The following is a 72,089-nucleotide window of genomic DNA, read 5'->3' on the forward strand; positions in this document are numbered from 1 at the left end:
TCATGAGTGAATCATGAGACGATAATATCTTATATTCTTCAAACCTAGAGATATGAGTTGTTGACTATGAGTTGGTTATACATTGATTGCACGAAAACGCATTGGTAAGTCGATGTTATAAAACGTGCCTTTGTGTATGATTCAACAAGTAGTCAGTACAAGCATATGAGTCAAAGTTTATCCATTCCATTTACCCTCAAAGGGATAAAAGCGATATCTGTGGGCCCCTCGATGATTTAGTGATGACAAAATGTAAGTGCTCGGCTGGGCCTGGACTGATTTGATTTGTTCAATTAGTCAGTCGTCATAAATCGGAAATCGGGAAACAACAAATGGACAGAGAGAATGATTATAATCCATGTCTCAGTCCATATGATATCTAGAATGGAGGAATATATGATCACTTATCTAATGGACGCGTCATTGATTTGTTCAGAGTTCGGCAACAGCTTTTAAGAGCTACGATTGCTGGTCAGGTTGTGAAGGCGTACTTGCAATAATAGTTATTAGACTTATCCAAGTGGGAGACTGTTGGATTAGTGTCTAAGTCCATAACTATAATTGGTATATACTTGACCCGACCCGACATGGTCCATTTGGGTTGCATGGCATCATGCATTTGGATAGACTAAAATGAGAGAAATAACACTTAAGGTTTATTAATATATTATAAGTTCTAATATATTAATAAGATTATTTAATTAGTATTGATCAAGAATTAATCTAGAATTAATTAAGCGATCAAAAGAAGACTAATTAAATATACGGGTTGATTATGTAAATCATCCATACTTATATAATGGGCGAATGCTCCATGGGTTATCAACTTGGGCTAAAACCCATTGGATGCTCCATGGAGTATTTGAACCCATGGATCCAAGGAAATGGAAACCCATGACAATTAGGGTTTACCCTAATTGTAACAACTATATAAGCATCTTATCTTTTGCAAAAATCGGCCACCATGTATGCATGTAGAGGGCAAGCCGATTTCATGAAGTGTGCATTTTCTCTCAAGTTATTCCAAATGTTCATGGTGTTGTGTGAACCATTTGAGTTGTCACATTTGGGCCACTAGGCTCTTGAGCTCCATGGAATCAAGCACCAAACAAGAGGTATGTAATTCTACTAGAATTTATATTATATGTACTTTATATTATGCTAGTTAGAACAATACCTTGGAAAATTGATATTTGCATGTATAATAGAGAAAACATAAATCCAAGGTATTTAGGGTTGCATGTACACCATAGGAGTGTTAGAATGCTTAAAACCCAACAATACACTTGAGTTTACGGCCACATGAGTTTACGGCCGTAAACTCATTGGCATTCTGGCCGTGAACTCTCTTTGATGAGGTTAAGGTTTGATTTGTTGAACAGTGTCTCTAGCAGGTACATTCTAATACTCATTCCTTAAGTGTACTAGGCTTAAAACTCCTCAGAATGACCTTTAACCGGGCTAGAACTCATTACCAATGAGTCTGACACTCAGTTAAGTTGATTGACTGGGCTTTAAAAGGAAAAAAATTTCGGGTTGTCACATCATCCCCCCGTTAGATGGAATTTCGTCCCGAAATTTGCTTTCTTAGCATTACTACTGGGGCTGTGCTACTCTGATTCGCAGAATACCTACTCGTAGACCTGGCAACTTTGCCCTGGTGTTCATGATAGGATTCGTACTTGGTCCATCTATCATTACCTCGTGTATACAAGTCGTATATAATTAGGATTAGTAAGACGGTCGAATGTGTGACTCTGCCCCAGGTCCACAACCAAACAAGGAACATGAGATAGGGCGGAAACACACATACTAAATCTGCGTAATCATAATCATATACCACCCTCGCGTATACACTGAATAGTGATAGGTGGGCTGTATTCGTCCGTAGCCTCTGTGCTCGAACTTGGTCTGCTGGACGAGTGGTATTTCGTGACGGTCTGCGGATATCTGACGATAAGGCTTCGGAGGACAAAGTACTCTTCGCACGAGTACTTCGGGGTTCAGAATACGAAAGATAAAACTGAGGTTTAGGTCGGACTATTGATACGAATGACGAAAGTTTCATGAACTTGCCGATCGAGGCGATAGAAACATATGAACTCTATATGGTGAGGACCACACCAACTCATGACGAATGATAGTAACAGACTCTTTACTGAACAAAGTTTTGGTCAATTTGAAAGAAACGTCTGTTATACGATGATGTATCCTTTGTGTGTTCGACAATGTACTCCTAGTGTGTTCGACAATGTACTCTTTGTGAATGTTCAAGTGTTTCATGTTTTCTCTTTGATGTTAACACTCCCACGTATCGTGTCGCTATGTGCACATACATACAAACGAAAGTGCTTTGATAACTGGCGATGATACTTTATATCATGATCCTCCTTGGTACCACCACGATCGCCTGCCATATACAAGTTATAAATATTTATGATGAATAAGACAGTCGACTGAGTAACTCTGCCTCAAATCCTCAACCAACTAAGGAACAGGGATTTAAGCGGAATCACTCACTCTAAGTCTGCAACATCTTAGTTATGCACAACCATGATGTATATGCTAAGCCATCATAGCTTCTCTAAACGAATCTTTTAGTTCTCTTGAATACTGTGACCAATTTCATTATGTGAGTTATTATAATTACTTTTGAAGTGTTTTCTCCAAGTTTTAATCTTATATGAATATAATTAACTTTCAAAGTAGTTACTATTTCGAAAACGTACCGCTACTCGTCGACGACTCCGGGGTTGATTCTCCTACGGTGATCATCAGAATGCGTCCATCCGCTCCTGAGTTCTTTATTATCGGGTAGTCCCTTTGATAGTGTTCAGTCTCACCACAGCCATAACAAGCTTGGTTTTCTTCAGCTCCGGGGACTTGGGAGATCGGTTGAGCCGGTGTCCTGCAGAAACGGACTGTGCGTCCTTTTCTGTGGTAGTTCAGGCACTGCATTTCCTGGCATACTCCAGTGTGGTGATAGTTACACTTTCCACACTTCGGGAGGGTTCCAGCATATCGACTGGAAGGTGCTGGAGCAGTGGGCGTTGTAGCGGCATACATAGTACTCACTCGTTGCTCTTGCGGGGTGTCCTGTGTTGTTCGCTTCTTCTTCCTCTTGTTCCCCGACTTCTGATTATAGTCCTCTTCCCTCGATGGCTCGGGAATAGGGACTTTTACACCATGACGGACTCCGTGGTCGATGAGTCGCTGAGCCAGGCGTTTAGCACTATCGAATGTGGCTGGGTTAGAAGACAACACATTTCCTTGGGTCGAAGCAGTCAGACCCCAAATGTATCTTTCTATCTTCTTGCTCTCCGGGGTAACCATCCCGGGGAATAGACCTGCTAGCTCGCTGAACCGGTCAGTGTAGGTCACTATGTCTAAGCCGACCATAGTGAGCTCCCACAGCTCTTGTTCCATCTTTTGAATTTCTCCTAACGGGCAGTATTCCTCCCGCATTAACTCTTTTAGCTTTTCCCAACCTATTGAGTTAACCACTGATAGGGTCAGTGACTTAACATGGCTGTTCCACATTGTTAGGGCCTTTCCAGAGAAGGTGCAGGCAGCAAACTTCACTTTGCTCTCATCTGGGCATAAACAGATTTCGAAGATCGACTCTGTTTTCTCGAACCATTGCGAGAGGGCAATGACTCCGCCAGTCCCATTAAACGACAATGGCTAGCATTTGGTGAAGTCCTTGTAAGAGAACTCTCTCGAGCGCACAGGGACCTCACCTTGAGTAGAATCAGTAGGTGTTCCACCTCCGCTGGTACCGGTTGAGTGATAGTGAGCCATCGCTGTTGCCACAGCCGCAGCCACTGCAGCGTTTATAGCTGCCATATCGATTTGTGAAGGAGGTGGTATTGGAGTTATCAGAGTATTGCGTCTGTTTGATCTGCGAGGAGGCATCTTTGCTAAAAGAATACAAAGATGAGACAGAATAAGTCTAAAGCAATGGAAACAAGCCGAAAGCTGAAAAGACAAGGTTATCCTAGTTCTGGGTGTATCAGGTCCTGATTTTCACAGAGCTCTAGAAACAACTCATAAAAAGTCTATACCTAATAAACTTTATCAATTTGGAATAGTTATCCTCGAATGAATATCTGTTACCTGAATAATTGTTACAAGCTTCATGTAATAAAATAATCTTAACATATAATGTGAGCAGTGTATCCACTCGCTCATTAATTTAACAAGATTATTATTTATTAGTGTGACGTGTAAGACGTTTTGGTTACTTCGGCTGATGCTTCCTTGAAAGCTTCTCATGAACTTGTTCTCGTTTCCTCCTGACTCTCCTATTGTCTACTATGAGGAAGTGGTTACATCAATATGAGCTTGTCGTGCGAGAATGGAAGTGACTAAAGAATCTATGAGATTTAAGGTAACTATATGGGGTAATCCTTACAGAGTCCTCCTATAATTGTACAAGGTATACAAGTTGTATATAATTCAAGATTAAATAGACCTTCGAATAAGTGACCCTACTCCAAAACCACAACCAAACAAGGAACAGGTAGTGAAGCGTAGATCACAAATTCGAAGTCTATAAATTCTCAATTATATATAACCTTGGGAGTATACATTGCAAGATTATAGACCTATCCGTAAGGGTCTTTTAAGTTATCACATAAGTTATTTGTATAGTGCCTAAAATACTCCTATAGTATTTTAACGTAATGTACTTGGTATGTTTTAAACTTGTTATCGCGTTATAGTATCATAGAATACTCTTATAGTATTCTAACTCTAATGTACTTGATCTGGTATTCTCTTGACTGGTGTTCAGGTAAGTTTTAAGACTGTTGCAACACCACATCACTCCCAAACACATGTCGGTCACATCTCGAATGAATATAGTTGATCAGGCTATAATGATCCTAGCTATGATTACATAACTGTTCAGGTTTGACGACAATGTTCAACCTTTAAATACTTTAGTTCTGCTCTCCTTGTGATACTTGTTCTAATATGTACACGTATAAGCAAGTAGGTATATTTTTATAACTTATCATTATAATCTTCAAATATATCATTATCCAGAGCACTTAAGCCCCATTGTATTTATAGTTGTATATCTTTTATCAGTTGATATACTTAGTTCACTATAAGCAATGTTCTGATACCAATCTGTCACACCCCAAAACCAGAACGGCGGAAACGTTCAGGGGTGGAGGACGTCATGTTTAGTATCACAAGATATGCATATAGTAAGTAAGTAATGAACAACCATTTCATTTAGAAAGAAAGTGTTTACAATGCGTGTGTTCACAAAACATATAATTCATAAGCAAATAACAAAACAAGACTTGAAGCTATAATGCTCCATCTTCTGAATTCCCAGCACGAGTACCTGTCTAATAGGCTCCTGAGAATACAAGTTATTTGAAAGAGTTGATCAGCAATTAAGCTGGTGAGTTCATAAGATTTTAGTGACGTGAGTAAGTTGTAGTAAGTTGTTGTAAAGTGTAGTACGATGTAAGTTCTGTTAAAAAAGTTTGCCTGTTCCTCCAGAAAATCCTATATTTCCTACTTTAATGAAAGATATGTAAAAATGACGCAACCGTCCTTTCTATGCGTATTAAATGGATACAAGTTACATAAAACCCGGAGTAAACAAACAATCGGTTGTGTGTATCCGCCCTAAGCCCACAACCAAACAAGGAACAAGAAATGAGGCAGAAGACACACATCCCATTGGTTGTTAGATCATCGTTGTATATAACCCCTGCGTATTCACTCGGTACTCACGGAGTTAACTGTAATAGTTCCTTTATAATTGATGAAAAGATTCTTTAAGAAAACACTTATTTCTTAATATAAAATGATAACCACAGTAATTCCTTCTATAATCACTTAGTTTATACTAGTTATATATAATCTAATATCCAACAGATAGTTAACTGTGTGAATCTGCCCTAAGCCCACAACCAAACAAGGAACAGGAAATGAGGCGGAAAGCACACATCCAAATACCTATCGGATATTAATTATATATAACCTTGGTGTATAAACTAAGGTATTATAGAATTAACTACCTAAGGTGCTTTAAGTTTTACTGGTTTAATAAAATGGATTAAACCCTTTACTGGTTAAGTTTCGAGTTTTGTATTCAAAAGTTCTTCATTTGAAAAGTATGTTTTGTACTAGAAATCTGTGCATTGAATAATGTCATATGACCTGACCCATACATGGTACTCCTTATGATTACTTGGTGTATACGGAACATATATATAGCTAAGCTTGGATAGATAGTAAGTTGGGTGTATCTGCTCTAAGCCCACAACCAAACGAGTAATAGGAAATGAAGCGGAAAGCACACATCTTACTACCTATCGGACCCGACTAATATATATCCTTGAATGCTTACACTAAGGAATCATAAAGTTAGCATTATAGGTCCCTTTCTACTGAATGTAGCCATCTACCGAGGCATCTACTGTTATATGCTAGACTCGACTGTTCTGTTTGTCGTTTGTAGAAATGTAAGTTTTCCCTAGTTTATAACTATCTTAACTCGAAAATAGTTTGCATTTGTCGTTCAAGTGGTACTGTCACTTTATGAAAGTAATCGGAAATGTAAGTACACAGTTGTCGTTTATAATGACATGCGGATGTACTGATGACCTAAAACATGTTTGTTTTATTATGGTCATAATGTGAAGGCTAGTACCCCTACTAAACGCTCTCCCTGTCTAGAGATTAAGGGAACCAAACGCGACCTCTGCAAATTCTTGCAAGCCGTGTAATTCACATTTATATGATCATGTATACCCAATATAACTATCACCTTTTGTTTAAAACAATGAGTTAGTGATTCATTGGTATAATTAGATCTTGTATGTTCTCATGCTATAGCAACCTAGTATGTTTGATCTGTATGGTATTGTTTGTTTCTCATCACAGTATTCTCTCTCTGTATGTTATTGTTTGTTTCTCATCATATTATTCTCTCTGCATGTTATTGTTTGTTTCTCATCATAGTATTCTCTCTGTATGTTATTGTTTGTTTCTCATCATAGTATTCTCTCTGTATGTTATTGTTTGTTTCTCATCATAGTATTCTCTCTGTATGAGCTGACTCTTTGTATGCTTCATTGTACTAGAAGTAATGAATAACATCCTCCTAAGCTATACCTATTATAGTTTACTAATGTTTTACTTGAACTGTTATTGAAAAGACTCGTTTATCTACTAAGTTATGCTTGTACTTTTAAAACGGAGTTTTGTATAACTATAAAGTAACATAACTTTAAAAGAGTTTTTGAAATGTTTTGACAACTTATAAATGACGTAAGTAACATTTTGAAAGATGTTTATAACAAACAGTTACACAGTTATCATTGTGTTCAACTTGTATTCCCCCCCCCCCCCTTAAAACATTTAAAATAGTTTAAAGATTCATTACGGGGTATGAACTCACCTGATGGGGGTGATTCAAACGGGTATGCGTGTAAGGATAAGAAGTTCCATGAATGAAGTCCCGAGACACAACAAGTCCTAAATAACATATAATGACATATATTGGCATGAATATAGTGTTTATAAACAACTATATGAAAGGAAACACCTTCCGGGACTAGGAAACACTTTGACCAAGTGTTGGAATCACATGTGATTCATGAAAGGAGAGTGGAATGGCAATATCATGAGTTTACTACCGTGGGTTTACGGCCAAAGGGAGTTTACGGCCGTAAACTCATGGTCAACCATGCATAAGTGTGAGTTTGAAGGCTAAGGAAGCTTGATGGATTTTTGCTCTTCACAATGGTGAGAAAGACCACTTCATTGGAGGCTTTTGATGAGTTTACGGTCCAAAGGAGTTTACAGTCGTAAACTCATGATCATTTATGCAATTGAGAGTAGTTTAAGGTCCTATTCTCATCAATGAAGGGTTCTAGGTCACAAGCCTTGCATCTAGGAGGGTTTATGGCCAAAATGGCACCCTTAAAGGGGTTTACGGCCATGGGAGATGGCTTGGCCGTAAACTCCTTTTGTCCTTGTGTTCTTGATGTTTTCAAGTCTCTAAGCATGAGTTCTAACTAGATATATGAAGTATAGGGAAGAGTACTTACGGTCTAGAAGCTTGAAATGGTCGGTTTTGGCCAAGAACACTAGTGTGTCTTCTTGGTGTTCTTGGTGAAACTTGAAGATCTAAGAAAAGAATGATTTCCATGGATGAAATCATGGAAGGATACTAGATTAAGAGATGTATCAACAAATCAAGGAAGAATACTTATATCTTTTGAAGATCTAGGATGAAAATCTTGATGATACTTGAGAGAAAACTCGAGTTCTTGGGGTTGGAATGCAAGAAATGACTAGAAATGACCAAGGGCCATATATATACACTTGAGTTTATGGCCACATGAGTTTACGACCGTAAACTCATTGGCATTGTGGCCGTGAACTCTCTTGTATGAGGTTAAGGTTTGATTTGTTGAACAGTGTCTCTAGCAGGTACATTCTAATACTCATTCCTTAAGTGTACTAGGCTTAAAACTCCTCAAAATGACCTTTAACCGGGCTAGAACTCATTACCAATGAGTCTGACACTCAGTTGAGTTGATTGACTGGGCTTTAAAAGTAAAAAATTTTCGGGTTGTCACAGTATACATGTATAAGCAAGTAGGTATATTTTTATAACTTATCGTTATACTCTTAAAATATATCATTATCCAGAGCACTTAAGCCCCATTGTATTTATAGTTGTATAACTTTTATTGGTTTATATACTTAGTTCACTATAAACAATCCTCTGATACCAATCTGTCACACCCCAAAACCGGAACGGCGGGAACGTTCTGGGGTGGAGGACGTCATGTTTAGTATCACAAGACATGCATCATAGTAATCGAAGTAATAAACAACCATTTCATTAGAAGGAAAGTGTTTACAAAGGGTGTGTTCACAAAACATAGAATATATAAACAAATAACAAACAAGACTTGAAGCTATACTGCTCCATCTTCTGAATCCCAGCACGAGTACCTGTCTACTAGGCTCCTGAGAATACAAGTTATTTGAAAGAGTTGATCAGCAATTAAGCTGGTGAGTTCATAAGATTTTAGTGATGTAAGTAGTTGTAGAAAGCTTAGTAAGATGTAGTAAGATGTAAGTTTTGTTTAGAAAAGTTCGCCTGTTCCTCCAGGAAATCCTATATTTCCTGCCTTGATGAAAGATAAGTAAAAATGACTCTACAATCCTTTCTATGTGTACTAAATGGATACAAGTAACATAAAACTCAGAGTAAACACACAATCGATTTTGTGTATTCGCCCTAAGCCCACAACCAAACAAGGAACATGGAATGAGGCAGATGACACACATCCCATTGGTGGTTAGATCCTTATTGTATATAACCCTGGTGTATTCCCATGGTACGCACGGAGTTAACTGTAATAGTTCCTTTGTATTTGAATGAAAACATTCTTTAAGAAAACCCTTATTTCTCATAATAAAATGGTGACCACAGTGATTACTTCGATAATCACTTAGTTTATACTGGTTATATATAATCTAATATCGATTAGATAGTTAATTGGGTGAATCTGCCCTAAGCCCACAACCAAACAAGGAACATGAAGTAAGGTGGAAAGCACACATTCAACAACCTATTGGGTATTAATGATATATAACCATGGTGTATAAACTAACGTATTATAGAGTTAATCACCTAAGGTCCTTTAAGTTGTACCGGTTTAATAAAATGGATTAAACCCTTAACTGGTGAGTTTCTAGCTTTGTAAACCAAACGTTATGATTCATATAGTAGGTTTTGTACTAGAAAACTGTGCATTGACTCTGTGTCCTATGACTTGATCCATACCTGGTACCCCTATGATGACTCAATGTATACGGAACCTATATATCTAGAATCGAATAGATAATAGATTGGGTGAATCTGTTCCAAGCCCACAACCAAACAAGGAACATGAAATGAAACGGAAAGCACACACCCTATTACCTGTCGGATTCTATTGATATATATGTATCCTTTGATGTATACATCAAGGAATCATAAGGTTAGCATTATGGTCCTTTCTACTAAACGTAGCCTTCTACCAAGGCATCAAATGTTATGTATGTTTGTTTCTTGTATGAGTGTGTATTTTCCCGAGTGAGACTATCATTAACTAAATATAGTTTATACATTAATGAACATGTGAGAAGATCACAAAGTAAATGTAATAGGGAAAATAATGTTTTTACCTCAGCAGTGACACTGATGGCTATAAAGTAATAAAATTACAGACTCCAGGTAGTATTAAATGTACAATACACCTCGGGGAGCCTCTTTTGCCTTTAATCCTTAGTCGGTTAATTAAAGGTTTAAATGTGAACTCGTATGTTACTGGAAAGTTATTTTATTACATTTATCACCTCGTATCTGTTAACCCAGATACGTGTAAGCGTACTAAAGTTAACGCACACCGGAAATATATATTATTAAGTTTATCACCTCGTGCCTGCTAGTCCTAGTACGTGAAATCGTACCAGTGTCAATGCAAGCCGGAAAGATATATTATTGAGTTTATCACCTCGTGCCTGCTAGTCCTAGTACGTGTAATCGTACCAGTGTCAATGCAAAGCCGGAAAGATATATTATTGAGTTTATCACCTCGTGCCTGCTAGTCCTAGTACGTGTAATCGTACCAGTTTATCACCTCGTGCCTGCTAGTCCTAGTATGAGTGTGTATTTTCCCCTCTGTACTTGTTATTGTATGTTCCTCTCTGTACTAGTAATAGTATGTTCCTCTCTGTTTCTCTTTATTGTGTGTTCCCTTTTGTTTCATCGTGTATTGAATCTAGTATGAACTGAATCTCTAAACTATACCTATTATAGTTTACTAGTAATGTACTTGAACTGTTGTTGAAAAGACTCATTTTACTGCTAAGTTATGCTTGTACTTTAAAATAGGAGTTTTGTTAAACAATAAAGTAACATAACTTGGAAGAGTCTTTGAAATATTTTGACAACTTATAAATGACATAAGTAATCCTTTTGAAAATGTTTATAGCAAACAATTACACAATTAACATTGTGTTCAACTTGTATTCCCCCCCTTAAAACATTTAAAACAGTTAAAAGATTCATTACGGGGTATGAACTCACCTGATGTGGGTGATTCAACGAATATGTGTGTAAGGATGAGGAGTTCCACGAATGAAGTCCCGAGACTTAACGAGTCCTAAATGACATATAATGACATATATTGACATAAATATAGTGTTTAGAAGCAACCAAATGCAAGGAAACACCTTACGGGACTAGGAAACACTTTGTCCGAGTGTTGGAATCACATGTGATTCAAACTAAGGGGGTGTACGGCCACTTTGAGGAGTATGCGGCCATGGGTGTGCGGCCAGGGGAGTGTGCGGCCGCACATTTATGGTAAAGAGTGCACAAAACGTTTTCCAAATGGTAGGGAGGCTTGTAGGATTGATGCTCATCAAGTGTTGAAGCTAGAAAGGCACTTTGGAGGCCCTAAAGCACTAAACAAAGGGGTGTACGGCCACATGGAGTGTGTGCGGCCGCACACTCCTTGATGAACATGGTTTGGACGTTTTCTAAGGCTCATATATAGTAAGTAACAAGCTTAGGGAATGGTACTTACAATATGGGAGCCTTTAGGGGTGTTTGAAGGGCGTTTTGAGGGTGTTTGAGGGGTGTACGACCACAACTGTGTGTGCGGCCGCACACACCATATGTTCTTGAGTTCTAGGCAGTTTCAAGGCCTTAATCTTGTGTTCTTATCAAGTTCTAAGCTTAACGAAAGAGTACTTACGATCCGGAGGCTCGAGAAGATACAAAATCGCCAAGAACAAGTGTGTGTTCTTGGTGTTCTTGGTGAAATGGATGAAGATTTGAAGATCTAGCCAAAACACGATTTCAAATGGATGAAATCAAAGGTTGTAACTAGTTGATGAAGATTAACAACAAACCAAAGGAAGAACAGTTACATTCTTGAAGATTTAGGTTGAAAATCAGATGGTAGTTGAGAGCAAAATCGAGTTCTAGGCTTGGGAGAGTGAAAAGGGGTTAAAGGAGGCTGAGTCTACCCTTCGTACACATGAGTGTGCTTCCAGGAGAGGGGTGTGCGGCCGCACACCCAGTGTGCGGCCGTACACTCCTAAGGTTGGAGTGTAAGGCCCTCTTTTGATGCCAGAATTGTACGCGATCTATTCCTATACTCGAGGCTTGATGTTCTTAGCTTTGAACCTTTAAACGAACTCTAAACGAGGATAAATTATAGCAGAAATGAGTCCGACACTCAGTTGAGTTGACTGACTGAGCTTTAAAAGCAAAAATTTTTCGGGTTGTCACAATCTGGTAAACTGTATCTTGTAAACTGTATCTTGTAAACTAGTACTTTGAAAATGTACTTAGGTTTAGTTAATTATACACTAATGTGTTGTTAATATCTTTTAATGAGTTATTATAACCATACTAAATAGATGGCCTGACGCAACGCTATGAATGCACTGAAAGTTGATGATAACAATTGTCACTCACAGGCGTGTATGCCTGACTGTAGCTAGCAGTCCGAGTGCGGAATTGTCAATCCCAATATAGATCTATACACCCATTGTTTCGATCCCCTGCTGGAGACTCTGGTTATAATATCAGGACTTTACTGTATCGTTTAAAATGAATTAAACTAACTGTACTACTTGTCTCATAAAAGCATATAACGTTACATGTATAACAGTTATGAAAACCCAATCATTCTGTAGTAAATGATTGATAGTATATCCTTGAATTAGTACTCTTAACATGTATTTGAAAGAATGTATACCCTTGAATAGTTTTGAATTAAACCTTTGTTTTTGTAAAACCATGTACTCTAGTATACTTGTATCGTGAATTAATGTTCTGTGAATCATAAATTATACCTATTATAATTTATATGTACTTTCTGATTTGATAACGAGTATTCATGTATGGGATCCTTTGCTCAACATGTTACAAAGCATAATTGAATCTAATTGAATAAACTTTTATACTTGTATACATATACAAATATATATAACTAAAATTTAAATGACACTTGGACAAACAACGGATACTTGTAATCCCACATCCAAACAAGGAAAAGGAACCAAAGTGGGCTGTCAGTCCTAAATCTTTTAAATCTTATTTATATAAATATATATATACTAGTATGATTTTTGGGGAAAAATATAAGTTTATAAAACATTTAGAAGAAGTTTCATATTTTGAAATTTCATTTTAGTGACTTGATGTCTCTTTGAAATAATCACTTAAAACCACTTGATTTGATAAGATGTTTGAAACCATTTGTTTTGATAACAGTATTCCATTTGAAATCATTTGTTATAACACAATATCTTTGTGTTAGACTTGTATTCCCCCCTTAAAACAGTAAAAACTATGAAAATGTAGGGGTATGAACTCACCTGTTGTAAGTTATTCAAATGTAAGATTGGTGTAGGATGCTAAGTGTCAAGTGAAGTCTTGAACACAACGGATCCCATTAACATATAATGACACATATATGTATATAATTAGTGAATAAACAAGTAATCATGAAAGGTAACACCCTATTAGACTAGGAAACTCTAGGATTGAAGTACTACAATCTCATATGATTGCATACTAAGGGTGTATGGCCATTCTAATGAGTTTATGGCCAACATGGTAAGTCCCACATGAGTTTACGACCTAGGGTTTACGGCCTATGAGTTTACGACCGTAAACTCATGGTATCATGTACCATTTTTGTGTGTTAAGGTCCTATGATCATACCTGAAGTGTTCTAGACTCGAGTCCAAGGCTTAGGAAGGAGTAGTGGCACCATTGCACCACTAATTAGGGTTTACGGACAAAGGAGATTGCCTTGGGCATAAACACCCTTTTGTTCATGAATTGTTGGTGTTTTCAAGGTCTAATGGTTTTCCAATAAGTATTCTAGTTCACAAGTTAAGCTCCTAGAAGAGTTTAGGGTCAATATGGCACCAACTTATGGGTTTACGGCCAAGGGAGATTGTGTTGGCTGTAAACTCCCTTTGTTCTTGTCAAATGGATGTTTTCCTAGTGTTCTTCAAGTATTTCTTGCATATAACAAGCTAAGGGTAGTGTACTTATGATATAGGAGCTTGATAGGGTGATTAAGGTACAAAAACACTAGTGTGTTCTTGGTATTCTTGATGATCTTGAAGATTAAACCAAATAGATGAAGTTAATGGATGAATTCAATGGATGATGCTAGTTAAGATGATGTAGCAACTAATCAAGGGATAAATCACTTACAATTTGGAAGAAAAGTGAAGATCCTTGATGATAGTTTGAGAGAAAAATTCGAGTCTAGCCTTGAAAAGATGAAGAATGAGGAAGAAGGATGGAATATCATGTATATGACATGAGTTTACGGCCACCATGTGTTTACGGCCATAAACTCACATGGTGTGGCCGTAAACTCCACATGATGAAGATTAAAACTTGTTTGTTAGGTTCCAACTTCAATTGACACTTCCTTTCACTCATTTCTTTGGTGTACTAAGCTCAGAATGTTCAAACGGACTCAAAATAGTGTTAGAAGATAGCATAAATTGATGGGTTTTGAGAAATTCTAACACTCCTAAGTGTACATGCAACCCTAGAAACTCTTGGATCTATGTTTGTCTAAAATACATGCAAAATACTTTTTCCAAGGTTCATAAACCTATCTAGCATACATGGGGAACTTTAATCATAAAATATAGCTAGAATTACATACCTTGTTGTTGTTATGATTCCTTGAAAACCTTGAGAGCCTAGCACCCCAAGTGTGATGCCTCAAATGCTTCACACAACACCAAATGCTTTGGAATGACTTTAGAGAATAAAACACTTGTAAAATTGGCTTGCCCTCACTTGTTCTTATGTGTGTTACCGATTTTGATGAGTAACATGTTTCTTATATAGTGTGTCACATCTAGGGTCAGACCATGTAAACCCTAATGTGACATGACTCTTCATTTCCATGAACCATGGGTTTGTAACTCCCATGCAGCCTCCATGGAGCATCCAATGGGTTTAACCCAACTTGATAATCCATGGAGCCTTTTAGCCCACTATACAAGTTATGGATGATTTACATAATCAACCCATATATTTAATTAGTCATCTTTTGATCACTTAATTAATCCAAGATTAATTCTTGATCAATACTAATTAAATAATACTATTAATATATTAGAGCTTATAATATATTAATAAACCACAAGTGTTCTTTCTCTCATTTAGTCTATCCAAATGCGTGATGCCATGTAACCCAAATGGACCATGTCGGGTCGGGTCAAGTACATACCAGAAATAGTTATGGACTTAGACACCTTATCCAACAGTCTCCCACTTGGATAAGTCTAATAACTATAACTGCAAGTCCTTCTAACCATCTTTGGTAATTCTTACCCTACCATCTTTACTTTGAATATCCTAATTAATTGGCATTTCCGGTCTTGGGCCCCTCAATGATTTTGTTTTGACTATGTGTCGGGCCCGGTCAGAACTAAATTGATGTCTTTAGTTATGTTCTATGTTAGAAGAATCGGAAATCGGGAAACAAAATTGCAGGACAATAAGTATGACTATGCTCCATATATTTGTCCGCATAGATATCTTGAGAACAGAGGAATATATGATCCCTTATCTAAAGGACAAGTCACTAACTGGGTCAGAGTTCGACATCACTTTTGAAAGCTTACGATTGCTAATCGGATCCTGAAGTTGCATTGGCAGTTATAGTTATTAGACTTATCCAAGTGGGAGACTGTTGGATTTGGTGTCTAAGCCCATAACTGTAACTGGGATGTACTTTACCCGATTTGTGACAACCCGGAATTTTTTTTGCTTTTAAAGCTCAGTCAGTCAACTCAACAGAGTATCAGACTCATTGGTAATGAGTTCTAGCCTGGTTAAAGGTCATTCTAAGGAGTTTAAGCCTAGTACACTTAAGGAAAGAGTGTTAGAATGTACCCGCTAGAGACACTGTGCAACAAATCAAGCCTTAAACCTCATCATAAGGAGTTCACGACCAATGCTAATGAGTTTACGGCCATAAACTCATGTGGCCGTAAACTCAAGGCTATATATGTGGTCCTTGATCATTTCCAGCCATTTCTCACATTCCAACCTCAAGAACACTCCATTTCTCTCTCAACTATCATCCCGATCTTCATTCGAGATCTTAAAAAACGTAAGTGTTATTTCCTTGGTTTGTTGTTACACTTCATTTACTAGTTACACTCTTTGATTTCATCCATGGAAATCAACTTTTCTTAGAACTTCAAGTTTCACCAAGAACACCAAGAACATACACTAGTGTTCTTGGCCAAGATTGACACTTTCAAGCCCCTACATCGTAAGTACTCTTCCCTATACTTGATATCTAGTTAAGACTCATGTTGAGAGCCTTGAAATCATCAAGAATCCAAGACCAAAAGGAGTTTACGGCCAAGCAATCTCCCTTGGCCGTAAACCCCTATAAAGGTGTCATTTTGGCCCTAAACTCTTCCTAAGGCTTAGATTCGAGGCTAGAACACTCCTTTGTGCTTTGTAAGACCTTGAATCATCACCAAACTCATCATTTAGAGAGTTTACGACCCAAGAGTAAACACCCTTGGCCGTAAACTCCATTTATGGTCAAGTTTTGGACCTTAAACACATCTAGGCTCTTGCTAAACCTTAGAACACTTGAACCCTTGAGACTCCTTATCTTTAAGACCATAAATGTGACCATTTAGAGAGTTTACGGCCAGGAGTAAACTCCTTTGGGCCGTAAACTCATCAAAAGCCTCCATTGAGTTGGTCTTTCTCATACTTAGGTAGAGCAAAATTCCCTCAGGCTTCCCTAGCCTTCAAACACCCTCATATGCATCTTTGACCATGAGTTTACGGCCGTAAACTCCCTTGGCCGTAAACACATGGCCGTAAACACCAAGCCATGGCCTTAAACACTCTTTAGATGAATCACATATGATTCCAACACTTGGTCAAAGTGTTTCCTAGTCTCGTGAGGTGTTTCCTTGCGTTTGACTATATTTATGTCAATATATGTCATTTAGGACTTGTTGTATCTCGGGACTTCATTCGTGGAACTCCCCATCCTTACACGCATATTCGTTGAATCACCCACATCAGGTGAGTTCATACCCCGTAATGAATCTTTTAACTATTTTAAATGTTTTAAGGGGGGAATACAAGTTGAACACAATGTTAATTGTGTAATTGTTTGTTATAAAAATTTTCAAAAGGATTACTTATGTCATTTATAAGTTGTCAAAATATTTCAAAGACTCTTTCAAGTTATGTTACTTTATAGTTTAACAGAACTCCGTTTTTAAAGTCCTAGCATAACTTAGCAGTAAAATGAGTCTTTTCAACAACAGTTCAAGTACATTACTAGTAAACTATAATAGGTATAGTTTAGAGATTCAGTTCATACTAGACACAATACACGATAACAAAAGGGAACACACAATAAAGATAAACAGCGAGGAATATACTATTACAAGTACAGAGAGGAACATACTATTACTAGTACAGAGAGGAACATACTATAACAAGTACAGATGGGAAACCTACTATACTAAGTACCGGGAAAAATGCGTTAATATATCTTTCTGGATTTGCATTGAGACTGGTACGATTTCACGTACTAGGACTAGTAGGCACGAGGTGATAAACTCAATAATATATCTTTCCGGCCTTGCATTGACACTGGTACGATTTCACGTACTAGGACTAGCGGGCACGAGGTGATAAACTTAATAATATATCTTTCCGGTTTGCGTTAACTCTAGTACGATTACACGTATCTGGGTTAGCACACACGAGGTGATAAAATGTAATAAAATATCTTCCCAGTTACATACGGGTTCACATTTAAACCTTTAATTAACCGACTAAGGATTAAAGGCAAAAGAGACTCCCCGAGGCGTATTGTACATTTAATACTACCTGGAGTCTGTATTTCATTACTATATAGCCAGCAGTATTACTGCTGAGGTAAAACATTATTTTCCCTATTACATTTACTTTGTGATCTTTTTGCATATTCATTTATGTAATAACTATATTTTGAAATGATAGTCTCACTCGGGAAAACACACACTCATACAAGAAACAAACATACATTATATTTGATGCCTTGGTAGAAGAGGTTTAGTAGAAAGGACCATAATGCTACCCTTATGATTCCTTAATGTATACACCAAAGGATTGTTGGGTTTTGAGCATTCTAACACTCTTATGGTGTACATGCAACCCTATAAACCTTGGATCTCTGTTTTTTTTTATTATACATGCAAATATTAACTATTCCAAGGTTTCATCCTAACTAGCATATTATGAAGCACCTATACTACAAAGTTCTAGTTAGATGACATACCTTTTGATGTAGCTTGATGTCTTCAAGCTTTAAGAGCTTAGCCCCAATAGTGTGGAAGCCTCAAATGGAATCACAAATCACCAAAACACCTTGGAAGAACTTTAGAGAATATGTATGCACACTAAAATCGGCCCACTCTTATTTTCACACACTTGTGCCAATTTTGTGAGCCAAGGACCCCTTTATATATTATGGAGGATAACATCCATGTAAACCCTAATACCCATGACCGTTCATTTACATAGGATCCATGGGTTAAAAGCTCCGTGGACCATCCATGAAAGCTTAGCCCAACCTAAATGAACTTGGCCCATTCCATATATATAAGAGTCCATATTTAATTAGTTCTTTTTGATCACTTAATTAATTCTAAATTAATTCTTGATCAATACTAATTTAATAATATGATTCCATATTAATATGTTTGAACTTATAATATATTAATATAAATCATAAATATACTATTCTCAAAAGACTATCCATATAAATTGTGCCGGTGAAGTGCAACCCAAATGGACCATGCCGGGTCGGGTCAAGTACATACCAAATATAGTTATGGACTTAGACATTAATCCAACAGTCTCCCACTTGGATAAGTCTAAAACTATTATTGAGTATGAGTTCAAAACCTAACTGGCAATCGTAGCTCTTAAAGCCGCTGTCGAACTCTGACCTTGTCAATGACTTGTCCATTAGATAAGGGATCATATATTCCTCCATTCTAGATATCATATGGACTGAGACATGGATTATAATCATTCTCTCTGTCCATTTGTTGTTTCCCGATTTTCGATTTATGATGACTGACTGATTGAGCAAATCAAATCAGTCCTGGCTTGGCCAAGCACTCACATGTGTCATCCTTAAATCATCGAGGGGCCCACAGATATCGCTTTTATCCCGAAGGTAAAAGGAATGGATAAACTTCGACTCATATGGCTTGTTCTACTACTTGTTTAATCATACACAAAGGCACGTTTTATAACATCGAGTTACCGAATGCGTTTTCGTGCAATCAATGTACAACCAACTCATAGTAACAACTCATATCTCTAGGTTTGAAGAATATAAGATATTATCGTCTCATGATCACTCGTGATAAAACCCATGAAGTGATTCAAATGAGCGCGGGTTGAATCCAATACTCAGAACTTATGAGCACTCATGAGTGTTGTAGCACCACTTTGTCCACCAACTTGGACCTCTACAAACCAACCCATGACAGTCTTGATTAATATCTACTTCCAACATATGACCGACTGTGGATGGTTTGAATAACTTAATCATTCAGGAAGAGCGACTTAGTTATTCTGGAAGTCAAAACATGCAAAGTGAAACACAAGAATAAATGAATCAAATATGGTATCAAACCCTATGAATATAAATAAACACTTTTATTTATCACCATACTGATTACTCATTATTCATTGTTTCGGTTTTATCAACTTTATACTTGAATTAAAAACACTAGTTGTCCCATGCTCCAAGCATGTACACTATGTTTTTCTTAAACAATAGCTTTGCCATACACCAAGTATGCACTCTATGTTTGTCTATGATCCTTACTTTGTGAAATAAACCAATTGAACATAATTTCAATGATTCTAATTTCACACTCCCAAATCCTTATCGAAAAATGTGAGAATTTCAAATTCCTATCATTTATCGAAATCTGTTTAGATTTTAAACTTATATGCACTGACCCTCCTGTAATGAATATGTACAAAGTCACAAAGACTTGTCAACAGTCATTATAAGGTATTCCAATGGAGATCAACTCCATGGAAACTAAGTCTCATATTCAAAGTACATTGCTTTGGACATGCTTCTTGCATTAAGTTTTCTAATCTTACACAGATAACTTCCACCTATGGAGACAACTCCATATTCTCATTTTGACTATCACTTCTGAATAAGAGATGCCTCTTTTCAGAATATGTCAATATGGTCCTTCCAAAATTAGCACTATACTTCCAACTATCCCTGAGCAACCAATCTTTGGTAAACCTCAGATTGTCCTCGACAATTGCTTAATCATTTTAGTCATATCCAATTCTAGACCTTTTCCCTTCTTAACGCCTCTGGGCATCTGGAAAAATTTAGAAATGAAAAATATTATAGCACATGCAATCGATCCTGTACCCAAAGCAAATGGTACACGATTCATGATGTCTCACATAAAGACATGATTCTAGACCAGTCTTTTGCTACAATATTTTTATTTTCCATGTTTTCAAAATTTGACTATGAAGAGGGATGTCGTAATCATAATCGAATTTTGAGAACGCAATATATATAATTTCCTTAAGTTGAACCAATCCAACATGAAATTCATATATATATTCTTGACTAAAGATGATTAAGGTCTCAATCTAAGCCTTTAGAACTGAAATGAAGTATATCCTCTCCCTTAATTATAGCAAAACAACTTTTTCAATCCCTGCAGCCTCACGAATTGAAACTTTTGTTTTCTATAATTAACATTGCTAACTTGCAACACTAACAAGAATTATCATGCTCCCACTAACATGATGATTATTAGCATAACACTTATGCTCCCACTAGCTTTGACATGTACTTAGAAATCAGCTGGACTTCTAGAAATCAATACTTTATTGACTTTCTTACCAACGTTCAGATTTCTGATACAAGATGCTTTGATAAAACTTTATCAAAATCATACACCTTTCCTTAGATAGCATGCATGTGTGTCTAAACAATTTCAGAACTATGAAAAGGGGTGCCGTAATCATAGTCTCAATTGTTTAGACCTTTTGCCATCTGCTTCAAATCTACTTGGTGGAAGTGTTTCCTCACCATCATTTTCATGAATCGGAGAGAAACCTTATGACCCTTAGATTTTATGGTGTATGTGTTCTTATCCATGTGAATCTTCAAAACCATAGTCACAAGACAAGGATAATGACAAATCCAAACTCATATGGACTGAACTTATGCAATCTTAACTTCTTGCCACATGGCAGTACAGGGCCTGCCATTGCTTCCAAGTTGTGAGCATTCTAACACTCTTATGGTGTACATGCAACCCTATAAACCTTGGATCTCTGTTTTCTCTATTATACATGCAAATATTAACTATTCCAAGGTTTCATCCTAACTAGCATATTATGAAGCACCTATACTACAAAGTTCTAGTTAGATGACATATCTTTTGATGTAGCTTGATGTCTTCAAGCTTTAATAGCTTAGCCCCAATAGTGTGGAAGCCTCAAATGGAATCTCAAATCACCAAAACACCTTGGAAGAACTTGAGAGAATATGTATGCACACTAAAATCGGCCCACTCTTATTTTCACACACTTGTGCCAATTTTGTAAGCCAAGGACCCCTTTATATATTATGGAGGATTAGGGTTACATCCATGTAAACCCTAATACCCATGACCTTTCATTTACATAGGATCCATGGGTCAAAAGCTCCATGGACCATCCATGAAAGCTTAGCCCAACCTAAATGAACTTGGCCCATTCCATATATATAAGAGTCCATATTTAATTAGTTCTTTTTGATCACTTAATTAATTCTAAATTAATTCTTGATCAATACTAATTAAATAATATGATTCCATATTCATATATTAGAACTTATAATATATTAATATAAATCATAAATATACTATTCTCAAAAGACTATCCATATAAATTGTGCCGGTGAAGTGCAACCCAAATGGACCATGCCGGGTCGGGTCAAGTACATACCAAATATAGTTATGGACTTAGACATTAATCCAACAAGGATACATATATATCAATAGAACCTAACAGGTGATTGGATGTGTGCTTTCCGTTTCATTTCCTGTTCCTTGTTTGGTTGTGGGCTTGGAATAGATTCACCCAGCCTATTATCTATTCGATTCTAGATATATAGGTTCAGTATACATTAAGTCACCATAGGGGTACCTGGTATGGGTCAAGTCGTAGGACATAGAGTCAATGCACAGTTTTCTAGTACAAAACAGACTATACGAATCATAACGTTTGGTTTACAAAACTAGAAACTTACCAGTTGAGGGTTTAATCCATTTTATTAAACCAGTACAACTTAAAGGACCTTAGGTGATTAACTCTATAATACACTAGTTTATACACCATGGTTATATATTATTAATAACCAATAGGTGGTTGGATGTGTGATTTCCGCCTTACTTCCAGTTCCTTGTTTGGTTGTGGGCTTAGGGCAGATTCACCCAATTAACTATCTAATCGATATTAGATTATATATAGCCAGTATAAACTAAGTGATTATAGAAGTAATCACTGTGGTCACCGTTTTATTATAAGAAATAAGAACTTTCTTAAAGAATCTTTTCAGTCAAATACAAATGAACTATTACAGCTAACTCCGTGAGTAGCAAAGGAATACACCAGGGTTATATACAATAAGGATCTAACAACCAATGGGATGTGTGTCATCTGCCTCATCTCCTGTTCCTTGTTTGGTTGTGGACTTAGGGCAGATAGACACAATCGATTGTTTGTTTACTCTGAGTTTTATATAACTTGTATCCATTTAGTACACATAGAAAGGATTGTAGAGTCATTTTTACTTATCTTTCATCAAGGCAGGAAATATAGGATTTCCTGGAGGAACATGCGAACTTTTATAAACAAAACTTACAACTTACTACATCTTACTACGCTTTCTACAACTACTTACATCACTAAAATCTTATGAACTCACCAGCTTAATTGCTGATCAACTCTTTCAAATAACTTGTATTCTCAGGAGCCTAGTAGACAGGTACTCGTGCTGGGATTTAGAAGATGGAGCAGTATAGCTTCAAGTCTTGTTTTGTTATTTGCTTATATATTCTATGTTTTGTGAACACACCCTTTTTAAACACTTTCCTTCTAATGAAATGGTTGTTTATTACTTCGATTACTATGATGCATGTCTTGTGATACTAAACATGACGTCCTCCACCCCAGAACGTTTCCGCCGTTCCGGTTTTGGGGTGTGACACGATTGTAGCATGGTGTTTTTGGGTTGCCTTAATCAGTGCAATTTGAAAGGATGGACTTTTGAGAATAAGGTTATTTGTGATTTATTAATATATTATAAGAATAATATATTAATTGAGAAATCATATTATTTAATTAGTATTGATCAACAATTAATTTGGAATTAGTTTTGTGATCAAAAGAGACTAATTAAGTATACAGGGATTGATTATGTAAATCAATGATTCTTATAGTGTGAGCCAATGATCCATGATTTTTTATATGGGCTAAACCATTGAGATAGTCCATGGAGGTTTAACCCATGGAGCATAAGAATATGAAAGGTCATGGAGAATTAGGGTTTGCATGAATGTAACCCTAGCTTAGTAACACCATAAAAGCATACCCCTAGTTCAAAAATCGACTACCCCGTTTCATTCTAAGAGAGTGAAGTTGATTTTGTGCTAAGTAAGTTATTCTCTCAAGCCTCCTCTTGCATTTGGTGTTTGTGAACCATTAGAGGCATCACACTTGAGGTGCTCAAGCATTTGAAGGCCAAGAACTACAAGTCCTACTAAGAGGTAAGTTATCTAATTAGTTGTATTGCTCAATTGTTGAATTGTATGCTAGTTAGGGAGAATACTTTGGAAAAATTGAAAATGCATGTATAATTAGAGAAAACATAGATCCAAAGCATTTAGGGTTGCATGTGCACCATATGAGTGTTATAGTGCTCAAAACCCACTAAGATAATTAAGATATATATAATTCAGAAAAATAATCTAGATTTTTGGTTAAGAAATGAGTGAAATATAGCAGTTCAAAGTCAGGTAAATAAATATGGCAGATTGGATGCATGATGATAGGTTAGAAAAATAAGCTTTCATCATTACTTTGAGTAAATCCCTTGAAATCTTTTAAAGACATCATGATTCATGCATTTTTGATTCATGTTTCTAGAGATCAAAATATTTAAAATCATAAAATACTTACATGCATTCATGTATAAAATCTTATTTCTCAACAACTCTTAACTTGCGTTTGGTGTTCTTAACTTGACAACCGATTTTTGTGCTAAGATAATGAACATGCAACCATGTATTTCAACATGCATGGTGTTAAAGCGCATCCATTATGTAATAAAAACCATTTTAACCAAAAGAAAACAAGTTTGAAGAAGGTGAAGAAGTAGAAGTCGGTTTTTGAAGTAATTTTCGCATGCATGGCTTAAATCATTATCTTAACATAGGTTTGATCATGGATTTTCATCATTTCTAACACATGCAAAATGTGATGGTTAAAATCTACAAACATTAAGATAGAAAAGAAGATTCTAGCCATGGTAAAAGCATATAATCCGAAAATCATGAGAAAACATGTTAGAACTTGCATCAAAATAAAGAGGATGAAGGGTATAATGAAGTTTCTTACCTAGCTTCGATTTTTGGTCTTCAAAAACATTTAAAATTTTCATAAATTTCATGGATTAGAGGCTGATCTTTAGTGCGGAAAAAGGTGGGGTTTTAGAGAGAAGAAAAGTGAGAAAAGAGAGATTTTATCTCTCTAGATAGCTCATCTCTCTCGTCGTCTCTTCGGGGTTATACTCCACTAAAATCATACACCAAGCTTCAGACATGTAGCATGATTTATGAACAATATCATGGGTAAATGCCTCTCATAGTTTATTCCTCTAAGTTTGGATTTGGTAGGGAGAAGGAGAGAAACGTTTTTAGAGACAAAAGTAAAGACGTAGAGTGTGGGAGATGTTATAATGAGTGAAGTGTTTTGGGAATAGTGGGAGTAGAGAGAGGGGGCCTAAATTATGGGAGTCATAGAGGGTTTCCTCTCTTCTCTTTTTATAAAATCCCAATCTTTTATAAAAATATCAAATTTTATTATAAAATGTGCACTATAAGCTAGTTTTTATTCATAAAACATTGATTTCCGACTTATAAGTTAAGGGTAAATGTTAATGACTTAATTTTTATTTCTCCTTGATTATATTTTACTAAATTTAGTTATTTAAATTGATATCATAAACTCCATATGAAATTTTATGGATTTTTAAGTGTTAAAGTTTATAAATTTGAGTTTTTTTGGGTTTTTAGGGTCTTGAGATTTAAGAAATCTTTGGATATCAAAATTAATTGAATCTTTGAGACTTAGAATTATTTTTCAGTTTCCTAACTCTTATTAAAGTAATAAATAACGTTTGTAATTTATTTTTATCTGTTTATTGGCATTTCTATGTAGTGATTCCGATATTCAAGCAAAATTGAAGAATTAAGTATCCTAGTCATAGTTTCAACTTTGACTTAAGTTCTTATGAGGCTTGGACCTAATTTCTATTTCTAGGTCAAGTGCATGAAGTGTCTACATGAGTCATTCAAAGATGTTCAAGTCAAAGAATGACCCGAATATGGATAGTTACTACAGTTAAGTTGTTGTAGAATTCACATACCAATGTGAAATCTAAGTACACTATCCTTCGATTCTACTTATTTCCAAGTTTCTAGTAGGTTATAACTGAACTTCGAGTTACAAAGTCTATTATGTGTCGTGCCTATATGTACAGCTACATTTATTCAAACCTAGCACTATCTCAAACTTTGACGGTTGTCACAATATGATTTCTAATTAATATATTATTTTCATAACACATTAATAAACCATTTATTTAATTTATTACTCACATAATAAATTAATCTCTCTCTATCCCTCTCTCTCTCTCTCAAATCATCCTGTCCAATTGCTAGGTTTGAGGGCAACCCAAACGGACTGTGCTACTATCAATTCAAGTATATACCAATTTCAGTTATGGGCTTAGACACCTAATCCAACAGTCTCCCACTTGGATAATTCTATATCTATAATTGCAAGTATAACTTCTTAATCGATCAACAAATTGTAGCTTCCAAAAGTTGTTGCCAAACACTGACCCAGTCAATTATGTGTCCTAAGATAAGTGATCATATAATCCTCCATTCTGCAAGATATCATTCGAACATGAGACAAGGAATAGAATCAATATCATTGTCCAACACTTTGTTTCCCGATTTCTGATTCATGATGATATAGGACTTCTAATTGAACACATCAATTTAGACCTGGTTGGGACCAACACTATAAGTCAACACCAAATTACCGAGAGACCCAAAGATATGGTTTTTCCCGTTAGGGAAAAAATGAATAAACTTTGACTTATATGCTTGTCCCTATTTACCCATCAAATCATGCATGGCAATTGTTTTACAACATCAAGTTACTGATGTGTTTACGTATTATCAATGCACAACTGGCTTGTAAACTACAACTCATATATCTCTTTTTTAAGATTATAAGATATTATCGTCTCAGAATTACTCGTGATAAATTCTATGAAGTAATTATCTGAACGTCGATTTATCTAATACTTAAATCACAATTTCAAAGTACTCAGGAACATTGTTGCAATCTTATTGCAATGTCTAATCTCCATATACAATATACAATTCAATTCAAGATAGTCTCAATTCACTACTTTCTTCCACGGTATGAGCGACTCTAGAATTTCGAATAATCGAATTATTCAGGAAGTAAAAAAATGCAAAGTGAAACACAGTAATAAATGAATTAACTATGGTCTCAAAACTTGTTGAGTATAAATAAAAAGCGTATTATTTAATCACTATAACAATTAAGACTTTATTCATTCATTAATGTTTCGAGCAATCAACTAACCACTTGAATTAAGCATCAATCATGCCATGTTATGAACATGCATATTATGCCTCTCTATGGTCCTTCCTTTGAGAACAGATCAACAGGACATTATTCCAATGATGCTCATTTTTACAATTTCAAATTCTTGTCACTGTCTAAAATGTATTGGTATTCCATCCTTACATGCATTGACCTTCTCTGATGTCGAGGCTTCAAAGTCACAAAAACTGAGCCAACGATATTAAAAAATTTTTTTATTAGAACTTTGTTACTAGAAACAATTACATAATAATGAAGGTTCAAATTCAAGGTACACTCCTTGAATATTTCTTCTTGTACTAAAGTTTCGAACTCACATGTAGACTTTTCAAATATCTCCTACTGTGGAAACATTTCCATATTTCCATATGACCATCAATTCTGGTTAAGAATCATCTAAATCCAGAATCATGTCACTATGGTCCATCCAAATTAATACCATATTTACAACTGTCCTGAAAGAACCCCTTTCTCTAAACTTTATAGTATTATTACTATTAAGCATGGTACATGCATATTCATAATATAATTTATAGAACTCTGGATATTTATCAAAAGACTGGATACAAACCAACAACTAAGAATTTTTTTTACAAAGTTTTATATATTACATAGCTTCGCAGAAATTTATATACTAAGTACAAAATTTATAATATTATCTATTCTACATCTTCTAATAGTACATAACTATACTGGATGCTTATCACCTGCAATAATTAAACACTGAGAGGGATAAGCGGGCGACGCTTAGTGAGTTCAATAACAGTTACAATATAACGTTATGCCATATATATATATATATATATATATATATATATATATATATATATATATATATATATCAATATGACGGAAGCAATGAGGGTCAATGAACAACAAAAGCAGATGAGTATTATATGACAAGCTTTCCATATCAATGAATAATCTGATTCAAAGATTTACAATCAATGATATACGACAACTTCAACAGGATATATATATATATATATATATATATATATATATATATATATATATATATATATATATATATATATATATATATCAATAAGACTTCAGCCCAAGTGGTATAGAAAATAAACGATTTCTAATTATCAATTTTCTAGAATATACAGACTTTTAGCCCTACCTAGCATTCTTCCAATACCAAAGTGATACGAGTCATTCTCTACATGGCCAAAGGCACAAATCCAATAACAAAGTGATACGAGACATGCTCTACATGGCCAAAAGCTACATACCAATACCAAAGTTATGCTTAGTCATTCACATCATGGTCAAAGGTATAGCTCCATTATCATAATATCACGGGAAAACACATTGCACATATAACACATAACATACAATTGTCCCTATATTGAACTCACCGTGAAATAACTGAATGGTAAAATGATAATTTGGGCAGCATTTCGTCTCTAAAAATGTCTTTCTTTGACGAAACCGAGGATTTTTGTTGAAAGTCGGGCCTTGCGCGGGCAGAGTTTCAACTTGAAAAGATTATTTTCACGGGTCTTTGGTGTGTTGGGACTTGCTTCGGGTGTCGGGGATGTTTCCTAGGCTTCGGGGGGTGTTAGGGAAATTTGAGAGAGAGTAGAGGGTGAAAGAGAGTCAATTTGGTAAACAAAAACCGGAAGACTCGTTTTCTATTTATAGTCTCCGAGGGCTCGCATTACGCTGGGCTTAACTCCGCGGTACGCTGGGCGTACTGCGTAGTGGTGCTCTACGCTGAGCGTAACCTAGTACGCGACGCGTAGGTGAGACGTGTCTTCTGATCGGAACCCAGGCCTCGGACATGGTTGTGTTAGGACATGCGTCCATCATGCAAAGGCGCTAAGTGGCTGATATGTGTCTTCGTAGTACGCTGGGCGTACTTCTCCGGTCCAGCCTCGTAATTTGTGGCATAAACTTCAAATTTTCATATCTTTCACATTTAAGCTCCGTTTTTGACGTTATTTATATCCACGTGTAGGTGAGATTATACTCTACAACTTTCGTTTAGATTCCGTCGGCTAATTTTGATTTATTTTTAATGTTATATCTTTAACGGGCCGGGACAGGAAAAGTCCGTTAAATATTCATAACTTCTTCATTCGACGTCCGTTTTCATCTGTCGTTTTACCATTGTACTACTATTGACGAGATCTTCGATTCTCGTTTAGGTTGTGTCGGCTAAAAATCACTCGATCTTTATTTCGAGTTTCGGGTTGTGTACTACTATGTCGATTCTTAGAAAAATCATAACTTCATCATACGAAGTCAGATTTGGACGTTCTTTTTATGAAAATTCTCGGTTTAACAAATACTACTACTTTCATTTAGATCACTAAAGCTAAAAATTAGTTTATCTTAAACTCATTCTTTACGTCATATGGCGTCGTGTCGGTTCTGTTGCGAAACTTCAATAAGTCATAACCTCTTCGTTATAACTCGAATTTCAATGAGGTTTTCGCCTAAACGTTTTAACGAGATAATCTATAGCTTTTAATAACATTATTTTTACTTATTTCCAACTTTATATTTTCGTTAATTTCAATAGTTGACTTTTGATTGGAATCTCATAAGACTTCCAATATTTTCCAAATGATTCTAAATACAGTTTCACTTAAAATCTCATAAAACTATCTTGTTAGAACTTGTAACAGCCCGTTATTTTCTGTTTGTAAAGTGAACTCTAGTCAACCAAAGTTAAACAAAAGTCAACTAAGTCCTTTTTTATTGTTTGAGTTTTCATTTGGGTTATAATAATAACCTTTATTTGTTAAAATCCTTAAAATATCTATAGTTGAATTTAGAAGGAAAGGGTCTAAAAATCGAGAAACGTCGCATCTTATTCCATCGCCTCGGACCGTAAACACTTCGGGCTGCAAAGAGCTTACGACCGTAAACTCCTCGTAGGCCGTAAACAAAGCTTCGGCCGTAAACGCTTTGCCGACTTCAGACCGCAAATTCCTCGGTCGTAAACCCTCGCATACATATATATAGATTTCCTTCATTTTTCACCATTTCTCACACTTTCAACCCAAGAAACTCGACTTTTTCTCTCAACTATCATCAAGATTTATACCTTGATCTTCAAATAAGTAAGTGTTTTCTTCCATTCATTTGTCGATACCTTGCTTAATCTAGTAAAACCCTATGATTTCATCCATGAAATCATCTCTTTTGCTTAGATCTTCAAGATCACACAGAAACACCAAGAACACCAAGAACACATACTAGTTCATTAGACCATGAACACCTAATTCAAGCTTCAAAACGTAAGTATACATCCGAATACTAGTTATTCTTTAGAAACTCATAACATACAACCTTGAAAACAACCATTTCCCAAGAACATAAGAGTTTACGGCCATGAGCACCTCCTTTGGCCATAAACTCAAGATCTTCTTAGGCTGTGAACATCATTGGTCGTAAACTCCACGGCCGTGAACACCTTGTGTAGCCGTAAACCCTTTAGAACAATCACATGTGATTGTAACACTTAAATTCAAGTGTTTCCTAGTCCCTAAAGTAGTTTTCTATCATAATTAGTTGTTATATACACTAATTATATCCATATATGTATAATTATATGTTTAATAGGATCCGTTCTGTTCAAGACTTCACTTGACACTTAGCATCCTACACCGACCTTACATTCGAATAACTTACTACAGGTGAGTTCATACCCCCGTATTTTCATAGTTTTTACTATTTTAAGGGGGGGAGGGGGGATACAAGTCTAACACAAAGTTTTTGTGTTATAAAAAAGTGATTTCAATTATCATTAAATCAAATGGTTTTCAATGATTGTTTCTAAACGACATCAAGTCACCAAAATGGATTTCAAAATATCAAACTTCTTTCAAATATTTTTATAAACTTATATTTCTCCTAAAAATCATGCTAGTATATATATATATATATATATATATATATATATATATATATATATATATATATATATATATATATATATATATATAAGATTTAAAAGGCTTAGGACTGATAACCCACTTTGGTTCCTTTTCCTTGTTTGGATGTGGGATTACAAGTATCAGTTATTTGTCCGAGTGTCATTCAAATTTTACTTATATATATTTGTATATGAATACAAGTATATAAAAGATAGTTCATTAAGTTCAATTACCATTTGTAACATGTTGAGCAAGGGGTTACATTCATAAATGCTTGTTATCAAATCAGAAAATACATATAAATTATAATAGGTATAATTTATGATTCATAGAACATTAATTCACGATTCAAGTATACTAGAGTACATTGGTTTACAAGAACAAAGGTTTGATTCAAAACTATTCAAGGGTATACATTCTTTCAGATACATGTTAAGAATACTAATTCATGAATATACTATCAATCATTTATTTCAGAATGATTGGGTTTTCATAACTATTATACATGTAACGTTATATGCTTTTATGAGACAAGTAGTTCAGGTTGTTTAATTCATTTTAAACAACACAGTTAAAGTCCTGACATTATAACCAGAATTTCCAGCAGGGGATCGAAACAATGTGTGTATAGATCTATATTGGGATTGACAACCCCGCACTCGGACTGCTAGCTACAGTCAGGCATACACGGCTGTGAGTGACAAATTGTTATCAACAGTTTTCAGCGCACTCATAGCATTGGGTCAGGCCATCCAGTCAGTATGATTATAATAACTAATATAAAAGATATTAACAATACGTTAGTGTATAATTAACTAAACTTAAGTACATTTTCAAAGTACTAGTTTACAAAATACAGTTTTACAAGATACAGTTACAAGATACAATTTACCGTATTACATTACAGTTTACAGTACAGTTGATGAAATCAGACATACTCTCAGATACAAGCTTGCATAAAGATTACAAATACAGAACATTGGTTTACAAAAAGAACAGTTTATGTAATAAAAACGACTTTTCATATACAACAACAATTATAGGATTTTCTGGAAACAGTTTACATATTCAAGAAACAGAAGACATTCTTACAAAACATAAATACTTATGCACTCACTTAACTTTATGTTGATACTCTCTTTTAAAATTACTTGTATTCTCAGGGAACCAGTAGACAGGTACACCCCGAGCTTTTGAGAATATGGAGTTATTTATGTATTGTCTTCTTCTTTTGTAAAACTATTTAGTTTCAATATAAAATGTTGAAACACATATAAATATTTATACTTTTTAAATAAAATGGTTGTTTGTACTTTGATTACTATTATACATGTGTTGTGATACTATAAATGAAGTCCTCCACCCCCGGACGTTTCCGCCGTCTGGTTTGGGGGTGTGACAGATTGGTATCAGAGCATTGTTTATAGTGAATTTAGTATATCAATCCATAATATATATACAAACTATAAATACATTTGGGGCTAAGAGCTCTGATACGCGTATACTTTTAAAAATTTAAGTATTTTTACAAGAAGTATACTAACACTCATACCTACAAGTACAGTATCACAGTTATAAGAACTTAAAAGTATTTGGATGTTGAACATTACAGTCAAACCTGGACAGTTATTTAATCATATCTAGGATTAATATAGCCTGATCAACTATATTGATTTGAGATATGACCCACATGTGTTTGGGAGTGATAGTTGTGTTGTGACATGTCTAAAACTTACCATACATATTCAGAAGAACTTTAGAACAGAACATAAAATACTATAGGGGTATTTTAGGCACTATATACTAATAACAAACATGTGAAATCAATATAACAATTGAGGATAGAACTATAAATATTAAGGGTATATTAGAATTATATATAATTAAAGTTATATAGACTTAGAATATGTGATCTAGCTTCATTTCCTATTCCTTGTTTGGTTGTGGATTTAGAGCCGGGTCATGTAATCGAAGGTCGAATATAACCAAGTTATATATAATTAGTGTACACTTTATAGTTATAGTAATATCTAAAACAAGTCATACAGAATACATTACTTGTTAATTGTAGGTCTTTCTCGTAGAAACTGGTATTCTTAATCAATCGTTACTAACTATATTCTATATCTCTTATCCCTATTCTCGATTAGATAAAAATGGCTGGATTTCACTTACCCGGAGACCCGTATTTCCTTGGTCAAGGACAAGATGCAAAAACCAGAAGAAAATCATGAGACTCCCTTAGATGATGATTTTGCAGACAATTTTCCTGAAGACAATGATTATGAATCAGAAGCCTATAATCCACCACCAGTAGCTCAAAATCCTAACCCTCCTCCGGCTTTCCCAGGTCTGACGCCTCTGTGGGTAGAAAGCTTGGAAACTTGGAGTCAAGAGCAGGGTCAACCTATGCCATACAATGGAGACAGAAGCTTCTATAACTTGAGCGAAGGAGGCTCAGCGGACAGAGTCCAGCCAATTCTAGTTCGTAGGGTTGCTCGAAATGAAATACAAGGTAGGACAGCCATCAACCTAATCATGGAAGTTGATGCCAATACAGGAGTTAATACAGTCCGCATTCGTCGTCTCGAATATGCTCGCGAGAGAGATACAAAGGACAACGAATCTCTACTGCAAGCATTAGTGGAAACTCGAGCTGGAGTCATAGAACTTCGAGCACGTCTGGCATTGTATGAAAGACATCTGCTTATTGTTGAGCGTCAACTGGGTGAGTTGAGGTTTCATTCAAATGATACCCGTCGCCAGTAGGAGTTGCTCTACTTGTTTTTTGTTCACTCTTTTGGTTATAGTTTAAGTCTACAGATAGGCTCTAGTGTTATCTGTGACAACTTGAAATTTCTATCTGGTACAACCATTCATCTCATTAGAGGTCAGATTTGTTTTTGTTAACTTTTAAGCTGTTTGGAGTCAGTTTGAGTGTTCTAAAGCCTAGTACTGCAAGAAGTAATTGTAGGAAGTATACTTTAGAGTTTGTGGTACATCAATTATGTCTCAACACTCCAAGAGTTTGGAGTTTACGGCCCCAAACATGGAGTTTACGGCCGTAAACTCTAAAGAGTATAAATATGACACTTAGTCATTTTTGGCTCATTCTTCACCTTCCAAGCTCAAGAACACCCACATTCTATCTCAAGTATCATAAGATCTTCTTCCAAATTTTCCAATAATGTAAGTGTTTCTTCTCTTGATTTGTTGTTACAACACCTCATCTAGTAGTTCTACATGATTTCATCCATGAAATATTGTCTTTTTCATAGATCTTCAAGTTTTCTTCATTTCACCAAGAACACCAAGAACACACACTAGTGTTCTTGGACCTTAAACACTCTTACAAGCTTCCTATAAGTAAGTACACCCCTGTCTACTAGTTATGTGCTTAGATTTCTTGTTAAACCATTGAAAAACACCAAGAAGTCCCAATAACACATGGGTTTACGGCCAAGGCAATCTTCTTGCACTGTAAACACCATTAGGTGGTGCATATGTGCCACCACTACTTACTAGGGCTTGGATATTGGACTAGAACCTTTCATGCATGAGCTAAGGACCTGAAACCACGGAATTCTAGGAGCTACTATGGGTTTACGGCCGTAAACCCACTAGGACCGTAAACCCTTATAAGGGGGCCATTATGAGCCCTAGTCACTTCTTAAGCCTTGGATACTAGTCTAGATCACTTCCTTGAAGTGTTTAGGACCTTAAACATTAAAAAGATCAAGAACACATAGAGTTTACGGCCGTAAACTCATGAGGAATGGTCCATGGGCCGTAAAATCTATAAAATTGTGCCATTGTGCCACCATGACTTCCTAAGGGTTGGACTTGACTATAAGATGCTAAATCATGACTTGTAAGACCTTTTAGCACAAAATGGTACATTATACCATGAGTTTACGGCCGTAAACTCATGGGGGAAATGACCATAAACCTTAAACTCATGTGGTGTTACCATATGAGCAGTAAACTCCAATGTGAGGCCATACTCTCTTTAGACGCAACCCCTTGATACTCCTAGCACTTGAATCAAAGTGTTATCCATGTTTTAGGGTGTCCTTACTTGATTAATTAGTTGTTAAATGACTAATTAGATACATATATGTGTCATTACATGTTAAATAGGATCCGTGTGTGTGTTCAAGTCTTCACTTGACACTTAGCATCCTATCCGCCACTTCCATCCAAATCACTCACTAGAGGTAAGTTCATACCCCTTAATCAACCTTTGAAATGATTTTAAATGCTTTTATGAGGGGGGGGGATACAAGTTGAACTATTAAGTTATTATATCAATCACATGTGATTAATAATTGTCAAGCAAATAGATTTTTGCATGTTAAATTGTTTTATCCATCTAATGGTTTTAATATATTACTTTCAAATCTCTTTTAAAGTACTATAATCTCTTTTTAAATTACTAAAATTTTATCAAAGTCTTTTTAAAACTTATATTCTTGTTAGATTCATGTCTATATAGATATAGTTATATAAGTAGGGTTTGAAGGACTTAGGACTGATAGCCCGCTTTATTTCCTGTTCCTTGTTTGGTTGTGGACTCAGAGCATCTGGTTATTTGTCTGAGTGTCGTTGAAGTCCTAGTTATATATTATGTATATCTGTTTAGATATTAAAACTCTTACTCTAGTTCTGCGCCTTTAGGTAGCAAAGGTACTTAGGTAACCTTTCAAGTAACTATGATAGGTATAGTTTAGAAATCAACAATAACCTTTATGAGGGGAAACTAGCTATATCAATATTCTAAAACATATACTATAGTAAAAAGAAACGTATATTAGAAATCAAAACACGAGATACATCCTCATGACGCGGATTTCACCGTTGTCAAGTTGGTAACCAAAGTCTCCTGGAGGGAGAGCGGGCATTGTGTGTATAGATCTATACGGGACAGACCATCCCACATCCTGACTGCTAGCTACAGTCCCGGCCGACCAAGCCAAGGGGTGACAAATGTCACATCTATTACGACGCCAGCAGGATGTCGTGTTTTCATCCGTCAATCAGTATGGTTATGAGTATCTTCACACTTACCTTATAATTCATGGTCTTAAGGTAAGTAGTACCACACTAGTTTCTACATAAAAAACTACGGTACTATAATATTTTCCCTAATACATTAACTTAGAACGTTTTTGATATAAAACGATAATGTAAAACTATATTTTGATAATGATAGTAATAATTGGGAAAAACCCTCTGTAAACACAAAACAGTCGAGTCTTGGTAGAAGACTGCTCATTCTTTTAAACATGAAACAGTCGAGTCTTCGTAGAAGACTACTTTAATTAGAAAATATGGGATTTTCTGGAAGGGATTCAAATACTCTATAAACTTTTATCACCATCATCTAATGAGATAATTTTAAGGAAAAACATGTATTTATATCAATGTCATTAAAATACTTATGAACTCACCAGCATTAAAATGCTGATACTCTCTTTCAAAATAACTTGTATTCTCAGGTCGTCAGTAGGCAGGTACACTCCAGGAGCTTTTGCGAAGTTAGCCTTGTATCGAGCTGCATCTTATGTTATTCTCTATATTTACTTTTGATGTTGTTGCTAAATATAACCTATGTAAAAATTTATACTATTAATGCAATGGTTGTTGTACTTTGATTACTATACTGCATGTGTTGTGATACTTGACATGACGTCCTCCACCCCAGAACATTTCCGCCGTTCCGGTTTTGGGGTGTGACAGATTGGTATCAGAGCATTATTTATAGTGAACTCAGTATATCAAAATACAACCTATAATTACAATGGGATAAAAACACTCTGACCAAGAGTTATACTTTAAAATATAACAATATTTTATAGAAGTATAAATACATCCAGAATATAAAAGCCCGAACAAGTATCACAAGAAGAACAAGAATAAAAGTCTTTGGATGTTGAGCATTACCGTCAAACCTGGGCAGTTATGTAATCGTAGCTGGAATAAATATAGCCTGATCAACTATATTTATTCGAGATGCGACTAACGTGTGTTTGGGAGTGATGGTGGTGTTGCAATGAATCTGAAACTTACCATATAGGAAATGCTAGAGCCGAACATAAAGTTTAAAATACTATATGAGTATTTTATGACACTAAAAGACTAACAATAAACCCAAAAGCATGTTCAGAAGTTCTAGAATCAAACATGTAATTAAAATACTATAGGAGTATTTTAGGAACCATAAATAACCTTGTGTGAAAACTAAAAAGACCCTTATGGATCAGTCTATGATTACAGAGTGTATACTCCCAAGGTTATATATAGTGAGGATCTCATAGGCTAAGAATATGTGGTTTCGCTTTACTTCCTTTTCCTTGTTTGGATGTGGATATAGAGTGGTATCACATATTCGAAGGCCTATTAGATCTAAGTTATATATGATTTGTGTACACTATGTAATTGTTGCAGGACTCGATATGGATCACCCAGTAAAATGTTTTAATAATCTCTTAAGATTCTTTAGACATTCCCATTGTCGCTTAAACCCCTTTAGAAAACATATTCTACTTCAGTAATCGGCAGAGGAGCCGATAAAGACCTAGAAGAGGTTCATTGAGAAGGATTTCTAAGTAGGAAATAAATGAACAGTGATGAGACTATTGAAATCACGATGTGCGTATACCTTTTAGGGACGTCGATGGGAAATTCGCCTGAATTTTCGAGATTCCAGTCATCCATAATGAAGTGATGACAATCAGAGTCAAAATCGGAAGTAAGGCGGATCAGAAATTCAATATGTATACAGGAGAAGAGAACCCTATATAAGTACCCGAAGAAAACCAAGGTTTATTCCAGTCAAGGATAAGCGGTGAACAGAGGGAGCCAATGCATGAAACCTGAGAAGTGTTTCAATCTCTTTAACATCACACTAATAACCCATAAAATAATACAATTTAGTGAGCTAGTGATTACACTACTCACACTATGTGTTAGGAAAATCATCTTTCTTGTCGCGGTTAATATAAATAGATCGGATCACAAAACCTCGATTTAGAGTGTTTAGCCCTAAACTTTCATGAGTATTTTGTTAATCTTCGTTCCGAAGTTCTTTCGAATATTTTCAAAGCCGGAGAGTGAACCTCTCCAATGTAAAGATAACTTAGTTGGAACGACACCCATTTTATGGCATTCCGATACACTCACTTCTACCCTGTTACCAGGACTGCATCATAGGGATGTAGGTCGACCCTTAGAGAACCATAACTCAAGCACGGGAAAAACTTATGCCTATTATATTAAAGAAAGATATGTCTAGAGGTAACCATCGTTTCTCATCAACTTGTGTTCCTCATCGTGTAGGAAAAACCATGCCTCCGAAGAAACGTAACCAACCCGCTAGCAAGGCACCGACTCTTAAAATCGATGAAGCTACGTTCCAAGCTGCAGTTTCAGCAGCCGTAGCAACTGTCATGGCTCACCTGAATGCTAACAACGCAAATGTTAGCAGGAGCACTATCGGAAATCCCGATCATAGGAATGGACAACAGCAACCAGCAACGGTGTGTGGAACCACCCAAGAACCCCAATCTAATCCCCTAAAAAGAAAGTCTGAGAATGAGAAAGGGAGTACCTCGACTCAAGGACCCTCCGAAGGGCGGCAAGCTGAGGTAGATACTACCCCTGTCAACCCACCTGTCTCGACACCAAGAAGACCATACCTAGGAAACTTCCCCCACTGCAGCAAGTGTGACTACCATCATTATGGGGTCTGTCGAGAACCCTTTTGCGTTAGGTGCAACATGAAGGGGCATACCGCTCGCAACTGCAGAACTCCGATTGAGTTCATCACATCAACCACCAATGTTGGGACCAGTCCAATATGCCACCTATGTGGTGAAATTGGACATCTCAAGAGGGACTGCCCAACTGAAGGAAATGACAAAGACGCAGGAGGAGTTTAACCCTAATACCTAGGGGAACATCAAGGAACCCGGTAGAATTTTGGTACGCTTCTCAACCTTAAGTAACTAATCGAAAACTTTAAATAATCAGTTCTAATTGTAATTACTCCCTCGTTAAGGCAAAAGTCGCAGCACAGTTGTAAAACTTAAAAAACCATCAGGTAAAGCTATGATGGCTTAGTATATACGTTAAGGCCATTTATAATTTGGATTGATAGACCTCGAGTGAGTGATGCGGCCTTATCTCCTGTTCCTTGTTTGGTTGTGGATTTAGGGCGGAGTCGCTCAGTCAACAGTCCTTTTAATCTTAATTATACATGACTAGTGTATACTAGGTGGTTATAGAGAGGCCTCGTGAGAAATCTATTCATGAAAAGTACATCTTTCCAAAGTATCAGGACCCCTAGCGTTCAGAGTCAGTCATGTCGGTCCAAGTATTCGTGGTAGTAATACCATGGACGAACCCGAAACGCTAAAAACTTGTGTGCTCTGTTTAGCACATGGTCCTATCAATCTCCATTCCATATCGTGTCGATGTTCGTTAATTTCGACACTACCGTCAGCCATGGTTCGACTTGGTTCGACCATGCGAGAATTCCTAGTGCTGTGTAAAAAGAACTTGCACCTTATCCTAAGCGTCAAATAAAAAAATTCATTTCGAACCTAATAGAAAACCTAATGCGAGCCATCGGTCGTCTCTCATCCAAACATCAGAAATACCCAGCAGAGGGGTACCACGCGCTGTTAACCAACCCCATTAGACATTAAAACCAGAAGTGAAAGGCACTGCAAATATTCCGGAAGACAATGACCGCCCGAGGCCTGCTCAGTAGATCCCCCGGAAAGACCACTTACACCGCACGATTTAATTCGTGAATCAAGAGAAAGAACTCATGGGATTAACTTACTACTACTGAGTATATGCATTAGAGTGGTATACAATTTAGGTCAATAATATTTAAGATGTGTGTTTCCGCCCTACTCCCTGTTCCGTGCTTGGTTGTAGGTTTGGGATGGGGCCACACATCTGAACATCTTGTCAATCTCAATTATATACGACTTGTATACACTAAGTAGTGGTGATTGAGCCGAGTATGAGGTCTACCACGAACCTTAAAATAAAACCCTTCATCGTATACCCATAGGAAAGGAGCTGAAGTCAAGAGAACCATTGTGGGTTGAGCTACTAAAATGACTACTATTTCGAAATTGTTGTCATCCCGGTCAAGCCAACATAGTAGCTGACACCCTCAGTTAGGAAAAGTAACTCAAGTCGTAAGAGTCAAAAACATTAACTATGACCATCCATTCACGCCTGATCCCACAAATTAAGCATCTCAATAGTGGGCCAAGAAACCTGGAAATATGTGACAGGTTAAACTCTGAGAAGAATGGATGGGGAAATTAGAGGTTCTGAGTGACATATTCTTATGCCTTCTAGATTTAATATGGATAGAGAAACTCGGTAACATCGTTGGAGTAGCTGCAAGGGATGCCCGCACTACTCAAGCACTTCGTTCATCCAGATACAGACGAGAAGCGCCTAGGTCGGAAAGATTTGTGATCGTGCCTCGCCATGTGAGAAAGTTACCATCGCCCTATAGATGATAGTCTGCATTCACCAAAGTTAATACTAGGATGCAAAGAACCGCATGATTTCCTCCGCGACCAGGAATGCTTGAGTAAAGTAGGCAGCAAGTTGCGTTAAGCTTTATAACCCAGGTCATAAAGAGATTGGGGACTAGACACCAGTCTAGGTGTTAGTCGACGGGTTACACAAGATCACACGCTCCCTACAAACTTGAGGAAGCAGACACAATGGAAAAACTAATTGAGCATGTCATAGAGATTGCTAGACTACTAGGTGTTCCAAGGAATATTATCTCTAAAGAGATAGTAGAACCACCTCCTGAAATAGTCAATCACTTCAGAAAATCTCTAAGGGCGAAGCTAGCCCTGATCAGAGACTGCTATCCATGAAACAACAAACCGAGTAAGAGAATGATTCCTTCCAATTAGGGATCATGCTGTGAAAGCATCTATTAGACGATGATGAAAATTGGAATTATCTAAGCATCATCTGGTAAAACCTCTATCATCCTGACATTGAGATATTCGGTTAGAAACACGTCATGAGTCGAAAGTGCAGGTCCTTTCTGCACTGGGCTGAGGTAGATGCCACGCAACCAATAGATGTCAGCATATAGTCGACACCTTCAATGATCCAGAAAACCTCCGAAAGCCAACCGGTAGGAAATACGAATCCGAAGACAACCTGAGCCTCTTAAAAACCAATCAGAAGGACTAGACCTCTAGTAAGAGAGAACTTTTGGAACTTTAGAATGGCGATCACGCCAAGTGATGATCTCATCATGGAAGTACATTATGTTCCTGGTACTGAAACGTTCTATTTCCCCAAGAGCTTAGGAGCATCAGAGATTCTTGATAAGAATTGGTCCAGCATCCGTCAGACCTCAACTACTTTAGGGATTTCATAAATTCCGCCCTAATCTATCCACGTCTCAAACTTGAAAAAGTGCTCGTCCGACGAGGCTCTTGTAATCCCACTCGACGAGATCAAAATCAATGAGAGCCTCAACTTCGTGGAAGAACCTGTAGAGAACGTAGAATGAGAGGTCGAGCGAACAAAGCAAAGCCGTGTCCCGATAGTGAAGGTTCGCTGGAACGCCAAATGAGGACCGGAATTAACTTGGGAGCGAGAGGATCAGATGAAACTGAAATATCCTCATCTTTTGCTTAGTTAATTGTAAATACTTATTTGCTTAAACTCTAATTTCGGGACGAAATTCCCTCTAACGGGGGGATGATGTGACAACTCGAAATTTCTATCTGGTACAACCATTCATCTCATTAGAGGTCGGATTTGTTTTTGCTAACTTTTAAGCTGTTTAGAGTCAGTTTGAGTGTTCTAAAGCCTAGTACTGCAAGAGGTAATTGTAGGAAGTATACTTTAGAGTTTGTTGTACATCAATTATGTCTCAACACTCCAAGAGTTTGGAGTTTACGGCCCCAAACATGGAGTTTACGGCCGTAAACTCTAAAGAGTATAAATATGACACTTAGTCATTTTTGGCTCATTCTTCACCTTCCAAGCTCAAGAACACCCACATTCTCTCTCAAGTATCATAAGATCTTCTTCCATATTTTCCAATAATGTAAGTGTTTCTTCTTTTGATTTGTTGTTACAACAACTCATCTAGTAGTTATACATGATTTCATCCATGAAATCTTGTCTTTTTCATAGATCTTCAAGTGTTCTTCATTTCACCAAGAACACCAAGAACACACACTAGTGTTCTTGGACCTTAAACACTCTTACAAGCTTCCTATAAGTAAGTACACCTCTCTCTACTAGTTATGTGCTTAGATTTCTTGTTAAACCATTGAAAAACACCAAGAAGTCCCAAGAACACATGGGTTTACGGCCAAGGTAATCTCCTTGAACCGTAAACACCATTAGGTGGTGCATATGTGCCACCACTACTTACTAGGGCTTGGATATTGGACTAGAACCTTTCATGCATGAGCTAAGGACCTTAAACCACAAAATGCTAGGAGCTACCATGGGTTTACGGCCGTAAACCCACTAGGACCGTAAACCCTTATAAGGGGGCCATTATGAGCCCTAGTCACTTCTTAAGCCTTGGATACTAGTCTAGATGACTTCCTTGAATTGTTTAGGACCTTAAACATCAAAAAGATCAAGAACACATAGAGTTTATGGATGTAAACTCATGAGGGATGGTCCATGGGCTGTAAACTCTATAAAGTGGTGCCATTGTGCCACCATGACTTCCTAAGGCTTGGACTTGACTATAAGATGCTAAATCATGACTTGTAAGACCTTTTAGCACAAAATGGTACATTATACCATGAGTTTACGGCCGTAAACTCATTGGGGAAATGACCATAAACCGTAAACTCATGTGGTGTTACCATATGAGCAGTAAACTCCAATGTGAGGCCATACTCTCTTTAGATGCAACCCCTTGATACTCCTAGCACTTGAATCAAAGTGGTATCCATGTTTTAGGGTGTCCTTACTTGATTAATTAGTCGTTAAATGACTAATTAGATACATATATGTGTCATTACATGTTAAATAGGATCCGTGTGTGTGTTCAAGTCTTCACTTGACACTTAGCATCCTATCCGGCACTTCCATCCAAATCACTCACTACAGGTGAGTTCATACCCCTTAATCAACCTTTGAAATGATTTTAAATGATTTTATGGGGGGGGGGAATACAAGTTGAACTATTAAGTTATTATATCAATCACATGTGATTAATAACTGTCAAGCAAATAGATTTTTGCATGTTAAACTGTTTTATCCAGCTAAAGGTTTTCATATATTACTTTCAAATCTCTTTTAAAGTGCTATAATATCTTTTTAAATTACTAAACTTTTATCAACGTCTTTTTAAAACTTATATTCTTGTTAGATTCACGTCTATATAGATATAGTTATATAAGTAGGGTTTGAAGGACTTAGGACTGATAGCCCGCTTTATTTCCTGTTCCTTGTTTGGTTGTGGACTCAGAGCATCTGGTTATTTGTCCGAGTGTCGTTGAAGTCCTAGTTATATATTATGTATATCTGTTTAGATATTGAAACTCTTACTCCAGTTCTGCGCCTTTAGGTAGCAAAGGTACTTAGGTAACCTTTCAAGTAACTATGATAGGTATAGTTTAGAAATCAACAATAACCTTTATGAGGGGAAACTAGCTATATCATGTTGGATTAATGTCTAAGTCCATAACTATATTTGGTATGTACTTGACCCGACCCGGCATGGTCCATTTGGGTTGCACTTCACCGGCACAATTTATATGAATTGTCTTTTGAGAATAGTATATTTATGATTTATATTAATATATTATAAGTTCTAATATATTAATATGGAATCATATTATTTAATTAGTATTGATCAAGAATTAATTTAGAATTAATTAAGTGATCAAAAAGAACTAATTAAATATGGACTCTTATATATATGGAATGGGCCAAGTTCATTTAGGTTGGGCTAAGCTTTCATGGATGGTCCATGGAGCTTTTAACCCATGGATCCCATGTAAATAAAAGGTCATGGGTATTAGGGTTTACATGGATGTAACGCTAATCCTCCATAATATATAAAGGGGTCCTTGGCACAAGTGTGTGAAAATAAGAGTGGGCCGATTTTAGTGTACATACATATTCTCTCAAGTTCTTCCAAGGTGTTTTGGTAATTTGTGATTCCATTTGAGGCTTCCACACTATTGGGGATAAGCTCTTAAAGCTTGAAGACATCAAGCTACATCAAAAGGTATGTCATCTAACTAGAACTTTGTAGTATAGGTTCTTCATAATATGCTAGTTAGGATGAAACCTTGGAATAGTTAATATTTGCATGTATAATAGAGAAAACATAGATCCAAGGTTTATAGGGTTGCATGTACACCATAGAAGTGTTAGAATGCTCAAAACCCAACATATCAATATTCTAAAACATATACTATAGTAAAAAGAAACGTATATTAGAAATCAAAACACGAGATACATCCTCATGACGCGGATTTCACCGTTGTCAAGTTGGTAACCTGAGTCTCCTAGAGGGAGAGCGGGCATTGTGTGTCTAGATCTATACGGGACAGACCATCCCACATCCTGACTGCTAGGTACAGTCCCGGCCGACCAAGCCAAGGGGTGACAAATGTCACATCTATTACGACGCCAGCAGGTCGTCGTGTTTTCATCCGTCAATCAGTATGGTTACGAGTATCTTCACAGTTACCTTATAATTCATGGTCTTAAGGTAAGTAGTACCACGGTAGTTTCTACATATAAAACTTCGGTACTATAATATTTTCCCTAATACATTAACTTAGAACGTTTTTGATATAAAACGATAATGTAAAACTATATTTTGATAATGATAGTAATAATTGGGAAAAACCCTTTGTAAACACAAAATAGTCGAGTCTTGGTAGAAGACTGCTCATTCTTTTAAACATGAAACAGTCGAGTCTTGGTAGAAGACTACTTTAATTAGAAAATATGGGATTTTCGGGAAAGGATTCAAATACTCTATAAACTTTTATCACCATCATCTAATGAGATCATTTTAAGGAAAAACATGTATTTATATCAATGTCATTAAAATACTTATGAACTCACCAGCAGTAGCGGCTGCCATGTCTCAGATCCATACTCCTGTTGCTAGTGGGGCGGGAGCTGGTACAAATCCTTCTAACCATGGCGAGAGTCATGGGCACTCGCGAGAGTGCACTTATAAAGATTTATCTAATGCCAAACCCAGGACCTTTAATGGAACTGGAGGAGTTATGGCATTAAGGCAATGGATAGAAAAGACAGAAGAAATTTTTGAAATCTTCTCTTGTCCTGAGAACAGCAAGGTCAAGTTCGATGCTTGTACTTTTTTGGAAAGAGCTTTGACGTGGTGGAATGGCCACGTTAAGTCACTTACTCTGGTAGTGGCTAATTCGATCAGTTGGGAGAACTTTAAAGCCATGTTAATGCGGGAATATTGTCCGCGAGGAGAAGTTCAGAAACTTGAGCAGGAGATCTGGGGTCTTTCAATGGTTGGTTCTGATATATCAACCTATACCAGTAGATTCTGTGATTTAGCAATTCTGTGCCCGGATATGGTTGCTCTGGAGAGCAAGAAGATTGAGAGATATATTTGGGGACTGTCGCCCCAAATTCAATCAAGTGTTTTAGCTTCGAGGCCTGTTACTTTTGACAGTGCCAAAGAGCTGGCACAATCTCTTATCGACCATGGAACCCATCAACACTCAGTGGTTGTCGTACCAGAACAACCGAAGGGAAACAACATCAACAACAATAACAACAACAACAAAAACAACCAGGGTCGGAACAGGTGGAAGCGAAAGTTTTCACAGGATTCCTCAAAGAAACAACAGCTGGTTGCAGTCAACGCTGCGACTGTACCTGCTGCTGTTCCTGTTAACCCAGTACCAGCCAAGCCATATGCTGGTAACCTCCCCAAGTGTAACAAGTGCAATTTTCACCATAATGGAAATTGTCAGGGAATGCAGTGCCGTAACTGCAACAGGAAAGGGCATACCGCTCGATTCTGTAGAACACCACCCCAACCACTTAACCAAGTACCAATTTCCGGAAAGAGTGCTATCAATGTGGTGAAGTGGGGCATTTCAAGAATGATTATCCTAAAGCTGGAAATGTTGGGGAGTGGGGAGAATGTTAGCCTTGGGCCATGAAGAAGCAGTGGCAAATCCCGCAGTAGTCATGGGTACGTTCCTTCTCAACAACACTTATGCATGCATTCTATTTGATTGTGGTGCTGAGAAGAGCTTTGTGAGCCATAATTTCAAACACTTGCTAAATCAAAACTCCCAACCATTAAAAGAAACATTCACAGTCGAAATGGATAACGGGAAATCCGAATCCACCAACGATATATACATAGGATGTACTCATACCTTGAATAACTTTTCGTTTCCAATAGACCTTATGCCGGTCTCTATCAAAAGTTCCGACGTTATAATAGGCATGGATTGGTTGTGTCCTAACCATGCTGACATCCTATGCTATGAAAAAGCCATTCGTCTGAACTTGCCAACTAACGAAACTCTTGTTATTTATGACGACAAACCTGAAGCGAACCTCCAGATCATTTCTTGCATTAAGGCATAGAAGTACCTTCGCAAAGAGTACTGTGCTTTCTTAGCTCACATGATAGACAAAAAGCAAGAAGTGAAGGATATCGTGAATATTACTGAGGTCTGCAACTTTCCCAACATTTTTCCCGATGATCTTCCAGGAGTACCTCCCGAACGACAAGTTGAATTCAGAATCGATTTAATTCCAGGGGCTACCCGAGTAGCCAAATCTGCCTATCGTCTTACACCTTCTGAAATGCAGGAATTATCCAGCCAGCTTAACGAACTTCTTAGTAAAAGGTATCATAAGACCAAGCTTCTCACCCTGGGGAGCATCGGTCTTATTCGTGAAAAAGAAGGACGGATCGTTCCGTATGTGCATAGACTACCGCGAGCTGGATAAACTTACCATTAAGAATCGATACCCTCTGCCTCGCATTGACTATATGTTTGACCAACATCAAGGTGCGAGCTACTTCTCAAAAATATACTTAAGATTCGGGTATCACCAGTTACGGATTTTGGAGGATGACATTCCCAAAAGCGCGTTCAGAACTCGTTATGGTCATTATGAGTTCGTAGTGATGGCATTCGGATTGACGAATGCACCTGCTGTGTTCATGGATCTAATGAACAGAGTGTGTCGTCCATTCTTGGACAAATTATTCATAGTCTTCATTGACGACATCCTTATTTACTCAAGAAGAGAAGAGGAACATGGCCAACATCTTTGTCACAACTAGGAATTCTGATATGCAGTAAACGCTTAACAAAGAGTGACATTGTAGTTAAAACTTGAAAACATGTATTGTGTTAAATCAATGACAACAAAATTCCTATACAAGCATTCAAATAGTCAAAAAAGAATTGGATACCCTAGAAATCCTGGTTGAAGTCCATTATGGACTAGGATTTCCTTATTGGGCCTAATGGACCAATAAGCTTTCAATTGGACTATTTTGGGCTTAGGACCCTTAAATGGACCCTAATTGGACCCACTTTCTTTTATTTTAACATTATGGGCCATAATGGGCCTAGAATGAAATAAAATACCCTAATGGGCCATAACAAATGTAATTAACCTAATGACCATAAAACTCATACTTTGATTTATTTTGGGCTGTGAACCATCTCCAAAGACCAAATGGGCCGAAAAACCATCAAATTGGGCCCATATTATGGATTAAACATAAAAGGCCCAAAATTCTTTTCTTTCTCTTCTCTCTTTCTCGGCCCAAGAGTAAAACAAAAAAAATGGAAATTGAGGAAATAAGGAGGGTTAGCCACCTCCTTATTATATTTTGGTCTTCCATGCAACCATCTCATGTTCCTATGCATCCATCACATCCTTACCTCTCTCTTCTCCCCTCTTTTTTTCTTCTTCGGCCGAGAACACAAAAGAAAAACACACACACCTCACAAATTCTCTCAAAACACTCTCAAACAACACTCTTGTTTCTCCATCAAAATTTTCGAGATTCTAGGGCATCTCAAGGAGGTTTTTCCACAAAAATCATCATTCTAGGTAAGTTAATGCTTAGATCCATGGTTTAGCTTCTTGAAATTGTTATAAATCTCCTTCTAACTCATGAAAGCTCATGATCATGCCTCTTAGAACACATCTAAGCCAAAGATCTTCCAAGAAGGCTTGCTAGGACCAAATTTTCTTCATTTCTTCCTTCAAAACCGTGAGCAACTAGAGAAGGTGAGTTCATACCCATCTATTTTCGGTTTTTATAAGTTTTATGGGGGAGAATACAAGTAAAATGTGTAGATCTATGTGTATGTGTATGTTATGTGTGATTTCATGCATGTATGTGTAATTTTATGTGTTTATGTGGTAAATATGTAACAAAAAGGGAAGAAATTTCGAAATCCATGGCACAAGAAGGAAAACAAACATAATCTAAGATATACTACACTAAACAAGTCAAGAAAATTACCCTCTAAGATTGTAATAAACATATTGCAACATAAAACACATTTTTTGGGCTATAATTGTCAAATAAACAAAAGTTGGGTTTAAAATTGTCATTCATGATTTTCTTAAGGACCAAAAGAGTCAATACAGTAAAAATAAATGTTTTTATGAATATTATACTCTTTAAAGGACTAGAAAGGTAATTTGTAGCTTAATGGGCTAATTTTTTGGCTTTTCGGCCCATAGGCCCAAAAATTGCGAAATTATGATTTTCAAGGGACTGAAATGGTACAATTCTCAAAACAGGGGGAAAAAAGAGTAAACAAAACTATTTCAAGGGTTAAAATAATTCTTTTCCAAAAAGGATCAAAAATGTAAAGTTTTTGGAAATTGGGCCAAAATTGTAAAAGTTGCCAAAAAGGTTGACTTTAACCGAAAAACTCTTTGATGGAAGGGCTGAAACTGTCAAAGAGTAAATTTTGGGCTAAAAACCTTTATTTAAACAAGTCTATGGGTCAAAAATGTCAAGAAAATGAGTTAAGGGCCTAAAATGTCTTTTTCTTTATGCAAGGGACTAAAATTGTCATTTTTATTAAAGAAAGGGTTGAATGGGTCAAATCAATATTTTGAGTCAATTATTTTGGTTTTAAGACATTTGGATTAAAAAGAATACCACATTACAAATTATGAAAATAGAAGGAAAAATATACATATATTTTCAATTATCGTTATAAACAACCGACAAGTTTCGTGCTGTTGAGATTTTAACAATTTTTCAATCAAACTTCCGACCATTATATTATACCTAAAACACGTAAATATTCAAATAGTTGGACTTGAAAGATCTTAATCATGCTCAATGGGCCTTTGTGACCCATTAACACGACGATAATAACACATGTCTATTGGGCCTCTTGTGACCCAATTACATGTTTAAGGGACCCTCAATGGCTTATATGTGCTATTGGGCCTTGGTGGCCCGTTAGCATTGCCAGTAAGGTCCAAATTTAATCAAATATGAAATGGGCCAATGTGTCCTTCGTATAACCAACAGCCTTAAATAACACGCGTAATTAGCAGGACCTTGTATTCCTCTTCTCCGTGTCTGTTAGGCTTATTTGAAATCAAAGTAAACAAATCCAGGTCGTTAATCAACAGTAATCAATTTTGTTTGGATTAAGTGAGTAATAACGAGCGACACCTCTAAGGGTCGTTCGTAGTCTGTAGTTATAATCAAAGTCTCCTGGAAGGAGAGCGAGAGTTTGTGTATAGATCTATACGGGGGTGACTCCCCCACACCTCAGCTGTTCGCTACAGTTAGACTTGACCAGTCTAGGGTGACAAAAACATAAGATCAATCCCGGCATACATTAGGATGCCAAGACAGACGAACTAGTCGTTATTATGCATGGTCATAATGACTCACATAATTAAATAAATCCAATACCATCCGAGTAATCAAGGAAGAGTAATCAAAAATCATTCGTTGCGGCGGTATATCAATTTTAAAACAATTATATTTTATGTTATCGGAAAACATCGGGTTTTTTGAGGAAATCAGCACCACTCGCTTGTATTTTTCTATAACTATAATACAAAACTTCCCATTTATACACGTTTTGAAATCAATCATGCATCAACTTATGGATCTTCACATTTTGGTAAACAATTGTCTTTTCAGAAAATATCGGATTTTCTAGGTTTTATAAACTACACAAACCATTTTTATCACAACCCTGCTTATGAACTCACCAACATTTCATATGTTGACGTTTTTCAAAATAACTTGTATTCTCAGGTAACAGGTAAGCTGCAGGGTAATATCAAGTATGTTAGGAAGCTATGTTTTGAAAACTCTTAAACAATTTATGTTATGGACGTGTAATATTTAAAACAATGTACTGGATGTGAACAATATCAGTTGTAATGTATTGATGCATGGTGATGTTTATGTTATGATTCATTTATATCCATTGTGATGATATTCAATTTAAGTCACGCGAGCCCTCGGACGTTTCCTCCGTCTGGTTCGGGGGTGTGACAGGTTGGTATCAGAGCTCTGTTTATAGTGAACCGGCATATCCAACCACACATTGATATGCAACTATAAACCAAAGAGGGACTAAAACAACTCTGAACAAAACAAATAAAACACAACGACAAAACATCTTTACTTGTGCAATATAGGAAAAAGAACATAAAACCAAATCAAATAAGATAATACTGACATCTTGGTTAAGTCGGGACTGTTCTTAGTTGTATTAAGGGGTGGATGTAGCCTGATCAACTATATTTTCTCCGAAGTACAACTATTACATACCCGGGTAAAAACCTCGATGGACGGTAAGCCTAAGAACGTACCCCTTTGTTACCAAGAAAAGAACATCAACTCAATTTGCATAATAACTAAAACATCTTAGGAATAATATTAGTACATTTATATACTCTCGCAGACAATATGGTTGGCTTCCATCACCTCGGAGATCCGTATTTCCCTAATCAGGGAAATAACGGATAACTGGAGGAGGAACCTGAAGAAGACCCTGAGGAAGGGTCTGAAGAGGAACCTGAGGCGGAAGTCGAGGGCGGACCTGCCGAGCCAGTGAAGGTCCTGGAAGAAGAAGCCGAAGAGGAATTCGAGGAGGAACCTAGCGATGATGATGATTCAGACACAGAGTCCGAAGTCATCAACCCCCCTTACCCGACTAGGGTGCCCGCTCACCGGATGGGCCCGACTCGCCCTACACCCCCCCGGGGTATCGATCTTTGGAGGTGGAGCAGACAGCAGGGATAGCGAACTCTGTTTGGCATGGCACGCGAGTTCTACGACTGGAGGGAGGGAGGACCAGCTGATCAGAGCACCACTGATCAGATGCACCAGATGCGGACTAAAGTCGAGCATGCAGAACAGGAGACGCGAGAGGTTATCCGAGAGTTCCATATGAGGCAGATGAGATGGGAGACTCGCCTCTGAGACGCAGAACAACAGGTGGCTCGCCTTCAGGGAGCGTCCACTTCTTCAGCACCACCCCCTGGCGCATCCCACCATGACTAGGGCTAGTCATATCTATCGTTAGTATTATGCTTATATGATCTATGCTATGTACCATTGACTCTATGTTTAAGTGATTACACTACTCATATAGTCGTTACGCTGCCGAACTTGCACTACTTATGCATGCATCATATTTGATACCGGGGTAGAACGAAGCTTTGTGAGTAATAAATTCAAACACTTGTTAAAACAACAACCCCAGAAGCTTAATGAAACCTTTACGGTGGAAATGGCTAATGGGAAAACAGAATCTACTGGGGAAATCTACATCGGATGTACCCTAACCTTGAACCATCACGTCTTTCAAATAGACTTAATGCCTGTTTCCATTAGGAGTTTTGATGTGATTATCGGCATGGATTGGTTAAGCCCCCACCATGGTGAAATTATGTGTTACGAGAAGGCCGTTCGCCTTCACCTCCCAAATCACGAAACCCTAATTATATACGGAGACAAACCCAAGACGAACCTTCGTCTTATCTTGTGCACTAAGGTACAGAAGTATCTATGAAAGAAGGACTTGACGTTTCTAGCTCATATAGTGGATAAGTCCAAAGAAGAGATCAATATTCGAAACATCCCTGTGGCTTGCGATTTCCTGGATGTATTTCCTGAAGACCTTCCGGGGATACCCCCAGAAAGACAAGTCAAGTTTCGAATTGACCTCGTGCTAGGAGCGACACCCATCGCCAAATCACCCTACAGATTGGCTCCTGCGGAAATGCAAGAGTTGTCCAATCAACTCAGCGAGCTTTTGGACAAAGGATTCATCTGACCCAGTTTCTCACCTTGGGGAGCTCCGGTTCTATTTGTTAAGTAGAAAGACGGTACCTTTAGGATGTGTATTGACTATAGGGAACTTAATAAGCTCACTATCAAAAATCGCTATCCACTTCCGAGAATCGACGATCTATTTAACCAACTCCAAGGAGCAAGTTACTTCTCTAAGATAGACCTGCGATCCGGATACCACCAGCTCAAAGTCCGGGAGGAGGATATCCCCAAAACCCCCTTCCGAACTCGTTATGGACATTATGAATTTGTCGTAATGCCCTTCGGTCTAAGGAATGCCCCTGCTGCATTCATGGACCTAATAAATCGAATCTGCCGACCATTCCTTGACAACTTTGTCATCGTTTTCATCGACGATATCCTCGTCTACTCTCGAAGCGAAGAAGAACACGGCCGACATCTCCGACAAATCCTGGAAACCTTGCGAACCGAAAAGCTATACGCAAAACTCTCTAAGTGCGAGTTTTGGCTCCGTAGTGTGAACTTTTTGGGTCATGTTGTTAGTCAGGAAGGGATACATGTGGATCCCTCTAAGGTCAAAGCCGTTGAAGGATGGGCGATCCCAACAACACCCACCGAAATTCGTCAATTCTAAGGTCTCGCAGGCTACTACAGGAGGTTCATTCAGAACATCTCCAAAACAGCCAAGCCACTTACCTTGATTACGCAAAAGGGTGTACCCTTTGAATGGACGGATAAGCAAGAAGCTGCATTCCGGATTCTAAAGTAAGCACTCTGCAGTGCACCGGTACTATCACTACCGGAAGGAACAGAGGACTTTGTAGTTTACTGTGATGCGTCAAATCAAGGTTTAGGCTGTGTACTCATGTAGCGTGGAAAGGTGATAGCTTATGTGTCCCGGCAACTAAAGACACATGAGGTGAATTATACCACCCATGATCTTGAATTAGGAGTTGTGGTCTTCGCCCTGAAAATTTGGAGGCACTACCTTTATGGAACCAAGTGCACCATTTTCACCGACCACAAGAGTCTCCAGCACATTTTAAATCAAAAGGAGTTAAACATGAGGCAACGAGGATGGGTTGAACTACTGAACGATTACGAGTGCGAAATCAAGTACCACCCAGGTAAAGCTAACGTAGTAGCTGATGCCTTGAGTCGAAAGGATTACTTGAATCGTCGTTTGGTGACTCTCTCGATAACCATCCAATCCCACCTGACCTCGCAAATCAGAGCAGCCCAGTTGGATGCCATGAAGGTAGAAAACAAAACAAGCGAAGCGTTACGTGGAATGGAAAATAATTTCGAAGTGAAGGAGGATGGAACATATTATTTCATGAACCGCATTTGGGTCCCTAAACTTGGAGGATTCAAAGAAGTAGTCATGAATGAAGCCCACAAGACGCGATACTCCATCCATCCGGGTTCAGATAAAATGTACCTGGATGTCAAGCAGCATTATTGGTGGCCTAACATGAAGGCAGAGATTACCACTTACGTTAGAAAATGCCTCACATGTGCTAAAGTAAAGGTGGAATATCAGAAGCCCTCGGGATTACTACAGCAACCAGTAATTCCCGAGTGGAAATCGGAAAGGATTACTATGGACTTTGTGACCAAACTACCCAAGACGACTGATGGTTTGGATACCATATGGGTAGTAGTTGATATGTTGACAAAATCCGCTCATTTCCTGCCAATAAAAGAATCATACAAGATGGAACGTTTGACAAGGATCTATATCAAGGAAATCGTGAGACTCCACGGAGTGCCCATATCTATCATCTCAGATAGAGATAGTAGGTTTACTTCACGCTTTTGGCAATCACGTCAGAAAACTATGGGAACAAGATTCGACATGAGCACTGTCTACCACCCGCAAACGGATGGTCAAAGCGAGCGAACCATTCAAACGCTAGAAGACATGCTTCGTGCATGTGTGATAGACTTTGGAAGGTCATGGGATACCCACTTGCCTTTGATCGAATTCTCATACAACAACAATTATCACTCAAGCATCAAAGTCGCTCCTTTCGAGGCATTGTACGGGCGTAAATGTAGATCACTGTTGTGTTGGGCTGAGGTAGGAGACACTCAGCTAGCAAGAGGACAAACACCAGACAATGCATTAACAGGACCGGAAATCATACGCGAAACGACCAAGAAGATAATTCAGATCAGGGCCCGACTGCAATCATCACGAGACAGACAAAAGAGCTACGCCGATATGCGGCGAAAGCCCTTGGAATTTAAAGTCGGGGATCGGGTGTTATTAAAGGTCTCTCCTTGGAAAGGGGTGATTCGTTTTGGGAAACGGGGAAAACTAAACCCTCGATACATGGGACCCTTCGCGATTCATGCCCGAATAGGTCCAGTGGCTTATAGACTGTAGTAACCCACTGAACTCAGCAGTGTACACCCCGTGTTCCATGTTTCCAATTTGAAAAAGTGTTTATCCGACGAAACTCTCGTCATTCCATTATAAGAAATCGAAATCAACGAGAATCTCCTGTTCATCGAAGAACCAGTCGAAATCATGGACAGGGAAGTGAAGCGTACTAAGCAAAGTCGCATTCCGATTATGAAAGTTCGATGGAAGGCGAGACGCGGACCAGAATTCACATGGGAACGCGAAGACCAAATGAAGCAGAAGTACCCTCATCTATTCTCACATTCTCAAATCTAGCTTTCAAAAGAATTTCGGGACGAAATTCCCTCTAACGGGATGATGTCACAACTAGGAATTCTGATACGCAGTAAACGCTTAACAAAGAGTGACATTGTAGTTAAAACTTGAAAACATGTATTGTGTTAAATCAATGACAACAAAATTCCTATACAAGCATTCAAATAGTCAACAAAGAATTGGATACCCTAGAAATCCCGGTTTAAGTCCATTATGGACTAGGATTCCCTTATTGGGCCTAATGGACCAATAATCTTTCAATTGGACTATTTTGGGCTTAGGACCCTTAAATGGACCCTAATTGGACCCACTTTCTTTTATTTTAACATTTTGGGCAATAATGGGCCTAGAATGAAATAAAATACCCTAATGGGCCATAACAAATGTAATTAACCTAATGAGCCATAAAACTCATACTTTGATTTATTTTGGGCCGTGAACCATCTCTAAAGACCAAATGGGCCGAAAAACCATCAAATTGGGCCCATATTATGGATTAAACATAAAAGGGCCAAAATTCTCTTCTTTCTCTTCTCTCTTTCTCGGCCCAAGAGTAAAACAAAAAAAAATGGAAATTGACGAAATAAGGAGGGTTAGCCACGTCCTTATTATATTTTGGTCTTCCATGCAACGATCTCATGTTCCTATGCATCCATCACATCCTTACCTCTCTCTTCTCCCCTCTCTTTTTCTTTTTCGACCGAGAACACAAAAGAAAAACACACACACCTCACAAATTCTCTCCAAACACTCTCAAAGAACACTCTTGTTTCTCCATCAAAATTTTCGAGATTCTAGGGCATCTCATGGAGGTTTTTCCACAAAAATCATCATTCTAGGTAAGTTAATGCTTAGATCCATGGTTTAGCTTCTTGAAATTGTTATAAATCTCCTTCTAACTCATGAAAGTTCATGATCATGCCTCTTAGAACATATCTAAGCCAAAGATCTTCCAAGAAGGCTTGCTAGGACCAAATTTTCTTCATTTCTTCCTTCAAAACCGTGAGGAACTAGAGAAGGTGAATTCATACCCCTCTATTTTCGGTTTTATAAGTTTTATGGGGGAGAATACAAGTAAAATGTGTATATCTATGTGTATGTGTATGTTATGTGTGATTTCATGCATGTATGTGTAATTTTATGTGTTTATGTGGTAAATATGTAACAAAAAGGGAAGAAATTTCGAGATCCATGGCACAAGAAGGAAAACAAACATAATCTAAGATATACTACACTAAACAAGTCAAGAAAATTACCCTCTAAGATTGTAATAAACATATTGCAACATAAAACACATTTTTTGGGCTATAATTGTCAAATAAACAAAAGTTGGGTTTAAAATTGTCATTCATGATTTTCTTAAGGACCAAAAGAGTCAATACAGTAAAAATAATTGTTTTTATGAATATTATACTCTTTAAAGGACTAGAAAGGTAATTTGTAGCTTAATGGGCTAATTTTTGGGCTTTTCGGCCCATAGGCCCAAAAATTGTGAAATTATGATTTTCAAGGGACTGAGATGGTACAATTCTCAAAACAGGGGGAAAAAGGAGTAAAAAAAACTATTTCAAGGGTTAAAATACTTTTCTTTTCCAAAAAGGATCAAAAATGTAAAGTTTTTGGAAATTGGGCCAAAATTGTAAAAGTTGCCAAAAAGTTGGACTTTAACCGAAAACTCTTTGCTGGAAGGGCTGAAACTGTCAAAGAGTAAATTTTGGGCTAAAAACCTTTATTTAAACAAGTCTATTGGTCTAAAATGTCAAGAAAATGAGTTAAGGGCCTAATATGTCTTTTTCTTTATGTAAGGGACTAAAATTGTCATTTTTATTAAAGAAAGGGTTGAATGGGTCAAATCAATATTTTGAGTCAATTATTTTGGTTTTAAGACATTTGGGTTAAAAAGAATACCACATTACAAATTATGAAAATAGAAGGAAAAATATACATATATTTTCAATTATCGTTATAAACAACCGACAAGTTTCGTGCTGTTGAGATTTTAACAATTTTTCAATCAAACTTCCGACCATTATATTATACCTAAAACACGTAAATATTCAAATAGTTGGACTTGAAAGATCTTAATCATGCTTAATGGGCCTTTGTGACCCATTAACGTGACTTTTGGGTTCGACGATAATAACACATGTCTATTGGGCCTCTTGTGACCCAATTAAATGTTTAAGGGACCCTCAATGGCTTATATGTGCTATTGGGCCTTGGTGGCCCGTTAGCATTGCTAGTAAGGTCCAAATTTAATCAAATATGAAATGGGCCAATGTGTCCTTCGTATAACCAACAACCTTAAATAACACGCGTAATTACCAGGACTTTGTATTCCTCTTCTCCGTGTCTGTTAGGCTTATTTGAAATCAAAGTAAACAAATCCAGGTCGTTAATCAAGAGTAATCAATTTTGTTTGGATTAAGTGAGTAATAACGAGCGATACCTCTAAGGGTCGTTCGTAGTCTGTAGTTATAATCAAAGTCTCCTGGAAGGAGAGCGAGAGTTTGTGTATAGATCTATACGGGGGTGACTCCCCCACACCTCAGCTGTTCGCTACAGTTAGACTCGGCCAGTCTAGGGTGACAAAATCTTAAGATTAATCCCGACATACATTAGGATGCCAAGACAGACGAACTAGTCATTATTATGCATGGTTGTAACGACTCACATAATTAAATAAATCAAATACCATCCGAGTAATCAAGGAAGAGTAATCAAAAATCATTCGTTGCGGCGGTATATCAATTTGAAAACAATTATATTTTATGTTATCGGAAAATATCGTGTTTTTCAAAGAAATCAACACCACTCGCTTGTATTTTTCTATAACTATAATACACAACTTCCTATTTATACACGTTTTGAAATCATTCATGCATCAACTTATGGATCTTCACATTTTGGTAAACAATTGTCTTTTCAGAAAATATCGGATTTTCTGGGTTTTATAAACTACACAAACCATTTTTATCACAAGCCTGCTTATGAACTCACCAACATTTCATATGTTGACGTTTTTCAAAATAACTTGTATTCTCAGGTAACAGGTAAGCTGCAAGGTAATATCAAGTATGTTAGGAAGCTATGTTTTGAAAACTCTTAAACAATTTATGTTATGTATGTGTAATATTTAAAACAATGTACTGGATGTGAACAATATCAGTTGTAATGTATTGATGCATGGTGATGTTTATGTTATGATTCATTTATATCCATTGTGATGATATTCAATTTAAGTCACGTGAGCCCTCGGACGTTTCCGCCGTCTGGTTCGGGGGTGTGACAATCTTCGTCAAGTTTTGCAAACTCTTAGAACAAAGAAACTCTATGCGAAGTTTTCAAAGTGTGAATTTTGGATCAGGAAGGTCGAATTCCTAGGTCATGTGGTCAGTTCAGAAGGAATACACGTCGACCTTTCCAAAATTAAGGCAATTGAAAACTGGTCAGCACCTAAAACACCTACATAAATCCGTCAATTCTTAGGTCTTGCTGGCTATAATCGCAGATTCATCCAGAATTTCTCTCGAATAGCTAAACCTCTTACCACCCTGCACGCAAAAGGGGTAACTTTTAGCTGCGGAGAAAAACAAGAAACAGCGTTCCAAACGCTGAAACGAGCTTTATATAGTGCACCGATCCTGTCTCTTCCAGAAGGGACAGAGGATTTAGTAGTATATTGTGATGTTTCTAATCAAGGGCTTGGATGTGTTCTTATGCAAAGAGGAAAGGTTATATCATATGCCTCAAGACAGCTAAAGACACATGAAGTCAACAATACAACACATGACCTTGAACTAGGAGCAGTGGTATTTGCTCTAAAGATTTGGAGACATTACTTATATGGCACGAAATGCACAATATTCACGGACCATAAAAGTCTCCAACACATCTTCAATCAGAAAGAGATGAACATGAGAGAACGACGGTGGGTGGAGCTACTGAACGACTACGATTGTGAGATTCTTTATCATGCTGGTAAAGCTAACGTAGTAGCTGACGCCCTTAGCAAAAAAGAATACTCGGGACGCCGAGTAAAGTCGTTAACCATGACAGTCCATTCACATCTGTTGTGACAACCCGAAATTTCTATTCTATACAACCATTCAATTCAATAGAAGTCAGAACTGTTTCTGCTAATTTTCAAGCTTTTTGGAATAAGTTTGAGTGTTTTAAAGTTAGTACTTTAGGAGATATCAGGAGAGAGGATGCCCTAGGGTTTATTGTGCAACAATAAAGTCCCAAAATTCCAAGAGTTTGGAGTTTACGGCCTAAAGAAGGGTGTTTACGGCCGTAAACCCTAAAGGGGGGGGGGGGTATAAATATGACACTTAGTGATTATTTACCACTTTTTCAAATTTTCAAGATCCAAACTCAAATCCTCTCAAGTATCATCCGATTTTTCTTCTTGATCCTCAACTTTGTGAGTGTTTCTAGCCCTAAAAAGTTGATATCTTACTTAATCTAGTGATCTTACATGATTCCATCCGTGAAATCATTCCAAAAGTGTAGATCTTCAAGTTTTACCAAGAACACCAAGAACACACACTAGTGTTTTTGGACTTTTAGCACCTTTTCAAGCTTCTACCTAGTAAGTACTCCTACCCTAGTGTATTATAAGACTTGTTACACTACTAATCATCAAGAAAACACCAATGAAACACACGATCAAAGGTGTTTACGGTCCAAGATGTTCTTGGACCGTAAACCCTAATAAAGGGGCCAAAGTGTGCCCTAGTCCCTTACCAAGCCTTGGAAACTAGTCTAGATCCCTTCCTTGAAGTGCATAGGACTTAAAACAACAAAAATACCATAAACCATTTGGGTTTACGGCCGTAAATCCAAAGAGAAATGGTCCAAGGACTGTAAACTCCACAAAGGAGTGAAATGGTGCCCTAATCTCTTCCAAAGACTTAGGCATGAAGTAGAAATGCTTCTAATGACTTGTAAAGCTTCGAAACACAACATGGTAAAAGTACCATGACTCTACAGCCATAAACTCATGGGTTTACGACCGTAAACTCAAGGGGTGATGGTCACAAAACCGTAGATGCAATCCTTAGGACTTCTAGCACTTAAATCAAGTGTTTTACATGTCTTAGGATGTCTTAACTTGGTTAATTAGTTGTTTAATGACTAATTGGATACATATATGTGTTATTATATGTTAACTAGGATCCTTGTGTGTGTTCAAGTCTTCACTTGACACTTAGCATCCTATACATTCCGTTCATCCAAACCACTCACTACAGGTGAGTTCATACCCCTTAATTAACCTTTTAAATGTTTTAAATGCTTTTATGGGGGGGAATACAAGTTGAACAATTATAATTATTATATCAATCACATGTGATTAATAACTACCAAACAAGTGGATTTCTTACTTTTCAAACTGTGTTACCAAACTGTTTTACTTCAAACTGTTTTACAAACTCTTTTTCATACCAAATGCTTTTGTCAAACTCTTTTACATTTCAAATTCTGTTACTTAAACTCTTTTAAACTTATATTCTGTTAAAAGTGTATCTATATAGATGTAGTTATATAAGTAGGATTGAAAGGACTTAGGACTGATAGCTCACCTTACTTCTTGTTCCTTGTTTGGTTGTGGACTTAGGGTATCAGGGTTATTTGTCCGAAGGTCGTTTGAATCCTATTTATATATTATGTATATGTATATAGATATAAAAGGTTACTTCTTTCCAGTTCAATACCTTTGGGTAGCAAGGGTATACAAACATGTTCATACATACAAACAACATTACGAGTAAACTATAACAGGTGTAGTTTAGGAAGTTACAAATCTATTACTAGACCAATGAAACATACAATGAGTCAGTTCATACATGTGTCATAACTTATAGTGATGAGAAACAAACATAACTTATAGTGATGAGAAACAAACATAACTTATAGTGATGAGAAACAAACAATACTATACAGAGAGAGCATACATACAGGCTAGACAGAGGAAGAACACACAATACAGCTAGCACATACATTACATATACATTATTACAGTTATGTTAGCCACGTAACGGGGCATGGCACTACCTGCCATGACCGTTTTGTATCCATAATCTCCTTAATTGGGGAGCGTATGAGTTTTTGTATAGATCTATACTGGATTGACTATCCTACACCTTGCTGCTCGCTACAGTGGGACTTGCAAGTCTATGGGTGCCAAACGTCATTTCTTACGACGTCTTACATCATCGTTTTTCTATGAGTCGGTAGCAGGGTACATGCCGATCACATGGTACTTTAAATAACAATTGGTTTAAGGTAGTTAGAACAGCAGTAGTTACTGTATACAACACTACAATACTATTCCATTTTCCCATTACATTCACTTTGTGAACATTCACACAATGAACACTAATGTAAAAACTATATTTTTGGTTGATGATAGTCAGATTTGGGAAAATACATACTCTTAAAAGAGACACACACACAGATACTAGATACCTTGGTAGAAGGCTACTTTTAGTAGGAAACATAGGGTTTTCTAGGAGAATTCAATCTTTTACAAAATTATACAAACATTTTACAAACATCTTACAAACATCTTACAAATGCTTTCATACAAATACAGACACTAATATACTTATGATCTCACCAGCTTTAAAGGTGATAAACTCTTTCAAAATAACTTGTATTCTCAGGTCACCAGTAGACAGGTACCGATGCCAGGTTTTGAGAAGATGGAGCTCGTTCAAGACTCATCTTTTATTTTGATACATATTTTTGGTGTCTATTTAACTTGACAGAACACACTTGTATGAAATTATATTATTAATGCAATGGATGATGTTGTTGCTTGTTTACTACTTTGCATTGTTGTGATACTGTACATGACGTCCTCCACCCCCGAGCGTTTCCGTCGTTCCGGTTTTGGGGTGTCACAGATTGGTATCAGAGCATTGTTTATAGTGAATCGAGTGTATCAACCCATAAAAGATATATGAACTATAAACACAGCGGGATTAAAATACTCTGATAAAGAGTTTATACTTTAAAGAATAAAATATTTAACTAAGTATACATGCCTGCATTCATACTAAAATCAGTGTCACTAGGACAGAACAAATTATTACGATTGTTGGACAACACAAGTAGACTTAGAGACATATAGTCAAAGCTGGGAAGATATAGCCTGATCAACTATATTATCCGAGGGTTGACTAGCATGTGCCTATGTGTGGTTGTGAGGTTGCAACAAGTCTAAAAACTTACCAACACTACTACAATGAGAACATTAGAACTGAACATAAACTTAAAATACTATAGGAGTATTTTGTGTTACCATAATTACTTATCTGAGAACTAAAGGTCTTTATTAGTATATCAATAGTTGTTGAGTAGATACACTAAGGTTATATGTATCTAGGATATCATAGACTTAGAATCTGTGATCTTTGCTTTACTTCCTGTTCCTTGTTTGGTTGTGGACTTAGAGTTAGGGTCACTTATTCGAAGGTCTATCCTGTCTTGGTTACATATAACTGGTATGCATTACGCAAATATTCAAGTAACTGATAAAGATCATCTTATAATTATCTAATTAGTAAGTCTATTTAGTTATTTCTTTATCCCTTTTCTCGCGTAGATAAAATGGCCGGATTCCATATCCCTGGAGACCCGTACTACCCCAACAACGACAATGCAGGATGGCTGGGATAGGAGCCAGAAGATGATCACCCAATCCCATTGGATGATCACGAAGCTGAGGGCTTTTCTAATGATTCTGACTCGGAGCCGGAACTCAACAACCAACCCCCAGCTGCTCAAGACCTAAACCCAAACCATCGTCCAACATTTCAAGGACCCACACCTCTGTGGGCCACAAACTTGAATAGATGGAGTCAGGAACAGGGTCAACCCTTTCCCTACAATGGAGACAGAAGCTTCTACAACCTCACCGAGGGAGGTTCAGCTGACAGGGTCCTACCCATCGTGATTCGTAGGATTTCCCGGAACACAGTACAGGGTCGAGCAACTATCGACGGAGTCGTAGAGATTGACACCAACTCTGACGTTAACACCGTCCGCATTCGCCAACTTGAGTCTGCTCATGAAAGGACTCAGGTCCGCAATGCAGTTCTACAAAGGGAACTTGCTAAGACCCAAACTGAAGTCAGGGAACTTCGAGCTCAGCAAGTAAGGTCCGATAGGCGCGTGAGGGACATAGAACGTCTTCTTTCGGAGTCAAGAACTCACTCTAGTAGTTCTCGTCGCCGATAGAGTCTCATCGACTTCTCTTTTGGATATAACCTAGTTTGTGTAAAAACTCTAGTATAATTTCCTATCTTTGTAAATCTTAGACCTGTTAAGTCTTGATTAAGTCGTAGTTCTGTCACAATTTTCCCATCTTGATTAATGTAAGGCCTACTTCTAGGTCATTTTTCCCAAACTTGTTACATTTGTAATACCAATATTATTGACAGATACCTAATCTTATGGAAATCAATATCCAATTGCTATCATCTGCTAGTACAAGATCTTCGTTCAAACATACTATTCAATTGTGCTGTTGGGCTATGGAGAGTTAGTCCATGAGTCATTCTCATCGATTTTTCTATTAAATTCTTATCAATATCTTTATCTTTGTAAACTTATAGTTGAAAGATGCCTCCTCGTAAATCAACAAGACGCAATCCTCCCGCACCGACACCTCCTGCTCTTCAATTCGATACGGCAGCTCTAAATGCTGTTGTAGCTGCGGCTGTGGCTACAGCCATGGTACAATATCATTCTTCTGGTTCCACTGGAGGAGGAACCCCCTGTCCTACCTACTCATGGTGAAATCCCTATGCGCTTGAAAGAGTTCTCCTACAAGGACTTCTCTAACTGCAAGCCATTGTCCTTCAAAGGGACAGGCGGAGTCATTGCCCTCTCGCAATGGTTCGAGAAGACCGAATCGGTTTTTGAAATCTGCTCCTATCCAGAAGGGAGCAAGGTCAAGTTCGCTGGTTGCACCTTTGAGTCAAAGGCCCTAACATTGTGGAATAGCCATGTCAAGTCACTATCCCTTATAGTGGCAAATTCTATGGGATGGGAAGCTCTGAGAGAGCTAATGGTTGAAGAGTATTGCCCGAGGGGCGAAATCCAAAAACTGGAGGAAGAACTGTGGAGCCTAACCATGAAGGGCTCCAACATAGTTTCCTAGACCGCCAGGTTCTGTGAACTGCTGCCCCCTGTCCCAACATGGTTCCTATAGAGGGGAAGAACATTGAAAGATACATATGGGGGCTGGTGCCTCCATTCCAGGGAAATGATTTGGCTTCCAACGCCACTACATTCGATAGTGCCAAGCGATTGGCACAACGGCTTATAGACCATGGGATTCTAACCCTGGCCATCTCATAACCCGCCAGAACCGCTGATTCCACGCGGAAGTTTTGGGATGACAAGAGAAAGACAAAGGCTGCCAAAAAGCAGCAGGTCGTGGCAGTTCATGCTGCGATAGCACCTGCCGCTGCTGCTCCGGTAAAGCAGTATGCTGGAAGTTTGCCTAAGTGCAACAAATGCAAGTTCCACCACGTCGGTGCCTGCCGGGAAATGCAGTGTTTGAACTGCAACAGGAAGGGGCACACAACCCGTTTCTGTAAAGCTCCGGCGAGGCCAATCAACCAAGTCCCCGGTACAGGAGTGGGCCAAGCTTGCTACGATTGTGGCGAGGTAGGCCACTACAAAAGAAACTGCCCGAAGGCAGGGAATGCCGGTGGAGTAGCAAGAGTTATGGCCATAGGCCACGAGGAAGCGGTTGCCGACACCACAGTGGTCACTGGTACGTTTCTCCTCGATAACTCTTACGCATGCATTCTGTTTGATAGTGGAGCGGAGAGGAGTTTCGTGAACCAAAAATTTGCTCATTTACTTAAGCAAAAATCACGAGCAGTTAAAGAACCGTTCACTGTAGAAATGGCTAATGGAAAGACAGAGAGCACTAGTAGTATATACATAGGGTGTACCCTAACTTTAGATAGCCATTCATTTTCGATCGATCTCATGCCGGTCTCAATTAAAAGTTTCGACATCATTATCGGCATGGATTGGTTGAGTCTTCATCGTGCCGACATCATGTGTTACGAAAAGGCGGTACCCCTTAATCTGTCGTCTGGAGAAACTCTAGTAGTTTATGGCGACAAACCCGGCACGAACCTTCGTATCATCTCGAGCATTCATGCTCAGAAATTCTTGCGAAAGGAATGTCACGCATTCCTTGCTCATGTGGTCGATGTGAGCCAAGAAACGAAAGACATTCAGAACATTCCAGTAGTACGTGACTTTCCCGACATCTTTCTAGAAGAACTCCCAGGATTACCTCCGCAACGTCAAGTCGAGTTCCGAATCGACTTAGTTCCAGGGGCTACCCCCGTAGCCAAATCGCCCTATCATTTAGCACCTACAGAGATGCAAGAACTGTCCTGTCAACTTAACGAACTGCTCAGCAAGGGCTTTATAAGACCAAGCTTCTCACCCTGGGGAGCTCCAGTCTTGTTCGTCAAGAAGAAAGACGGATCGTTTCGTATGTGCATCGACTACAGGGAGCTCAACAAACTGGCCGTCAAGAATCGTTATCCTTTGCCTCGTATTGACGATTTATGTGACCAACTTCAAGGGGCGAATTTCTTTTCCAAAATCGATTTAAGATCCGGATATCACCAATTGCGAGTGCTAGGGGAGGATGTTCCGAAGACAGCCTTCCGAACTCGTTATGGGCACTACGAATTCGTAGTGATGCCGTTCGGATTAACAAACACACCCGCAGTATTCATGGATTTAATGAATAGGGTGTGCTGTCCTTACTTGGATCAGTTCGTCATCGTCTTCATCGATGACATACTTATCTACTCTCGAAGTAAGGAGGAACATAGTCAACATCTTCGACAGATCTTAGAAACACTACGTTCGGAGAAGCTCTATGCGAAGTTCTCGAAATGTGAATTTTGGATCCGAAGAGTCGAATTCTTAGGACACGTGGTTAGTAAAGAGGGAATACAGGTGGACCCATCCAAAATCAAAGCCATTGAGAGCTGGTCAGCACCGAAGACGCCTACAAAAATTCGTCAATTTCTAGCTCTCGTTGGCTACTATTGCAGGTTTATACAGAACTTCTCCCGTATTGCGAAACCTCTTACAACACTGACCCAGAAGGGCGTGGCCTTTGATTGGGAAGAGAAGCAGGAGAGAGCGTTCCAAACGCTCAAGCGAGCCTTGTGCACCGCACCAATACTATCCCTCCCCGAAGGGATAGAAGACTTCGTTGTCTATTGCGATGCATCGAATCAAGGGCTCGGATGTGTTCTGATGCAACGAGGTAAGGTCATCGCATATGCCTCGAGACAGCTGAAGACACACGAGGTCAACTACACCACAGACGATCTTGAGCTAGGAGCAGTTGTGTTTGCTCTGAAGATCTGGAGACACTACCTGTACGGAACAAAAAGCACTATCTTTACAGACCACAAAAGCCTACAACATATATTCGACCAGAAAGAGCTTAACATGAGACAACGACGGTGGGTCAAGATACTCATTGATTACGAATGTGAAATTCATTATCATCCCGACAAGGCCAATGTAGTAGCTGACGCCCTAAGTCGGAAAGAATATTCTGGTCGTAGAGTCCAGTCATTGACAATGACTATCCATTCACACTTGTCCACACAAATTAAGGAGGCTCAGCTCGACGCTTTGAAACCTGAGAATGTGGCGGGTGAATCCCTGAGGGGGATGGATAAGAACTTGGAAGTTAAGGGTGGCGGAGCTTATTTTCTCATGGCTCGGATCTGGACCCCGAAACACGGTGGTTTCAGAGACTTGGTCATGAACGAGGCGCACAACACTCGTTATTCCGTCCACCCAGGTTCAGATAAGATGTATCTGGATCTTAAAAAGTTATACTTGTAACAACGTAAAGTTTCAAAACAATTTTTCATTTTTAAATCATACTTTCAATCACAAAACATAATGTATCCACTGTGTCATAACAAAACATGTCCCCAGAATCTCAATAACATAAACTCTATAAGTATGTTCAGATCATGCCGACGCCTTCCCGCGATCCTCGCTAGTACCTGAAACACATAACACAACAACTATAAGCATAAATGCTTAGTGAGTTCCCCAAAATACCACACACCACACATACGCCTTTCCAGGCCATAACTCTATAGGATCTTTCGATCCATGTTTCTCAGGGGACTTCCGTCCCGAATCCCGGTAGACCTTCCGGTCCTACCCGTATCGACCTTCCGGTCCATAACCCCTTTACCTTCTGGTCCATATCATCTTGACCTTCCGGTCCATATCATCTTGACCTTCCGGTCCTTAGCATACATAACATACATAACACATACATATCACGTAACCGCATATAGCACATACATCCCATAGCATACAAGACCTTCCGATCACACATATCACATAACCGCATATAGCACATACATCATAGCATACAGGACCTTCCGGTCACACATAGGTACCCTTCCAGGTACAGTATAGTGAGAAGACTCACCTCGAAGATGTCGGATAATCACTCGTGCTCAATCTTCCGACCTAGCTTCCTCCTATAGCATAAAGACATCTCTAATTAACACCTCCCTGACTTAGTTTGACTAATACCCTAAAGTCAACACAAATCAACTCTGGTCAACGTTGGCCAATGGCCACCCCTTTGACCCAACTCGTCGAGTCAGGCACTGACTCGGCGAGTTCAGACGTGAACTCAAGTCCCCTAAATCCCAACTGACTCACCGAGTCACTCCCCCAACTCAGCGAGTCACCAACTGTGAGTCACGGGACAACCCGGCCCGACTCGTCGAGTCTGCTCATGGACTCAGCAAGTTCATTCCATGCTCGAACTCAAACGGCCTTCTGAGGTCAGATCTCTTCCTCTAATCCATAGATCTGACCTTCCTAAGCTCATTAAACACGTAAAGGTTCAAACTTGATACTCATACAACGTCCAAATAACTCTACTTGAAGAATTAGCCCCAAATACAACATCCTAAGTCCATTTCTTCCATAACTCATCATAAAGCAAGATGGATAAGGCTCTCTGGACCACTATTGGTCCAGATCCGAAGCCTAAACATGATAAGGGGCCATATTTCCAACAAATCATCCCAATAAAGGGTATAGAAAACCCTAGATCCATGGATTCTTCAACAAAATAGAAAAAGGATCGATATGCTACCTCAAGGATGATGTTCTTTGCTTGAGATCCACAGATATGCAACCTCCTTGGCCTCCTCTAAGCTGGAACCAGCTTCTTCTTGCAAAACCAACCCACAAAGATCAAATAATGGCTTATTCCCTCTCACAAACGCTCAAGCACTCTTAGGGTTTCTCTCAAGGGTCTGGTAGCCGCAAATGGTGGCTATAAGAGTCCTTAAATAGGTCCCAAACCCGAGAAATTAGGGTTTCTTTCGTCAGTTCTGACTCGGCGAGTGCACTCCCCTGACTCGTCGAGTCAAATCATTTTCCACGTCAACCATTCGCGACCTGACTCGACGAGTCTAAGCACCAACTCGTCGAGTCACCTCAACACAAGTCAAATTACAATATTAATTAATGTACCTGGGAAACCGGGCGTTACAATTCTCCCCCACTAGAATCAGACTTCGCCCCCGAAGTCTCATTCTGCAAACAACTCTGGATACTGCTCTCGCATCTCTAACTCCGGCTCCCAAGTCAGCTCGGACCCCTTCCGATGTTGCCACTGGACCTGCACCAGGGATACCTCCTTGTTCCTCAGAATCTTGATCCTCCTATCTCGGATCGCGATCGGCCTTTCAACATAGTTCAGGCTCGCATCCACCTGAATGTCCTCTAATGGAACCACTGCTGACTCATCGGCAATACACTTCCTCAACTAAGACACGTGGAAGGTATCATGAATCTGACTCAGCTCGGCAGGTAGTTCCAAACGATACGCTACCCTGCCCACCCTAGCTGTCACCCTGAATGGACCGATATATCGAGGCCCCAACTTGCCTCTCTTCCTGAATCGAATCACACCTTTCCAAGGTGATACCTTCAGGAGAACGAAATCACCAACCTGAAATTCGAGCTCTGAGCGATGCCTATCCGCGTAGCTCTTTTGGCGACTCTGAGCCGTCAGCAACCTCTGCCTGACCTGCTGAATCTGCTCAGTTGTCTGGAGCACTATCTCCGTACTACCCATCACACGCTGCCCTACCTCTTGTTGGATTAATGTCTAAGTCTATAACTATATTTGGTATGTACTTGACCCGACCCGACATGGTCCATTTGGGTTTCATTTCACCGACACAATTTACATGGATAGTCTTTTGAGAATAGTATATTTATGATTTATATTAATATATTATAAGTTCTAGTATATTAATATATAATCATATTATTTAATTAGTATTGATCAAGAATTAATTTATAATTAATTAAGTGATCAAAAGGAACTAGTTAAATATGGACTCTTAGATATATATATGTGCAGTGGGCCAAGTTCATTTAGGTTGGGCTAAGTCTTCATGGATAGTCCATGGAGCTTTAACCCATGGATCCTAGGAAATGAAAGGTCATGGGTATTAGGGTTTAACCCTAATCCTCCACACTATATAAAGGGTCATATGGTTCATGAAATTATGCTAGTGGCTAGTGTGGATACACTAAAGAGGGCAATAACCGATTTCATAGTGTGAGCCAACTATCCATATTCTCTAAAGGTTTTCCAAGGTGTTTTGGTGATTTGTGATTCCACTTGAGGCTTCCACACTATTGGGGCTAAGCTCTTAAAGCTTGAAGACATCAAGCTACATCAAAAGGTATGTCATCTAACTAGAACTTTGTAGTATAGGTGCTTCATAATATGCTAGTTAGGATGAAACCTTGGAATATTTAATATTTGCATGTAAAATAGAGAAAACATAGATCCAAGGTTTATAGGGTTGCATGTACACCATAGGAGTGTTAGAATGCTCAAAACCCAATAGTGGTGTCAGAGCCATGGGTTGTTTTCTGTTATATTGATGCAAATGTTTTATTTTCAAAGTTGGAAAAAAAAGGAAAAAAACATGACGTTTGTCAAATTTTAAGATAATTACTTGTTTTTATGAAAAACTAAGTATTTGTAAAATTTGAATCATTTGCTATATGAGTTGAATTAGGTCAAATTTAGTAAAAGATAAAATGATATGATTATTTTATTAGTTTTAAAAGTTTGATCTAAAGAGTTTTTTGAAACCTCCATAAGTTATGGATTTGAAAAAGTTTTTAAAAAAATTGATTCAAAGTTTTTTATGGAGTTACAAAACTTAGTCTTAATGTTTTAAAGAATTCCATAACTTGTTCTTAAGTTATGGAACATGAAAAGTTTCATCATAAAACAAGTATTTAACTCCATAAGTTATGGAATCCAAAAGTTTTCAAGAGTTACAAAACTTGCCCTCCAGTTTTGGAATTTGGAAAAAGTTTTTTTATGATAAAAAAAAAGAATTGAATTCTAAAACTCTTGGGTTCATAACTTAAATAATTAATTAAATGGTTTTAATTTTGAATTTAATAATTGGAATTATGATGTTTTTATTGAATAATTCAATTAACTCTTATGGACTTTATTAATAGATAATTAAAGTGTTTAATTAAAAGAGAATTAATAATTCCATAATGACATGGTTTAAATTTAATTAAATTAAGAGTATAGTTTAATTAATAGATTAAACCACCAAGTATTTTAAATGTCTAAAATACACCCTTATACTATTATAATATTAAAAGTTTAATATATTATATGTATAAGAGCAAGTCGTCTTACCATTAGTAGGCCTCATTCACGAAGCTGGTCTATAAGGGGGGTATAAGGTTACTACCTATAAAATGGCAGTTTATTGGGTGTCCACTCTCACCCACCGCTTCCTTGACTGGTCGAGGGTCGTTAGCCGAACAGGTAGGACAAGGACTATAATTCTCCCTTCATTAAAAGTATTAATGATAAATACTAAGTAACTAAGCCTTTTATAAATTCCCAATCTTAGTTACTTAGGAAAATGTGAATAAGGTGCTAATCCATGAAATTACACTTTGCATTTTGTTTAAGCTGTTAGTGGAGCGTGTGTGGTTAACCGGCACACTAACCTGGACTTAACAAGGTAGGCAAAGGGTAACTTAACGTTTATCATAGTATCGTTGGAGCGTGTGTGGTTAACCGACACATCAATTGAGGGGTAAATATTAAGGGTACCAAGTATATTTGCATGGTTACTTCACACCTTGTTTTGTGATTCTCGGCATCCCAGTCAGAAAACCTGAAGGGCACACTCGAGATTGAAACATGCCATTGAAAAGTTCAATGAATCTCAAAATTATCTAGGAGTTTCAAAACCAATTAAAACCTAATAATACATTTCGTTTATCTTGGTGGAAATTGGTGAATCGTCATTCACCTACCTTCAAATATTTTATAGCTTGGATTACGGCATCCCTCTTCCAAGTTATAAAATAGTTTGTTGGGTCCTAGCCTTAATATATCATATTGGGTGTTATATTAAGGACTTAAATCAACTTTACATGAATTTCTCCCATTGTTGATGTCTAGTTTAGACAACAATGATCTTCCCAAACCAAGCTTTCCTAATGAATATGACTTCCCGAGTTTGGCTCATGGAAGTCATACTTCTCTTCCTCCACCTCCTCCAATTATTCTCCCTAACCCACAAGTTCAAGGTCACTCAAGCCCTAATGGCAAGCAAGGTCTATGTGTGATCACATCTTAGAGATGAAGTCACATATTGACAAGCCGGGAGAGTTGGGTGTCAAAGTCTTGAGAAAGTTGGATGTTCAATCACTTTGTAAGTCACATAGTGAGTTCCTTTGGGACTACTATGAAACAGACTATGACATGAACCTTAATGATCATATCTATTTGCTTGGTGCTGCTGAATCAGCAATGATTTGGAACGATAGTAAAGCAAATTTGATTAGAAGATCAACTTCCCAAAACTTTATGGACAGTGACAATGGTGACACTGGAAATCCAGAAAAAAAGCATTCTCTTCCCAATGGAAAGGGATTGGCCAT

The sequence above is a fragment of the Lactuca virosa genome, chromosome 5 (assembly GCF_052849685.1).
Source record: "Lactuca virosa cultivar CGN04683 chromosome 5, Lactuca_virosa_CGN04683_v6, whole genome shotgun sequence".
Taxonomy (NCBI): Eukaryota; Viridiplantae; Streptophyta; class Magnoliopsida; order Asterales; family Asteraceae; genus Lactuca; species Lactuca virosa.